At 38.3% G+C, this 70,843-nt stretch overlaps 1 protein-coding gene across 1 annotated transcript; it reads right to left on the bottom strand.

Moving 5' to 3' along the window:
• Positions 1 to 27,618: 27,618 nt before the first annotated feature.
• Positions 27,619 to 60,609, bottom strand: MTPAP (mitochondrial poly(A) polymerase). The gene is made up of 9 exons (XM_040451081.1): positions 60,431 to 60,609; positions 53,434 to 53,606; positions 52,679 to 52,912; positions 50,623 to 50,847; positions 44,087 to 44,298; positions 42,060 to 42,286; positions 30,779 to 30,871; positions 30,622 to 30,695; positions 27,619 to 28,576 (listed from the first exon to the last, which is right to left on the bottom strand). Exons 1-9 carry the CDS (start codon positions 60,582 to 60,584, stop codon positions 28,214 to 28,216), a joined length of 1,755 nt encoding a protein of 584 aa, XP_040307015.1. The 5' UTR covers positions 60,585 to 60,609; the 3' UTR covers positions 27,619 to 28,213.
• Between the last annotated feature and the right edge of the window lie 10,234 nt (positions 60,610 to 70,843).

Below are 70,843 nucleotides of genomic sequence, written 5' to 3' on the forward strand. Positions count from 1 at the left end.
TGCAGGTAAATAACTCAGGCCAACTTTCCATTTTTAGTCTGGACTTGAAGCAAAATCACTTGACTGAAAAACAGAGGAATTAGAAGATACTTTCAGAGATAAAGGACAGAGATGTTATATATTAGTTTATCATTTTGTGATATTTTCTAATGTATGTTTTTACGATATAACAGGATCCTACAATCTCAGAGTACATTAAGGCAACAGCACCTGAAAGAGATAAAAGCCATCTCCCCCTAACTCCCAAACAAGGCCTCTCCTACGTTTCCTCCACACAGTCACCGGTGACTTATTCCCTTAGAATGCACATTCTGACACAGGTCTACATTGCTCTCAAGTCATTTGGGCACACACGAGAATGATTATCATTTCAAAGAACTTCCAGAAATCTCTGTGAAGCTGTTACTTGGGAGCCTAAATGACAGCCTTAATTTTGCCACAAATTTTCAGAGAATACCAGCCCTTTTGAGAATAAAATTTCTGGGGCGCCTGGGTGGCTCAGTTGGTTAAGCGTCTGACTTCGGCTCAGGTCATGATCTCACGGTCTGTGAGTTCGAGCCCCGCGTCGGGCTCTGTCCTGACCGCTCAGAGCCTGGAGCCTGTTTCAAATTCTGTGTCTCCCTCTCTCTCTGACCCTCCCCCATTCATGCTCTGTCTCTCTCTGTCTCAAAAATAAATAAACGTTAAGAAAAATTAAAAAAAAAAAAAAGAATAAAATTTCTAGTTCACCAAAGCAACACAGCCTGCTTTAACAGCAGAGGAAAACAGAAGTGCTTAGTTTTTATACAGAAAATTTTTTTTCTTATTACCAAATGTTTGCTTTTGTTTTGGGCATGTTTAGTAACTTTTGTAATGTGACACTACACAATTAACCCTCCATATGCATTTATGCATTCTGTAACTGACTGGCCTTCTCTGCCCAGAATAAGAATATGTGTTCTTTTAAGTATAATTCTCTTTCCTCCTGGCTAGGAGGAATAAAGCTAAAACAGGAGAGTAGCGAGGCTGGGGGAAGAGATGTACTAGGATACTCTTAAATGAAGCAATGGGCCATTCTTCGGTTATGTCTGATTTGGCTCAGAATTCATTCACCCATCCATCCATGCACCATTCTAAAATCACCCAATGAAAATTGGAATAATAGCTTCCATTTATTCATATACTGCCATGGATTCTGACCTATTGACCAATATCCAGCCTTACTCTCTGCCCCAAAGTTAAGCTGTCAAAAACCACAAAATACCATTCTGTAGGGATACACTACATTACAACTCTTATTAGCAAATATTCTATTAAATTCATTTCTAATGTTTTCCTATCCAAGACTAATCCTGTAATTTTTTTTCTTAATCACACCCATAAACTCTATATTGGTTAATATGTATTCCAAAAAATAGACATTAATAAATATTATGTCAAAAATGTATTATGGCCTATTGATACAGAATCTAATATTATTACTTCATGATGTGTGAAGCATTATTTTTTCTGGTGTCACATCTAGAGTGTATGTAATCTTGCTATTCATCCTAACGGCAACTTATATGGGCAAAATTAAAACAATATCCAGTATTGTTCTTGTATTCTTTTTTCATATAAATGTTAGTGAGCCATCAAATTTCTACTTTTCCATCACTGAAGGCTAAAGCCTCCTGACATTTAAATGAGTAGACTACTCTAATCAAAAGCAACTTTTAGAGGAAGAGATCAAGCATAGACATAGATGCACAAAATTATTTTGATTAAACTAAAAATATATATAAAATGTCCAAATTTGGGAGTCTCCTACTACTTAAATTAATGCTTTTAGATCAAAGTGTCTTATTTTTTAAAGTAAACTTAGAACCACATTTCCAGCTGTTCTGTTTCCAGGTCAGTAAGTAGATGCCTGATGAAGCTTTCTTTCCTTCCCACTGTAACTGCTGTGGTTAATATGTTATAAGTTTTAATATGTTATAAGTTAAAATGTTATAAGTTAATATAAGTTCATGTGATGAACTTATAACATGTGTGGCCTAGTATACACAACAGGTGTTTTCTTGAGACATGAAAAATAGCCTACTGGCAATGAATACTCATCAAGACATTCAAAATTAATTTTTTTCCTCTTACTCTTAAATTTTTTTTTCAACGTTTATTTATTTTTGGGACAGAGAGAGACAGAGCATGAACGGGCGAGGGGCAGAGAGAGAGGGAGACACAGAATCGGAAACAGGCTCCAGGCTCTGAACCATCAGCTCAAAGCCCGACGCGGGGCTCGAACTCACGGACCGCGAGATCGTGACCTGGCTGAAGTCGGACGCTTAACCGACTGCGCCACCCAGACGCCCCTCCTCTTACTCTTAAATAAAAAAAGATGATTACTTTATTCATTAAGATCAGTCAAAGCACTGTTATTTTATACTATACTAAAAAAAAACAACTGGAATGCCTTTTCAATTAACATATTTCTCATCATTAAAGTGATTTTTTTTTAGGGCCAAAGAAATACTTTTGTGGGGCGCCTGGGTGGCGCAGTCGGTTAAGCGTCCGACTTCAGCCAGGTCACGATCTCGCGGTCCGGGAGTTCGAGCCCCGCGTCGGGCTCTGGGCTGATGGCTCAGAGCCTGGAGCCTGTTTCCAATTCTGTGTCTCCCTCTCTCTCTGCCCCTCCCCCATTCATGCTCTGTCTCTCTCTGTCCCAAAAATAAAAAACGTTGAAAAAAAAAAAAAAAAGAAATACTTTTGTCTTGAACAATTGTAAGGTTATTAATATTAGGTCAGTTTATATGGTAACTGGTAAAAACTAAAGTTTACTAATAAAATCCAAATTTAATGGGTGAAAAAATTATAACCCTAACCTATTATGTGACTTTTATAAATGAATAAATCTTAATTAATAATGGCATCTGCCTCCAGCCAAGATGGAATAGCAGGGATTGGACTTTAGTGCCACTTAAAATAACTAAAATATCAGACAAACAACAACAGAAAACCAGTTTTGATGACTTTGAATCTAAAGGCAAAAAGAAGCGAGCCCTGAGAGACAGGAAAGAAATGAAATGATCCTTAAATTTTTCCCAGCTTACTGCCTTGAGACTTACCAGTGAAAGTTCTAGGAAGGGGAAGCCAGGCAGAAACAAGAGGACTTCATGAATCAAAGCGTTACAGTTTGCAATGCAGAATACTTAGGATGGTGGTACATAGATAAATAAATAGTTAGATCTTGTTTCTTAATCAATTCTGCTATCTCTGCCTTTTAATGTTCATTTAAAGCAATTACTGACAAAGTACTTACTTCTGTCATTTTGGCATTTGTGTGTGTGTGTGTGTGTGTGTGTGTGTGTGTGTGTCTGTCTGTCTGTCTTTCTGTCTGTGTCTGTGTGTGTCTGTGTGTTTATATGTCATACCTTTTGTTCAATTCTTCCATTACTGCATTCTTTTGTTTTTTTTGTTCTAGGATACAATTTTTATTGAATTCTTACTTACTTTTCCGTATACCTTTTAGCTATTTTCTCAGTGGTTATCCTGGAGTTTAAAAGTAACACTTTAAAAATAGAACAATCTCCCACAGGGGGATAGGGAAGTGGTGAGTGACAGCCAAACTATCCAGTTGAATGAGACTCAGCTGAAGACACCCATTTCTCCCCATCAACACCCACAGTACTAAGGTGGGAGCTCTACAGCAGGGGGAGGGAGCATACTGAGAAAGAGGCAGATATGAATTTCAAAGGGTTAGACTATACTTAGCAGAAATCCACCCATAAGCCCACCCCTGAAGATCTCCCTCCTAGTCCAGGGGTGCCCCAATGCACAAAGTGCTAAACCCACACATCCCCCCACTCTGCTACAAGTTCTTTATGAATGATCAGGAGTGTGCCTGGGAGAACAAGATCCAGTAAATAGGGAACTGGCTAAGAAAACAGGCCAAGATTGGTGGACTAGGGACAGACCGCAAACTTGAACTATACTGCCACCTGATGGAAAAGAAGGCAGGTTTCCAATATTTAGCAAGGTAGAATTAAAAGAACCAGAGTAGATATAAGAGCTTAAAAATTCATCCACAAGAGGGAACAAGAAAAATGAAGCAGAGACACTTTCATGAAGACCGAGAAGAAGAAAGAAAAAAAAAATCCTCATTTAATAACAATACCATAGAACATAACACTCCATCTGCTGAAGGAAAGGAGTTAAAGGTGTCTATGACTTCAAATTCAGAAGCATAAGCACATACCAGCAAAGAATATGAAAAGTCAAGGTAACATGGCATTACAAAAAGAAAAGGAGAATTCTCAAGCAAACAAACACTCCCACTTAGGTATTTGGACTTTTTTCTGTTGTAAACCTTCAAATAATGTCTATCTTCCCCCCACCCCACCCAAAACATGTTAAGTTCTATGACAGCAGGAGTCGTGTTGCTTTTGTCACCATTATATCCCCAGTACCTACAACAGTATGTGATGCATAGCTATGTAAAAATGAAATAAAAAACTGAAATTATCTTTAATATATATGGATATATAATTAAAACTAATTTCCTTTTTTCTCTTATCTTTTTAATGTGGCTATTAGAAAATATTAAGGGGAAGTAGATGGGGGGGACGAGTAAAATAAGCGATGGGGATTAAGGAGTACACTTGTGATGAGCAAAGGATGATGTATGGAAGTGCTGAATCACTATATTCTACACCTGAAACTACTATAACACTGTGTGTTAACTATGCTTGAATTAGAGTAAAAAATAAGTTAGAAAAGAAAATATTAAATCATCTGAATTATTTTTGAAGGTTGTTATGAAGAATCTCAGCAAGCTACAAGGAAACTCAGAAAAACAATTCTATGAAATAAGGAATAAAGTATATTAACAAAGTGATTTCTTTGACAAATATAGTAAAATTACTTAAAAGAACCAAATAACAATTTGGTGAAGAATTGCATGAACGGGGGGCGCCTGGGTGGCGCAGTCGGTTAAGCGTCCGACTTCAGCCAGGTCACGATCTCGCGGTCTGTGAGTTCGAGCCCCGCGTCGGGCTCTGGGCTGATGGCTCGGAGCCTGGAGCCTGTTTCCGATTCTGTGTCTCCCTCTCTCTCTGCCCCTCCCCCGTTCATGCTCTGTCTCTCTCTGTCCCATAAATAAATAAAAAACGTTGAAAAAAAATTTAAAAGAATTGCATGAACGGAATGAAGAACATAATATAGAGTGCCTGTAGCAGGGCAGACCAGAAAGAAGAAAGAAGAAATGACTTGGAGAATAGGAATTTTGAAATAACACAAATAGAAGGGGGAAAAAGGAACTAAGATTTTAAAAGAGTAAAGAAAGCCTACAAATGCTATGGGATTACATCAGAAAGACAAATATAATAATAATATGGATTCCAGAAGGAGAAGAGGAAGGAGGTGGGCAGAGAGCCTATTTAAAGAAATAACAGCTGAGGGGACTTCCGGGGAAGATAGCAGACTAGGAGGATTCTAAGCTCACCTCCTCCCACAAATACAACTATATAACACCCCCATCAGTGTCAATAACCCAGAAAACAACCTAAAGATTCACAGAACAGATTCTCCACAGCTAAATGTAGGGAAGAGGCCACATCTCACAGGGCAGGAAGGGTGGAGATGTGGTGACCAGCTAAATGGTCCTATGAGAGTGTCCGCAGGAGGGAGGGATGCTGCAGGCTCAGAAAGGGGAGAGGAGCAACCCCACACCAGGCACCTCAGGCACAGGGGACCGGCTCGGGGAAGATGAATCCCCATAACATTTGCCTTTGAAAACCAGAGGGTCCTAATCAGCAGTGGGGCTCAACACCTGGAACTTGAAAAATCAGCAGGCTTAGCTCCAGGAAAACTGGGAAGTCAGAGTCCCTGCCCTTGAAGAGACAGCATAACAAACAACTTCACTAAGATACAGCAGTAGAACCAGCAGCTTGAAAAGCACCTGGGGCATATGGGAAGGAGATTTATTTACTAATCTCAGAGTGTGTGCTGGAGGGGCAAGGATCTTTGGGAGACCTCTTTGAGAACAAAAGAGTTGGTGGGTGCCATTTTCCTCCGCTACCCAACCCTGGCCGAGATGCATGGAACACTTTCCACCTAGCTTGCCAACAGTGTGGCCCACCCCCACTTGTTTCTGCATATCTTCCCCCTCCAACTCTGACTGTCTCAGCAGGAGTTTTCCAGGTGGCTACAGGTCCAGTCTCACAATGCACCAGGGCTCACCTTGCTGGCACAGCACATCCCACCCCTGCATTCTCTTGCAGACCTACCCCCTCCAATATGCCTTTGGCCGGAGCCCATCCAAAGCAATGCCACAAGACCGGCAGTGTGCAAGCAGCCCTAAATAGGGGCCGGCCCGACTCCAAAGTGACTCCTACCCCGGGGAGAGGAGAAGATAGCCATACACATCAGTCCAACTTTGGCCCCAGCAGTGGGTTTGGGGGCAGACATCAGGTCTGACTGCAGGGCCTGCCCACCAACAAAAGCTTCTCGAGGGACAGCACAGGGAAAGCACTGTGCAGTTCAGTGGCAAACACCTGGTCTAACTCAACAAAAGCCTGAAGTGGCCCCAGACTGGTCCACTAATGACAGAGGGACCAAACACTGCCCACAACAGGCAAAGAGAGACATTGCAGCTAACTGAACTGAAGGCAAATGCAGCTCAGTCACAACACTGGGCACACAGGACACACACAGGAGACGCCCCTGAAGCACCAGGTTCTGGTGAAGGGGACATTACACTATAGGCACTACAGGAACTCTTCTCCATAACGCCACTGCTTCTTTTTTATGAGTTTATCTATTTTGTTGATCTTTTTAAAGGACCAGCTCCTGGCTCCATGGATCTATTGTTTCTTTAGTTCTTATTTCATCTATTTCTACCCTAATCTTTATCATTTTCTTCCTTCTACTGGTTCTGGGTTTTGTTTTTCTTTTTCCAGCTCCCTTGGGTGTAAGTTGGGTGTAGGTTGTTTTTCTGAGATTTTTCTTGCTTCTTGAGGTGGGCCTGTATTACTATAAAATTCCCACTTAGAACAGCTTTTGTTGCATCCCAAAGATTTTGGAACTGTTGTGTTTCCTCTTTACATTTTCTTTACATTTTCTTACATTCCTCTTTACATTTTCTTTACATTTTCTTCATGTATTTTTGTACTTTCCGTTTGATTTTTGGCTGACTCATTTGTTGTATAATAGCATGTTATTTCACCTTCATATATTTGTATTCTTTCCAGATTTTTCTCTTGTGGTTGATTTCTAGTTTCATAGTGTTGTGGTCAGAAAAGATGCGCGGTATGACTAAGAACTTTTTGAATTTGTTGAGACTTGTTTGGTGGCCTAATATGTGATCTATTCTGGAGAATGTTCCATGTGTCCTTGAAAATAGTTTGCATTCTGCTGTTTTAGGATGGAATGTTCTGAACATGTCTATTCAATCCATCTGGTGTAATGTGTTGTTCAAAGCCACAGTTTCTTTGTTGATCTTGTTTGGATGATCTATCTATTGATGTAAGTAGGGTGTTACAGTCCCCTGCTACTATTATATTACTACTGATCACTTCCTTTATGTTTGTTATTAACTGCTTTATGTATTTGGGTGCTTCCATGTCAGGTGCATAAGTATTTACAGTTTTTGTATCTTCTTGTTGGGTTGCTCCCTTTATGAATATATACTGTCCTTCTTTGTCTCTTGTTACAGTCTTTGTTTAAATGAATGTCTATTTTGTCTGATATAAGTATTGCTACTCTGGCTTTCTTTTCGCTTCCATTTGCATGGTAAGTGCTTTTCTACCCCTTCACTTTCAATCTGCATGTGTCTTTAGATCTGAAATGAGTCTCTTGTAGACAGCATATAGATGGGTCTTGCTTTTGTATCTATTCAATCACTTTATATCTTTTTTTTTTTTTTAGAAAATGAGAGAGAGCGTGCAAGTTGGGGAGGGCACAGGGAGAGGGAGAGAGAATCTTAAGTAGGCTCCATGCTCAGTGTGGAGCCTGATGCAGGGCTTGATCTCACAACCCTGAGATCACAACCTGAGCTGAAATCAAGTGTCAGATACTTAACTGATTGAGCCACCCAGGCACTCCCAGTCACCTTATATCTCTTGATGGGAACACTGAGTCCATTAACATTCAAAATACATGTAGGTGTGTACTTATTGCATTTTTTTACTTGTTTTATAGTTGTTTTTGTATTTCTTCTCTATTACTTTATTCTCTTGCTCTCTCTTGTCAGTGTTTGCTGGCTCTCTTCAGTGATATACTTGGATTACTTTTTATTGATTTTTTGGATATCTATCACTGGTTTTTGATTTGTGGTTATCATTAGGTTTATATATGACATCTTATACATTTAACAATCTACGTTAAGTTGATGGTTGCTTAAGTTTGGGCCCATTCTTTACTCCTCTCCCCCCACATTTTAGGTATATGGTTTCACAATTTACATCCTTTTATTTTGTGGATCCTTTGACTGATTTTTATAGATACACTTATTTTTACTGCTTTTGTGCTTTCTACTTTGCTTACTCCTACTTATGGTCTTTCCTTTCCACTCAAAGAGTTCCCTTCAACATTTTTCAGTGACATGAAAACATATGAAAGTATTCAACACACTGGTAAAGGTGAAAAACATACAGTAAGACTGAGAAAAATGTAACTCTATATTAGATAGTATATTACCACTGAACTGTAGTTACAAATGCTAAAGGGAAATAGTAGTGAAATTAAATATAGCTAGTATAAATTGTTAACAAAACACAACATGAAAAGAGGTAAATTGTGACGTTATTAATGCAAAAGGGAGGAGTGAAAAGTTGAAGCCTTTATAGGCAATTGAAGATAAGTTCCTATCGACCTAAAATGGACTGTCTTATCTATACAATGTTTTATGTAAATTCCATGGTAACCACAAAGCAAAAACTTAGAGTAGATCCACAATAGACATAGAAAGGGGAAAGAGCATACATACCACCATGGAAAACCAATTAACAAATGTGGACAGAAACAGAGAAAAAGAAACAATGGAAATATGAAATACCCAGAAAGCAGTTAATAAAATGACATTACCAAGTCCTTATACATCAATAATTACTCTAAAAGTAAATAGATTGGGGCGCCTGGGTGGCGCAGTCGGTTAAGCGTCCGACTTCAGCCAGGTCACGATCTCGCAGTCCGTGAGTTCGAGCCCCGCGTCGGGCTCTGGGCTGATGGCTCAGAGCCTGGAGCCTGTTTCCGATTCTGTGTCTCCCTCTCTCTCTGCCCCTCGCCCGTTCATGCTCTGTCTCTCTCTGTCCCAAAAATAAATAAACGTTGAAAAAAAAAAAAAAAAAGTAAATAGATTGAATTCATTTATCCAAAGGCACAAAGTGGCTGGATGGATTTAAAAATATGAAGACCCAACTATAAGGGACCCACTTCAGAATTAAAGAGGCATTTAGACTCAAGTGAAAAAATGGAAACAGATACTCCATGAACAATAGAACAAAAACAATAAAATACCTAGTAATAAATTTAACCAAAGAAGTGAAAGATCTATACAATGAAAACAGTAACACTTTACTGAAAGAAACTGAAGAAAGTAAAACAAATGCAAGGACATCCTGTGTTCATGCTGGAAAAGTTAATACTGTTAAAATGTCCATGCCAGCCAAAGACATCTATACATTCAATACAATCCCTATAAAAATCTCAATGGTAATTTCCACAGAAAAAAAAAAAATCCTAAAATTCATACGGAACCACAAAAGACCCCAAAGAATTATAAGAAAAAAAAAACTGCAAACATCACACTTCCTGATTTCAAACTGTACTACAAAGCTATAATAATTGAAACAGCATGGTACTGGCATAAAAACAGACACTTGGACCAATGAAACCAAACAGAGGGACCATAATGAAACCTCTACATATACAGCCAACTAATATTGATAAGGGAGCCAAGAACATCTAATTTCCAATAACTGACCCCAAAGAAATAGATTGCCTGAGAAAGAATTCAAAATAATTGATTTAAAGAAGCTCAGTAAGCTACAAGGGTCCATGGATACAAGGGTGCAGGGAAAGACAACTGAATGAAATCAGGAAAACAATACACGAACAAAATAAGTTCATCAAAGAGAGAGAAGTCCTTAAAAAGAACTAAGCAAAAATTCTAGAGATGAGTGAAACAAAAATGCAGTACAGCTCTTCAACAGCAGAGTAAAGCAAACAGAAGAGAGAATCAGTGAACTCAAGGACATATTTGAAATTATCCAGTCAGAGGAGAAGAAAAAAATTAAAAGGGGGAAGAAAGACTATAGGATTTATTAGTAAGAAAATCAACATACAAATTATAGGAGCCCCACAATGAGAAGGGAGAAAAGGGGCAGCAGCTTATTATAGAAATAATGACAAAAAAAAAAAAAAAAGCCCCAATCTGGGGAAGAAAACAGACATCTAGAGTCAATAAGTCCAAAAGCTGCCAAACAGGTGGGACACAAAGAGCTCTACATTGAAACACATCCTAACTAAATTGTCAAAAGTCAAAGACAAAGAGAAAATGTTAAAAGCAGCAAGAAAAGAAATGGCTCATCACATACAAGGGACCCCTGTCTCCATGAGACTATCAGCAGGTCTATCAATAGAAATCTTGTAGGCCGGGAGAGAGGACAAAGATATTCAGAGTACTTGGCAAAGCTATCTTTTATTAAAGATTGTTTTAAGTTTATTTATTTTGAAAGAGAGAATGAGAGAGCATGAGTGGTGGAGGGACAGACAAAGAGGGAGAGAGAGACTCCCAAGCAGGCTCCATACTCTCAGTGCAGAGCCCAACACAGGCCTCGATCCCACGGCTATAGGATCATGACCTGAGCTGAAAGCAAAAGTTGGACGCTTAACTGACTGAGTCACCCAAGTCTCCCAGCAAAGCTACCTTTTAAAAATAAAAAAGAGAGGGGCACCTAGGTGGAAGAGTTGGTTAAGCATTCGACTCCGGCTCAGGTCATGATTTTGCAGTTTGTGAATTCAAGCCTCATGTCAGGCTCTGTGCTGGCAGCTCAGAGCCTGAAGCCTGCTTTGGGTTCTGTGTCTCCCCCTCTCTCTGCCCCTCCCATGCTCATGCTCTGTCTCTCTCTGTCTCTCAATAATAAATAAATGTTAAAAAATATTTTTTTTAAATAAAAATAAAGAAGAGAGGGGCTCAGTCAGTTAAGTGGCCGACTTTGGCTCAGGTCATGATCTCATGGTCTGTGGGTTCAAGCCCCGTTTCTGCTTCAGATTCTGTGTCTCACTGTCTCTCTGCCCCTCCCCTGCTCATGTTCTGTCTCTCTCTCTCAAAAATAAACATTAAAAAAAAGAAACATTGTTTAAAAAAGATAAAGAAATAAAGAAGAGATGTTCTTCCCAAGCCAACAAAACTGAGGAAGTCTGTCACCATTAGACCTGCCTTACAAGAAATGCTTAAGAGAGTTCTTCAAATTGAAGTGAAAACACACTAAACAGCAACGTGAAAACATATGAAAGCATAAATCTCACTGGTAAAGGTAATTATGTGAACAAATAAAGAATATTGTAAGTCTGAAATGATAGTATATAAATTACATTTGACCCAAATATAAAAGTTTAAAGATAATAATATGTTAACAAATATGCAATATAAAAAGAAGCAACCTCTGAGTAGAATACAGAATGTGGTGAGAGGAGAGTATAAGTATAGAGTTTTTGTATAAAACTTAAAACAGATGATTATAATGACAAGATATTTTATGCAAGCCTTGAGGTAACCACTAAGAAAAAAATTACCTATAATATATACACAAAAGATAGAGAGAAAAGAATCAAAGCAAGTCACCACACCCATCGTCATCATCATCATCATCAAACAACACAGGAAGCTACCAAGAGAGGAACAAAGTATCTCTAAAACAGACAGAAAACAATTAATAAAATGGCAACAGTAAGTTTCAACCTATCAAGAATCACTTTAAATGTAAATGGATAAAACTCCTCAACCAAAAGGCATTTAGAGTAGCTGAATGGATAAAAAAAAAAAACAAACAAAAAAGATCCAGTGCTATGCAATCTATCAGAGACTGACTTCAGATTTAAGGACACATAGAAGCTAAAAATTAAGAGGTTTAAGATATCCTATGCAAATGGTAATCAAAAGAAAGCAGAAGTTGCTATATTTACATCAGACTTGGTCAAAAACTGTCTCTAGGGACAAAAAGGGTCCATTCAACAAGAAGGTATAACAATTATAAATATATACACACCCAACATCAGAGCTCCTAAATATAATATATACACACCCAACATCAGAGCTCCTAAATATAATATATACACACCCAACATCAGAGCTCCTAAATGCATACAGCAAATATTGACAGATCTTAAGAGAGATATGAACAGCCATACAGTTAACAATAGGAAACTCCAATCCCCTACTTTGAACAATGAAACAAACTTCCATACAGAAAATCAATTATAAGACAGTTGACTTGAATAACATTATAGACCAAATAGACCCAAGGGACAGAACTTCCTACTTAAAAGCAGCAGAACACACATTCTTCTCAAGTGCACACAGAACATTCTCAAGGATAGATCACAGGTTAGGTCACAAAACAAGTTTTAACAAATTTAAGAACATCAAAATCATTCCAAGTATATTTTCTCACCACAATTTAATAAAGCTAGAAATAAGAAAATAGGAAAAGTTGAAAATACATGGAAACTAAATAATATACTCTTGAACAACCATTAGGTCAGAGAGGAAATAAAAAAGGAATTTAAACTGTATCTCAAGACCAAAGAAAATTAAAGCATAACATATGAAAGTATAGGGTGTACACCAAAAAGTACTAAGAAGAAATTGTATAGCAATAAATGCCCACATTAAAAAAGAAAGATCTCAAATAAACAATCTAATTCTACACCTCAAGGAACTAGAAAAAGAACAATATACTAAACCCAAAATTACAAGAAGGAATAATAAACATGAAAGCAGCAGTAAATCAAAAGAGAATGGAAAGACAATAGAAAAAATTAACAAAAATAAGAGTTTATTTTTTGAAAAGAATGAAATCAATGATCCTTTAGCTAGGTAAGTAAAAAAAGAGAGAAGACTCAAATAAAATCACAAATGAAAGAGGAGACATTACAATGGATGCCTCAGGAAAAAATATGATCATAGAAAACTATTATAAACAATTATATGCCAACCAATTAGATAATCTATAAGAAATGGGTAAATTCCTAGAAACATAAGGCCTATCAAAACTGAGCCAAGAAGAAACAAGAAAGCCTGAAAAGACTGATAAAAATTAAGGAGACTTGAGGAGCACCCAGGTGGCTCAGTTGGTTAAGTGTCCAACTCTTGATTTCAGTTCAAGTCATGATCTCAACGTTGGTGAGATCAAACCCTGAGTCCGGCTCTATGCTGACAGCATGGAGCCTGCTTGGGATTCTCTCTCTCCCTCTCTCTCTGCCCCTTCCCTGCTTGCATGTGCTCTCTCTCTCTCTCTCAAAGTAAATAAATAATCATTAAAAAAAAAAAAAAAAGCAAACAAGGAGATTGAATCAGTAATCAAAAAGCCTCCCAAGAAAGAAAAGCCTAGGACCAGATGGTTTCATATGTGAATTCTACCAAATATTCAAAGAAGATTAATACCAATCCTTGTTAAATTCTTCCAAAATATAGAAGGAGGGAATACCTAACTTATTTTATAAAGCCAGCATCATCCTGACACTAAAGTCAAACCAAACCAAAAAATCACAAGAAAACTATGGGCAAATATCCCTGATGAACACAGATGCAAAACTCCTTAATAAAATAATAGCAAACCAAATTCAGTAGTATATTAAATGGATCATATACAATGACCAAGTGGGACTTATGCCTCACATTCAAGATTGATTCAACATATGAAAATCAATCAATGAGATATACCATATTAATAGAATAAAAGAAAAAGGCCACATGATCATCCCAACAGACAAAGAAAAATCATTTGACAAAAGTCAATATCCATTCATGATAAAAACTCTCACCAAAATAGGTATAGAGAAATTTACCTCAACACAATAAAGCCATATATGAAAATCTTGCAGCGAACATCATAATCAATGTGGAAAAGCTGCAAGTTCTTCCTCTAAGACCTCGTACAAGGCAAGGATGCCCCCTCTCACTACTTCATAGCACTGCAAGTCCTAGCAGTGCTAATTAGACCAATTAGACAAGAAAAAGAAAGAAAGGTATCTGAATCTGAAAAGAAGTAAAATTATGTTTGCAGATGACATGATCATAGATGTAGGAAACCCCAAAGACTCAATAATAACAACAACAAAAACTGTGAGAATGAATAAAGCAATTCAGTAAAGTTGTGGGCTACAAAATCAACATACCAAATTCAGTCACATTTCTCTATATAAACAATGAACTGTCTGACAAGAAAATCAAGAAAACAATATCATTACAATAACAACAAAAAGAATAAAATACTTACAAGTAAACTTAACAAAGAGATGAAGACTTGTACACTGAAAATTATAAAACATTAATGAAGTAAATTAAAGAAGACACAGATAAATGGAAAGATATCCTATATTCATGGATTGAAAAAATTAATATTATTAAAATGTCCATAGTACCCAATGTGCTCTAAATAATCAATGCAATTCCTATCGAAATGCCAGTTCCATTCTTTCCAGAAATAGAAAAAAAAATCCAATTCATATTAAACCACAAAAGACCCTGTATAGTCAATGCAATCTTTGAGGAAAACAAAACAATAACAACAACAACAACAACAACAACAACAACAACAACACAAAGAGGGGGGCACAGTTCCAGGTTTCAAAATACATTATGAAGCTATGGTAATCAAAACAGTATTGCACTGTCATGAAAACAAAAAAACAGACCAATGTAACAGAATACAGAGCCTAGAAATAAATACACACATATGGTCAACTGATCTTCAATAAATAAATGTGCTAAGAAGGGACAGTCGGGGGGCTCAGTTCGTTAAGTGTCTGACTCTTGATTTCAGCTCAGGTCATGACCTCAAAGTTTATGGGATTGAGCCCTATGTCAGGCTCTGCACAGAATGCACAGAGCCTGCTTGGGATTCTCTCCCCTCCCCCCCCCATCCCTTCCCTATTTACGCTCTCTCTCTCTCTCAAAATAAATAAGTAAACAATAAAAATACGTGTGCCAAGAACATACAATGTGGAAAGGATAGCTTCTTTAATAAACAGTGCTGGGAAAACTGGATATCCACATCCAGAAGGATGAAAGTGGATCCTTATATCACACCATACACAAAAATCAACTCAAAATGGATTAAAGATTTAAATGTAAGGCCTGAAACCATGAAACTAGAAAAAACAGGGAAAAATCTTCTTGACATTGATCTGGGCAATGGTTTTTTGGAAATGTTCCACAGGCAACAAGAGCAAAAAGAGACAAGTGGAATTACATCAAACTAAATATGTCTGCACAGAAAAGGAAACAATCAGTGAAGTGGAACAGCATCCTATGGAATGGAAGACAAAATTTGCAAACCATAGCCAATACAGAGTTAATATCCAAAGTTTATGGGAACTCATAAAATTCAATAGCAAAATTAAAAATGGGCAAAGGACCTGAATAGGCACTTCTCAAAGAAGACATACAGAGTCAACAGGTATATGAAAAGATGCTCATCACTAACCATCAGAGAAATGCAGCTCAAAACCACAATGAAATATCATCTCACACCTGTTAGAATGGCTTTTAGCGAAAACAAAACATAATCAGTGTTGGAGATGATGTGGAGAAAGGGGATCCCTTGTACACTGATGGGAATATAAACTGGTACAGCCATTATGTAAAACAGTATGGACGCTCCTCAAAAATTAAGTAAAACTACCATATGATCCAGCAATCCCACTTCTGGGTATATATCTAAAGGAAATGAAATCAGTATCTCAGAGAGATAACTGTGCTCTCACATTCACTGCAGCACTATTCACAATAGCCTAGATATAGAAACAACCTAAATGTCCATCGACAGATGAATGGATAAAGTACAACACACACACACACACACACACACACACACACACACACACACAAAGTGATATTATTCAACCTTAATAAAAGGAAATCCTGCCATTTGTGATAGCATGGATTAATGTGGAGGACACTTCACTAAGTGAAATAAGCCAGAGAGAAAGACAAATACTGCACGATCTCATGTATATATGAAATCTAAAATATTCCACCTCATAGAAGCAGAGAATAGAATGGTAGTTCTCAAGAGCTGGATGGAGTGGAAAATGGGGAGATGTTCAAAGGGTACAAAATTTCAGTTATACAGGATCAATAAATTATGAAGATACAGTGTATATTGATGTGACTATAATTAATACTGAGCTATATACTTGAAATTTGCTGGAAGAGTAGATCTTAAATGTCCTCACCACAGAAAAAGAAGGAAGGAAGGAAGGAAGGAAGGAAGGAAGGAAGGAAGGGAGGGAGGGAGGGAGGGAGGGAGGGAGGGTAATTTAGTGAGGTGATATGTTGATTACCTTGATTTTGGTAATTATTTCACAATGTATATGCATATCAAAACATCAAATTGTACACCTTAATTATATATATGACTTCTATTTGTCAATTATATCTCAATAAAGCTGAGTTGTAAAGAAAAAAACTGTTTAAAAAGAAAAGAAGAAAATGAAAAGGTTATACTAAAGGGACTTCACCAGGAATTATGGGTGCAACTTCAAGCATAAAACCGGATTGTACATTCAAATTCCTCACCAAAATTTTTTTAAATATAAATATGGCATGTAAACTCATGGAAAGATGTTAAACATTAGTTAATAAGAAAATACAAACTAACATAAAAATAGGATCTGATCATTTGTAATAAAATATCTGACTCCAGTTTTGATGTTTGATTGTTAACAGCTTTCAAGTCCATCTCTTCCTCTTCCCTTTCTGCCCCCCAACTGGGATACTGGACTTAAAAATACACACACACACACACACACACACACACACACACACACACACACACAGGGGTGCTCCTAGCTTTAATGCCAGCAGGAAGTTTAAACCACACAACCACAGCCCATGCAAAGGAACCTTCAACCCAATCCCACCCCTTAATCTCCACTAAAACCCCAAGCCACTCTCCTTTCCTTGCTGTCTCAAGCCAATTTCAGAGCAGTTTGGGAAGGCTGCCTTGGTCTCCTCAGAAGGTCTTATTATATGATAAACCTTTTCATGCCACCTTGGTGTGTCTGTGTGTGGCATCAGTCTTGAAATCCAAGCCAAATTTTAACGGGGGTGGGGAGGTTCCATCCTACCTATACCAGGTGACCAACACACCATTAGAATGGCTAAAATTAGAAAGCCTGACTATATTCAATGTTGGTGAGGATGAGGAGGAAGTGGAAACAATACACATATGAGAAAGTAACATACAACTGCTTTGGAAAATAATTTGTCAGTTTCTTAAAAAGCCAAACAGACATTGACCATATGACCCAGCAATTCTACTCTTAGGTATTTGTCCAAGAGAAAAGAAAGCATATGCTCTAATAAAGATTAGTACATGGAATGTTCATAGCAACTTTATTTATAACAGCCAAAAACTAGAAATGGCCCAAATAGTTCATAAAATACTATTCAGTAATTAAAAAAAAAACTGAACTGGTAATAAGTGTAATAATATGGCTGAATCTCAATTATGCAGATTAAAAGACAAGAATACAAACTGTATAGTCCCATTTATATAATTTCTATTTGCAAGTATCAACAGTGATAGAAAGCAGTAAGTAGTTGCCGGGGAGCCCAGGTTGGGAACGGAACAAAGGTGCTGCGGGGGGTGGTGGAGACACAGGAGGAAGGGATTACAAGGATGCAACATGGAACTTTCAGAGATGACAAATATATCCAGTATCTTGATTTCGGTGATGAGTGCACACCTAAGTCAAAACTTATAAAGTTTTACACCTAGGTATGTGCAGTGACTTTATATGGAAATTGAACTTGGGTGTTTTGGGTTTTTTTTTTTTTAAAGACTGGAAAATTTCACCTTGAGTACTTGTTGACAGAAAAGAGTCCTAAGGATTATGCTTGGGGCATTTCTCAGATCTCCTCCTAACCATCATTCTGGGTATGCGCTTCGATTTTCTGTTTTTGTTCTTTTCCTGAGTCCTGTGTTCCTCTTTTTTGGTTTGCCCCCTCATGTTACAGAAGACACCCTTCAGTGATACGGTGAGAAAGGGCATTTCTGGGGCACCTGAGTGGCTCCATCAGTTAAGCATCTTGAGTCTTTAGTCTTGAGTTTGCTTCAGGTCATGATCTCAAGGTTCTGAGACTGAGCCCCAAGCTGGGCTCTGTATTGAGGCATGGAGCCTGCATAAGATTCTCTCTCCCTCTTTCCCTCTCCCCACCCCCAAAAAAGGGCATTTCTGGGGGCGCCTGGGTGGCTCAGTCGGTTAAGCGTCCGACTTCGGTTCAAGTCATGATCTGACGGCCCGTGAGTTCGACCCCCCACATTGCGCTCTGTGCTGACAGCTTGGAGCCTGGAGCCTGCTTCATGTTCTATGTCTCCCTCTCTCTCTGCCCCTCCCCTGCTCATGCTGTCTCTGTCTCTCAAAAATAATAAACATTTTTTTTTTTTAAAGGGGGAATTTCTGTAAAATTACCTGAGGAGTATTCCTATGACAGTTTGGCTAGGCATAGAATTTCAGGTCAGAATTCCTTTTCCATCAGAACTTGGAAGGCACTGGCCATTACCTTGTTTTCCTTGTTGCTGTTAAAAAGATCAAAGTTGGGGCGCCTGGGTGGTGCAGTCGGTTGAGCGTCCGACTTCAGCCAGGTCACGATCTCGCGGTCCGGGAGTTCGAGCCCCGCGTCAGGCTCTGGGCTGATGGCTCAGAGCCTGGAGCCTGTTTCCGATGCTGTGTCTCCCTCTCTCTCTGCCCCTCCCCCGTTCATGCTCTGTCTCTCTCTGTCCCCAAAATAAATAAACGTTGAAAAAAAATTAAAAAAAAAAAAGATCAAAGTTATTAATATTCCTTCGTATGTTGACATTGTTTTTTGTACATGATCTTTCTTTTTATTCACTCCCTCCATGTCTCTGGGGGGCTGTGGGATTTTCTAATCATTTCCAGCAAAGTTTATAATGTGCTTTAGTATGAGTTTATTTATCCCCTTTTCTGGTCACTCACTTCAACCTGAAAACTCATATCCTTCAACTTTGGCAAATTTTCGTCATGACTTTTTCCCTCTTTTCTTTTCTCTCAGTGGAAGTCCTAATGTTCACATTTCAAACCTACTGCTTTGTTCCTTTAATTTTTTCTTTCTTTCTTTCTTGCTTTCTACTTCCTATTATATCTATTATATCTATCCTATTTTTATCTTTCTGAGCAATTTCCTTACCTTTATCTACCAACCCTTATATTGAGTTTTAAATTTCTATTATATGTCAATTTTTAAGATTTTCTGAGTGTTTGTATGCATATGTATCATTCTGTTCTTTCATTCACTTGCTTCTCCAAGCAGATTAGGGAGAGTTTCTATCTTTAAGGTATTTCTTCCTTCTCCTGGATAGTGTGTTCTGTAATCACTGTTTTGGTTTCTCCCTGTTAAGTGCTTCTCACATACCTTGTGTAGTATTTTTCTATTGCTGCTCGGATTACTGCAAACTTACTGGCTCAAAACAGTGCCATTCTGGGGGTCGGAAATCCTAACGTCGGGGTGTCAGCAGTGCTGCATTCCTTGTGGAGGCTCTGAAAGACAAGCCGTTCCCTTGTCCTTTCCAGCTTCTAGAGGCTACTCACAGCCCATGGCTCATGGCCTCTTCCTCCATCCTCAAAGCCAGCAGAGTATTATCTTCAATCGCTCTGATTCCATCAACGCATCTTCTTTCCTCGTCTGACCCTTCTGTCTCCCTCAAGCAAGCACCCTTGTGGTTATAATGGGCCTACCCAGGTAATCCAGGGTAATCTTCCCATCTCAAGACCTTTGACCACATCTGCAAAGTCCCTTCGGCACGTAAAGGAACATTATCAGTCTCTGGAGGCTGGAATGCAGACTCAGTGGGGGCCATTACTCAGCCTGCCACATCTGGTAACCTTCACCCTTTCACAGCCAGTCCTGCACTTAGACACTTATAGTATTAAGACAGATAGTGCCTAAACTTGCACAAAGAAAGAGGTTTTCCCAAATATATTCATCTTCTGTTACTGCGTAACAAACAAGCACCAATTGAATGGTTTAAAACCATATATATATTTTCACGGTTTCTGTGGCTAGGGGGTCGGAGGCAGATTTAACGGGTCTTCTGCTCAGGGTCTCAGAAGGTTCAATAAAATTAAGGCCTTGGCCAGGATGCAATCTTACCTGATCCTTGGGATCCTCTTAAAAGCTTATTCTTTTCGGCTGAACGGAGGTCCTGATTTCTTGCTGGCTGTTGGCAGCGATAGCTTTCAGCTCTACGAAGTCACTCTTAGGTGCCAGCCACGTGGTCCCCCACAACACAGCAGCCTACTCCTTCAAAGCCAGCAGGCGTCTATATCTCCGGTAGGCCAAGGAAACTCAGATCACATGCTACAATCACAGGAATGGTTCAACCATCACCTTTGCCATTTAATGGAACCCCATCAAGAGAATGACTATTGGTCTGATTCTACTCAAGGGCAGGAGGTTACACGGGGTGTGTACTCCGTGTACACTCTGTGTAACAGAATTCTGCCTACCTTGTCTAATTTGAAGCTTTTAGAGAAAGAAGTTTAAAGATTTAAATGGAAGCTGAGCTCATATTTTTCTTGATACTATTTGTGTATCTTAATACATTTAAAATCATGGGCTAAGAGGTATGTGCGGTGGCGCTTGGGGGAGAAATTAATTAACTGATTACCCAATATATGCCAGGTACCGTGCCTTTACTTTTAAGTAAAGATTCCTTTACTTTATAGTTACCCCATGTCAGAGAAAAGAACAGCATTTGAACCACAGAGGTACTAAAAAAAGCATGTAGCCAAATCAATTAACAGTGTGTTAAGGCTTTTAAGTACAGATAAGAAAACTGGACAATGATCGTAACCGTCATTGAGCTGAAAGGCTAAACTAGTATTTCCTAATTTTCCTAAACGAGTGAATGAGAATGCTTTTAATGGTTTTGGAAAACAAATACTCTACATTTCCCAGTGTAATGGACTTTTTTTTACAAAGCAAAACAGATTTTAGTTGCATAGAATTTAAAACAGACGGCAGCTTATGTAACTAAATTTAATGGCCTAAAATATTTTCTCCTAAATCATGCTGGACATATTTTATTAATCTGTGAACAGAATTTATTCCAGGATGGCACTGTACATATTTAATCATAGTCAAATCTTTCTTCATCTAGAAGATCAAATACAGCTAATATTGCTTAGAAAATAAAAACTACAAAGGACTTTAGAATTAAGAAACATTTTAAACCACATTTAAATTCAAATATTGGTAAACACAACTTTCATCCTGAAGCATCAAGAAGTCTGAAGTACTGTCTTTGTTCAGAGCAATCAAGGTAAAAACATCAAATAATTTCACTTTTCAAAACAGTTTTATTATATATTTAAATACCTGAAAGTTTCTGGCAATATAGCAATGTTAGAATATATGGAGCAAATTATAACACAAGTTGAAAACGAACTCAAAATTTTAAAAAATTTCTTTTAATGTTTATTTATTTTTGAGAGAGAGAGAGAGAGAGAGACAGACAGACATAGAGAGAGAGGGAGACACGGAATCCAAAGCAGGCTGCAGGCTCTGAGCTGTCAGCACAGACCTGGACACAGGGCTCAAACCCTTGAACTGAGAGATCATGACCTGAGCCAAAGTTGGATGCTCAATCGACTGAGCCACCCAGGCGCCCCAATGACAGTTATTTTTAACTATTTCTCTGTCACCTAAACAAATCCAGGCTGATAACATAGCTGAAATACTACAAATATGAAATGGCCAAACATAAGAGAAATAACTGACTCATAATACAGAAAACCTAAATTATTTCACTGATGTAAAAATGCACTGAAGTTTTTGTGTTCATGAATAAGAGATCATGATAATAACATATGCTTAAAGTTCAAAAGAAAATTTCTTATAAAATCATAAAAATTTTAAGAAGCATTCTGGCCAAAAATACTTCATTCTTGGTCTCAACCCAGAGAAATATTTTGGAAAACTGGAAGAAAAATTGTATTTCATAGTTGTTTGAGGTGTCTCAATATGGTTGGAAAAAGAAGATATTTTCCCCATTCTTATTTGGGCATTTTGCACGCATTCACACATGGCATAAATTTAAACTTTGAACTGGCATGCACAAAACCCTCTATGAGGAAATCACAGTCTAGAAATAAAAGCAATTTCTGATTTTTGAGACAGAACACGAAACAACATTGGCAGGGCCCTGTTTCCTCAGTAGTGAATTAGGCATTCATTCCAGCCAGGTATTCAGTTACCTAAAGACCCACTCAACAGATGTTGGTGAGAGACTGCATCTGAAAGCTCCTTATAAGGAAGCACATGAAATGAATAGTATACATCATTTGTATAAGGTTAAAAATAGACACACACACACACACACACACACACACACACACACACACACACACTATATGGGAATGAGAAGCTGGAATCACAAAGAACTCAATGGGTTCCAGTAATGGCAGACTAGGTAATAAACACCAACTCTCTGAACACTGGAAAAGGTGGGCAAAACCAACAGCAGTTACTTGAAAGCATCCAAATGCCAACAAGGCAATGAAAAATCACAGGTTAGTGGAGAAGTAAACTTTCACAAGGGAAGCCTAGCATTTGGGGCTGCTGTTCCCACAGGGACAGCTGCTGATGAGGTAACTCAGAGGTGAGCAGAGCTTTCAAAAATCTCACAGGAAAGGGGACAAAAACTGAAGTTCAGGGTTTTCCAAGGAGAAAGGACTCTCCTAAAGGTTTGTGGCTTTGGATGGAGACACACTCTGAGAGTAAAGAGTAACTAGAATCAGGAACTGAATCCGACTTCAAAATCTCAAGCCCTTTCTTAAGGGGATTCAGGATCCGAAGTACCCCTACCTGCCTTCTGAAAGCAACACTAAATCAGTTCTGAAGGAAGATTAACATCATCCTCCCAGAGATAATCTCTGCTCTCTTTCACATACCGTGTCAACACACAAAATAACAACTCCATGTACCAGGAGAGAGATCAACATCATGAAAAACAGAGAGGCCCACAGGGGAGCAGATAATCCAGTTATCACACACAGACTTTAAAGCAACTGTTTAATACAAGAAAATCAGACAAACTTGAGAATTTTGTCCAAAAGTTAACAAAAACAATTTTTTAAGTACCAAGAAGAAATTCTAGAACCAGAAAACAAATAAAAAAAACAAATGAAGAGGGGGATAAAGGATAAAAAAATCCTAATCATTTGAAAATTAATGGTTTCAGTGGGTACACAGAAGAAGGAATTCATTAGGTTAAAAAACAAGCTAATAGATTATTGCATTAAATTAGGAGAGAAGAAATACAGGCATGAACTAAACTAATGGCAATGGAAATAGAAAAAGATCAGGCAAACAAAGGGGAAGGGGAAAAGGAGTCTACAAGGATCCCAAAGTTTGAGCTTCAGTGGCAGACAAAATAATGGCACCAACAACAGAAATGGGCAAATTATGAGGTAAGCCAGTTTTAAGGAAGAAGATACTTTAACAAGGCAGGCTGACTTGGAGGTGAAGAATGATAGTTAGGGCACAAAGTCCAGTGCACAATAAAGTTGAAGTTCTAGAGGGTGGGACAAAGTGTTAAAAGAGAAATGATTTGAGGCTCATATGCCCAGAAGTGATGACAAAGCTATGGAAATCAATGTTATCTGAAAACTGTTTATTTGAATCCATCTTACTAGTTCACAAAAGATAAAACTAAGTGCCACTGCTCACCATCATTCTAAGTGTAGTTACTTCTTAAAAAAAGAAAAAAAAAAGGTTGATCAATCAAATATAAAAATATGCAAAAAGTGCTTTCGTTCTCTTTTTTAAAAACTCAATTACATAAAGTTGAAGGAAACGAGCCAATACTGACAAGTGAATTTTATAGCCACTAACACCAAGAAATCAAGCAGGGAAACTCCAAAGACATTTACTGTTGGGACTATTAGAGAATGGGAAAGGCGGGAGCATGAAGGAACTTTACCACGTAAATCATTAACAAACAGCCCCTCTACATCACCAAAATTAATTGTTAATAATGAAGAATAACAAGGAGAAGCTTGTGCTAGTTTTATATTCATAGGTGTATTTACAGAATCACAAATACACGTTTTAGATGGAATAAAATAAATAAATAAAACAGGCTTTGAGTTTCAAATTCTATCTCACGACATCAGCCAGCTTCATAATGCACCTTTTTTACTGTTAGTTTTGGGGAAGAGAATATGTCAATATGCTACTTTACACCACTCTCCAAGTCCATGTGTAACCTCAGCAAGGATTATTTAAAACCCTAATCATTAGGCTGCATTTGCATCTAAGTGCAATTTGCACCTAATGCAAGTGCATTAGGCTGCACTTGCATCTAAGCCAAGTACCAGTAACTTTGTAACAGGAAAACCTTCAAAAACATAAGACGTTCATTGTACCTAACAATTTAACAAATTAAAGAATTTTGGTAACACAGAACATAATACAGACCTGATCTGTAATCTTTCTGTTAATTTGAGCCATTTTATTTGACAGCATCCATTGAAGTTTTCAATGTGCCATAATGTAAAATAAACCCAGAAAAAATAACCATCTGTAACTTATATTTATACCTATTCTAAATTAGGTATTTTACCATACTCTATTGTCTTCATAGAATTATTCACCGTTCAAGTTGAATCTTTCCGATACTCTCTTTTAAGATGTTTCAGCACTACATTCTAACAGCTTAGTAAGAAACTCTACCACGGGGGGGAAAAGTTTAAATGCGTATATCTAAGAGTAGACAGAAAAAGTGAATAACGCCTTTAATCTAGCTTTGACTCCACAGAGTTCTTAAAGGCGGGTGGGATCCACATGCTACAGATAACATAAGAATCATATTTAAAATATGAACAGTATATTTTTAAATAATTTGTGGTGACTTTATATAGCCTGTATTATACATATTACAGATTCAAGAGTCTATCTAAAATAGACATATTCTGGGAGTTGCTCCATGGGAATTCCAGAAGAACATTGTAATGTTTATATTCTTTGGAATACGTATCCACACATAATTGAATCCTGCATGAAACCAAAATAAGCTTTTCAAGTATCTAAAATAAATTTTCCAACATCACCCCAGGCTGAAAAGTGATTTTTGGTCATGCTGTCATTCCAAGTATGTATTGTAAAGTATTTCTCATTAATAGGGCTTTACGTGAAATTGGGTGTCATGGCCTGATTATTTCCTGATGATAACTTTAAACTACTTAAACCTTACTTCCTTATTGAATATTAAGAAGAAAAACTCCTCTGAGGTATAGGGGAGTCAGCTTCTGGACCTTTGTGGAAAATTTAACAGCCAAATTTTATCTAACTTAAGGATGAGACCCATGGAAACTCAAATTTGCAAAAAGGAGTGGTGATCCAAAACCACTTATCACCAGATTACTTGTCGAAATGCACTGCCTTTCTATTATTCTCTTACACAGAAACCTTCAACAGCTTACCACTGAAAATACACTGAACTTCCATAACTTTGCCTTTCACAGTCCTTCACAATCTCACGCAACCTTAACTCTTCTGAGTATCAGGGTAAAAACTGTAACCCAGCCGGTCCAAACCGGTTCTCCAATACACTTCCCACTCTCTGACTCTTATTTAACTGTCATCTTTTTTCAGGACAATAAGCCCTGTGTCCCTCTCTCAGTCTACCTTTCTTTCAAGGTCTACCTACGCTATTCATCAATAAAGCCTTTTCTGATCGCCTCAGGCAAAAACGATTTATTCGCTTCTATGGCATTTTGAATGTTCCACTCCTACCCCGTTTCCTGAAGGAACTGGATGGAGACGCAATGATAGCTACTCACCAACTGAATGCCAACCTTTGGAGAGTGGCAAGTTGCTACCTGGACAAGCTGTGACCGCTTGACTGCTCTTTCTGCTGGCTTTGCTGCAGATGTTCACCGTGTTGGATTAAACTACACATGCAAATGTAGCCTTTCCCTACTGTGGCACCACCAACAGGCTGCAAGGAATTGAATAGAGCTGTATTTTAAAGGCTGAGGAATTGCCAGGAACACGACATAGCTTGAAACCATCTAATTCTGTTGTCACCTGACAACAGCCCTTGAGCCAAAGAAGAGAGAGGCAAGGAGTAACTGACAGCAGGAAGGAAGTCCTACTGACTTCAACTGTATTTTCTCTTCTCTTCTATGATCACTTAGAGGCTTTGTGCCTCTAAGATTACAGATGGATACCAGTGGGCCATAAAATCCAGAAAAATGTAGAACTGAAATTAATCTCAGCTAGGTGGGCTCATATCAAGTCTTTCACATACTGAACAAAACTTTTTCCTTACCTTATTGCTGCAATCAGTTTTAATTAAGCAATGGCAATGGTAAGCAACTGAAGATTATCTCTACAATCTAATAAAACTATTTTTTAAAAATTTGGGAGGCGATACAGAGAAGTTATGAGAAAACATTAAATTTGTTTGTAGTCTATATTCAGTTAACTAGAATTAAAACTTTGTATTAGAAGATCTTTGTAGATTTAAATTTCCCACATAATTAAATCTGCTCCTGAAAAGTAATACAAACTTACAGTGTCAGAGTTGTTCTATAGATTACAAAAAAAAAAAAGAAAAAGAAAATGCTAACACGTATTTTATGTGCCTCAATGATCATTTTAGACTTTAAAAAAAAAAAATGTCCAATGTCCAACTTTACAAAGAAAATGTCCAAATATCTGTGAACAGAAAATCACTTCCTTTGGAAACTCTAAACCAAATATGCTTTTTAAACCTCTTTTTAATTCTTAGTACAGATTTCTTGCCCAACAGAGTAAACCTAACTGAAGAACAAATCAAAACTAGCTTTTAAAAGAACTGTATACAAGAACACTGACACCTGTTTGTTGGTTTCAGATGTGAAATCAAAACAGCAGAGCCACGAGGGTGCAGAACTTACTTGCTCCGTAACAATTCCATTAGTGAGTTCCCCAAACAGGTTAGAGTTTCTGACCTAAAATTTAGATGGGCAACCATTTTGAAAAGCACCACAAACTGTAAATCTGATTTCTGAATAGCAAGAATTACACACCACAAACACGAAAAAGTAACAGCTAAAGAAAAGTGACAGGTATGATGTGCCAGGCTCTTGACCTAGCACTTTCCTACGTACCTCACTCAAAACAATGTGTGAAGTAGGCACTACTGTCGTCCCCCCTGTGACAGATGAAACAGTGGGGCCCCGGACAGGCTGAGCAGTCTACCAGGAAGCCAGGCTGGCTCCAGTCCCCTGTTTTCTAGCACCGCACTATTTGCTTCTAAAACTGAAAATTATTCCACAGGAAATGTCATGGAAGTTCTATTTCAATATGTCTCTATTTCGAACAGGAAGAAAGGAGGTTTCAAAAGTAAAAGAATACTGGAAATATATAGTAGAAACAGGGTTTTATTTTTGAAAACAAAAGTGACTAATATTTTAAAATACAATGTACCAATATTTTTACAGATCTGGCTTGGAATAGCTCGAATGCAGTGAATGAAGTGTCCGCACTCATATCTTAAAAACATGACCATTTTTGGAAATCACTACCAACCTGTTTTAATGTATATGTGAATAAGAGTACAGTACTTTGCTTGAAGAATAAAAAATAAAAAATACATACTAAAGAGTACTAGCAAATTCGGAAGTTTTATTGTATCCACTGACTACATACGTACATATCTAGAAGTCCTTTTAAATGATTTCCACCCAGAGACGGATGTAGAGATCAACAATGGTTTGATCTGAAACCGGATTTTTACCACTTTCTTTGTACAGTTTATTTAAAGAACATTCCGATCTCCTTCCACCTGTTCCTCGTGGCTGACAGCTCAAAGTGCCGGTGGAAAGGAGGCTTATCAGACTGAAACCATCCCAGAACTTCAGACCGGAAAGGGGCCCCATGAGAAGATCAGGGGAAAGTGGTTCCAGGTAGTCCAAGGAGCATGTTACCGCGGAAAACCAGTTCTTGCAGGAGGAGCCATCATGCCTGAGTACTAACTGTTCTTTTCCCGTTGGTGCTGGTGGCATTTTCTGGACCGCTACTTTTTATGGATTCCAGCAGGCTTTTAATTCTTTCACTTGCGGGCTTCTTCCTTACCCTCTTGGCGAGAGACGCGCTGTTCACGACAGACGGCAACAGCAGGGCCGCCAGCCCCCAGGGCTGACTCCTCGATGAGGAAGGCCGATCTTTATCTTCCTGATTTAAAATCCAGGCACTTTCTCTGGCCAGATCAACAAATTTTTGTAGCTGGCTTTGACTTACATTTTTGCTGATGTTGAGAGAAGTTTCAAAAGGATTCTGAATGTGTAACGGAGAAGATTCAGGTTTGTTTTGTTCCCTTCCCTATAGATTGTTATAAGGAAGAAAAATGCATAAATACACGAAAAGCTCAGACAGAACAACCATTTGGTTTAATAAAATGTTAAAAAACATGTAAAATCCCAGCATGAACTTTACAGAGTAAAGGATTTCTTTCCCAAGGGAACCAGGTATGTGTGCATGTCATGTGAACATGTACTTCTGATTTTTTTTTTTTTACCACTGTAGTTCTGTGATTATTCTTTAGAGAAAAATAAATTAGGTTTATGAGCTATGGATGATGATGCTCAGATGAGAGGCACCTCAACTAAGTCAACCAATAGAAGTATTCTTAAAATAGCATAATTTTTACCTAACAGGATAAAGCTAGGAAGGGTAAAAAAAAGGACAAAGAAAAATAGCAGAAAATAAGATGAAGACACTTATTTTTAAGACTTGCTAAAAACATAATAGAAGCACACAAAATTAGAATCCTTAAATTAAACACGGTAATTAATGTTTCCCAAGTATAAAATCAGAAAGGAAGAGAAGGAACAAAGGATTATTCATTATTCATTTTAAAACACTGGAAGTTTCTTATTATATTCCTAAAGATCCAACTTCTATTCTGTGAGGCTCTAACAGGTACAACAACATCTCACAGAAGTAAAAGAAATGCTACAGCTGTGATCACACGACCAGCAGATGCAGTAGTCTCTACAAGCTTTTCCTCTTTCAAAGGCTATCACATGTATTACTCAACTATTACAAAGCAAATGGCCAAGATTCCCCAATGTGAGCAGCACCTAGTGATTCCCTAACTTCTCTCATGCCCTAGCCAGCAGTGGTCCTGCCTATCCATCATCTTTGAGCCCTGGGGGTAAAGTTCAAAAAGGATAAAGAACTTCGTATGATCAGCGACCTTTTTCTCATATGGAATCTAACTCCATACTAGCTTGCATTTCAGAGCTCTGTGTCCCCTCCCCTGCCCTTCCCCACACTTTTTTTGTTGCTGTTAAACAAAATCTCCATGAGCAGGATAAGAGTTAGGCGAGAATGAACAAAGGCGAGCTAAAGAAACAACAGAAAAAAATGCCTGAGGATGTGTTTTATGTAGCCAGTCTTACAATGGTTATAATTAAGTACCCAAATGCTAAACACAAACCCAGAGAGCTACCTCAAGTATCCCGCACCATGAACAAATTTTGCCTAGGGTTCTGCTCTAGATTTTCTTGTTTTAGAAAAATGTCTATCATTCCAGCTACTCAGATGAACCAAAATCATAAATTCATTTCCCTAAATAAATTTAGGGCTCAAACGGACAGAATCACTAAAACCTCCATGGCTGTGTATCCTACTGCTTCCACAAACACAAAAAGCAGTTTAGAAAGAACTGTATAAGGGCACCTGAGTGGCTCGGTTGGTTGAGGGTCTGACTCAATTTCTGCTCAGGTCATGATCCCAGCATCCTGGGATCAAGCTGCATATCGGATTCTGAGCTGAGCCTGGAGCCTGCTTAAGGTTCTCTCTCCTTCTCGCTCTGCCCCTCCCCCACTTGTTCTCATTCTCTCTCTCAAATAAAAATTAAAAAAAAAAAAAACACTGTAGGGGCACTGGGTGGCTCAGTCGGACTCTCGATCTTGGTTCTGGTTATGACCATGCACAGTTCTGGAGTTCGAGCCCCACCTCGGGCTCTGCGTTGATTGTGTGGAGCCTCCTCGAGATTCTGTCTCTCCTGCTCTCTGCCCCTCCCCTGCTTGTGCTTGCTCTCTCTCTCAGAAAAAAAAAAAAAAAAAAAAGAACTGTATATAAAATTATGTTTTCCAGAAACATTTTTAGAATATATTCTGTATTTTGAAGGATGTGGTATTAGATGCTGAAAGAGCTGGTTTTTGCTCTTCCAAATAATTAGGTGACTGATCTTACTCAAGTTAGGCAGCTCCTACAGGCTTCAATTTCCTTATTAAGTATCTATTACTGCAGAGTTGAAACACAGTAACACATTAGAGTACTTTGTAAACTAAACTAATTCAGTATTAGTACAGCAGAAGACCAGATACTTAATCACCAAATATTAAAATATTATTTACCTGTCGGATATTTATGGAATTTTTATTGAAAGCGAAATTTCCAAAATATTCAAAAAATTCTTTCAGTAGTAATTCTGCAAGAAAATAAAACAAGGAGAATAAGAGGAAGGTCTATTTCAACGTTAAAAAAACGCAAACAGAGAAAGAAAACACCTACCTAGTGTTTCTGTGTTTCCTGAAGGTTTAATTTTATTCAAGTCACGAACAAAGGTACAGTTGTGGCCTTCTATTACACATTTATCTTCTGCATCTTAAATAAACAGAAATGGAAAATATTTCACACTCTATTTCAAAGATATTGGCCTACTTCAGAAGAGAAATTCAGAATTAACTAAATCAAAGTTACAGATGAATGTGTCCTATCATTAGTCAATGCTATGTATGTTTACAGTTAATAGGTCTTAAAACTCCATTAAAAAAAGATTTGAGACTAATTATACTACAACGAAATTAGCATTACATTTTTTTTTTTTTTTTATCATACTAGAACTATCAACAACCCAATGACTCTTAATCTACCTTTTCAGGAAATCGGCTTCTCAGTTATACATGAAAATGCAGACAGTTCCCATCTTTCACCAGCTCTAATCTTGGCTCTATTTTTTTATCAATAATATTTAATCTCCTCTCCATTTCCGTCCTTACCACCCTTTCATGCATATTATTTTCAACAATTCATCCGTGACACAAACTGAATGCTCTGAGAGTTTTGAACAACCTCTGGCAAGTTCTAAAATGCAGTGATCTAGCAACCAGAATTCACCACCACATAGTAAATGGCATACTGGACATTAGCATTCACCTTTTCTAATAGTATTTGTACCTACAGAAGTAATCCCTTCCCTCATGATAAATATACAGCCACCATGAAATCCCTCAGCCATTCTAATCTACATTCCACTGTACAATCAGCAGGCAAATGCCCACTCTTCAAAAATCTAATTAACAGCCGCCTCATCTGAAAGCATTTCCTAATTCCAAGTGGGCCATCCTTGTCCTGTGCCCCATAAGCACTTGTCTGACTGCACTGTGACTGCAGGCACGCTTTCCACTCCCCTACTCCACGCTGGGATGACAAATGTCATGGTCCTATTCATTATTCCCCCTCCCCACACCCAGTCCAGCTACAACAAGTGTCTAGCATACAGTAGGCACATAACCAGTAATGTGAATGATCAATGAATGCCTATGATCCCCAGCAGGGGGATTAAATATAGAAATTAGAAAGAAATAAATAAGGGTCCTTCAAATTTTTGTTTTTTTGTGTGTGTGGTGTTGGCATTTTTTGGGTAGACCTGGGTTACGAATGTAATTTCTCAAAAATTATTCTAGATCCTAACATGTTAATTTTAATAATTTATAGTACCCTGAAGAACTTGTTACACTTAGTTACACTTAGGTTTTTTATGGGACCCAGACACATGTTTTATTCTTTTACACTATCAACAGGTTATACTTCTTGTGACAACAGTGCCAGTCACATATGTCGATGTTCTTTTAGTTTCTCAGAAATGTATGTCCAATTAAAGCATTCCTACCATAGAAAAATGAGCTCCATGTCAAAATATTTCTAGGGCTAAGCTGTCTCTGTGACCACTGCTCTTCACTAAAAGGGTTTTTTAACAGAAAGCATTAAAACTTGAAGGAAAAAAAAGTATCTTCTGATTTAAGATGGGACCATCTTTGTTTTTTCAAAATCCCTAACTAAGGCATTCAAACCTAGCAGCCTGGCGGCCAAGGCTCTCCCCTCCTTTGTCTGTCCCCCATTGTTTACTGTAACACCCAGACAACATCTACGCAGTCCAATATAACAGTCACCAGCCACAGGTGGCTATTAAAATAAAATATTCAGTCCCTGGACCACACTAACCATATTCCAAAGGCCTAAGAGCCACAAGTGACCAGCACCTACCCTATGTACAACATGGATACAGGACACTTCTATCATCATAGAAAGTTCTATTGGATAGTGCTGCCTTAGAAAAATGATTCTCAGGGTGCCTGGGTGGCTCATTCAGTTAAGCATCCGACTTCAACTTAGAACATGACCTCACGGGTTGCAAGTTCGAGCCCCACGTCGCGCTCTCTGTTGTCAGTGCAGAGCCCACTTCAGAGCCTCTGTCTCCTTCTCTCAGCCCTTCCCCCACTTATGCACTCTGGCTCTCAAAAATAAACATTAAAAAAAAGGAAAAAATTATTCTCAACCTATTCTGACACAGGAAGCCCTATCACTATTAGTTTAAACCTGTGGCACTTTTTTCTTAAAAGTATTATACGAAACACCGGCAAAAATTAATAAGTAAATACAAACTCTCTCAGTTGTAAGGAAAATAGCCATGTAATAAGCAACTTAACTCACATTAGGAGCTTGATGACACATTCCTTCAACTTCACCTTAAGTGAACTTAAAAACTATGAAAAAGTAAGGTTATGCATTTACTAAATTTGATTTTCTGGCTTCCTTGGGAAACCTTAGACCCTCACGGATTGGTACGTCAATTACTCTTTCAGCAGAGTACACATGACGAATGAAATTCACTGAATAATGTTCTCGCAGCCACAGCCAGATCGATAAACTTACCCACATTTTTTCAGGGTACTAATATCCACATTATAATAACTCATAATTAGTCACAGAGATCACTACTGGCACTTACCCAGGGGCTGCAGTACAGATAATCCTGTCTACGGGTTGTGTGATTGTTTACGTTAATCTTTCTGGTCAAATGAGCAAAATCTACATTGTGCCAGCTACATGCATTTCTAATAAGTAACCTGAAGTTGAGAAGCACGAATATTAGGGACATAACAGGCATAAAGTTCATATGAAGGCTTACTATTTTTTTCTTCGATAACAAATCTTTTATGATTCCTGGTTTTTTACGAGGAGCTGGAGCAAAACTTGAATACCTAAAAATCGTATAACTATGTTCAGCTTCTATTATAACTATTAACAGGTCCAAACCTTCCAGAGGTCAGTAGTAATTAAATGGGATAAGCAAAAAGGTGATCCCTGCTGTACTAATTAACGCAGGCTGCTGCATATGGGGCAGGGAGTCCTATACACTTAGACATTAGACACACTGGCAGTTTGCTTCCTTCTAACCCACCCAGCCAGAACCCTTTTTGAGAATGCACATCCAAGCAACTGCCTCTCAAGTGCCTGGATGTAACTTTGAGAAGAGTGTAAGTGTTATGGTTATATCCGTGTTTCAAAGTAGCTTTACTGATTGTCTTGTAGCTCACTCAACTCCAGAATGCGACTCATACTTAGACACTATTCTTCACATACGTACATCTATAATATAGACTGTTCCCTATTAATCACTTATGCTAATCAACAGACAGGTGAAGTTCTACCTGCTCCTCCCACCATGCCATATGCTCCAGTGACACTCAGCCTCCCTCGGAGGGAGCCTATATACCAGTTATGAGCACATGCTATGGGGTGAAGGTGATGAAACGAACACAAGCATCTATCTTCACCCCCTCCCAAAACACCTATGAACTGACAGTAAAATGACATAAAATCTTGAAGACAGAGAACAGAAGAAATAAGAACCAAAAATTTTTCAGTGGAAGAACAGATGGACAAGTAGCAAAGACTTAGGAACTCTGAAAAGACTAAATCCTAAACTAGTAGTAAAGAAAGCCAAAAAAAAGGGACGCCTTGGGTGGCTCAGTCCGTTAAGCGTGTGACTCCTGATTTCAGTTCAGGTCATGATCTCATGGTTTGTGGGATCAAGCCTCTTGTCAGGCTCTGTGCTGACAGTGCCCAGCCTGCTTAGGATTCTCTCTCTCTCTCTCTCTCTCTCTCTCTCTCTCTCTCTCTCTCTCCCTTCCCCACTCTCTCTGTCTGAAAATAAATAAACTTTAAAAAAAAAAAAAAAAAAGCAAAGAAAAAACCAGATCTACAAGGCAGAGCTCTCTCCCAACAACTCAGGAAATAGAAACACCAGGTCTAACTGGAAGCACCATGACTGGAAGCTCCCTGGTTAAAGAAGCAGTTAGACTCCCCCAGATCTCTTCTTCCCTGACAGAAAACCTTTAGAGTACTTTGGAGTACTTGGAGAGGGTAAAGAGAGGGTATCTACACACGGAGTTACAAGGCATGGCTGTGGTTGGGAAAATTGTTCTAAAAGCAAGAAGAAAAGCACAGTAAATATCAAAGTTACAGCATGCTAGTAACTGGGTCTTTTGTTCCAGACCAAAACAAAAACAAAGCAAAAAAAAAATTTTTTTTAAGTCATCTCTGGGGGATCTGAATAGCTCAAGAGGAATGACCTGGGGAAAGTGACATAAAAAGTGCCCACCAATGCAATAGTCCAGCTACACTGCTCTACAATGAAGCTCAGAGTCAACAAGCCCCACCTAAGCTCAGAGATTCAAATGAACTTTTTAGTTTCCAACTCAAACATGAGCAGAAAATCAAAGATTATCAGACACCTGAAGAAGGCCTCTAAGAGGACACGAAACTTAAAAAGTGAAATAAAATGAAAAAAGCTACTTAGAAACAAAAGAGGCCACATAAGAAAGAATTAATTCACAGAATAATAGATGATTCTGACTATTCTGAGAAAAGATTTAGACAACCGGTAGCAAGTTGGAGATTCAAGTAATGTTAAGCACACAAAAAACTAAGCAAACAAACTATAAACTCCAAAGAACAGAAAAAGTTGGGTAGGAAAGGAAATTAATTTTAGTTTACTCCATGGATTAAACAGGAATAGCATTTACATAGTCATAATATATAGAATGCAAAGCAGGGGAGCCTGGGTGGTTCAGTTAGTTAAGCATCCAACTCTTGATTTCAGCTCAGGTCATGATCTCGCAGTTTGTGAGATTAAGCCCTGCTTTGGGCTCTGTGCTGACAGCATGGAGCCTGCTTGGGATTCTCTCTCTTTCTATCTCTCTCTCTCTCTGCCTGTCCCTTACTCACATTCTTTCTCTCAAAAAAAAAAATAAATAAGCATTAAAAAAAAAAAGTGCATAGTAAAATTATGCTACAGCCATATTCAGAATATGAGGGGTGGAAGAGACGTGTGTATGGTGAGGGCTACAGGGGGAAGAAGATAATTCCTCTTTTTTCATAAAGGGAAGTCATATATGATGCTTAAAACTAAAACTCAAGAAACATGGTCATTGTTTTGCAATATATACAAATATTGAATCATCACACTGTATACCTAAAACCAATATAATGTTGTATAGGTCAATTATACTCCCCAACTACATAAAGAAATTAAAGCATTTTATTTTGAGAATATGGTTTAAAACAGCAAACAGATCATCTAAGAGTTAAAAGTGGTGCCCACATGGGGCGCCTGGGTGGCGCAGTCGGTTGAGCGTCCGACTTCAGCCAGGTCACGATCTCGCGGTCCGTGAGTTCGAGCCCCGCGTCAGGCTCTGGGCTGATGGCTCGGAGCCTGGAGCCTGTTTCCGATTCTGTGTCTCCCTCTCTCTCTGCCCCTCCCCCGTTCATGCTCTGTCTCTCTCTGTCCCAAAAATAAATAAATGTTGAAAAAAAAAAAAAAAAAAAGTGGTGCCCGCAAAGGACAAAATGACTCGAAGGCAGAGGCTCAGAGTGGAAGTTATTGTTATGAAATTTGTAGAATCTTTTACTCTTTAACTATTTAACTATGTGTATCTGTAACTTTGATAAAACTGAACTTTAAAAATCATAGTCCTTTTGGGACTCCTGGGTGGTTCAGTCGGCTGGGCATCCGACTTCGGATCAGGTAATGATCTCACAGTTTGTGAGTTCGAGCCCTGTGTCGGACTCTGTGCTGACAGCTTTGAGCCTGGAGCCCGCGTCAGATTCTGTGTCTCCTTCTCTCTCTGCCCCTTCTCTGCTCACGCTCTCTCGCTCTCTCAAAAATAAATAAACTTTAAAAAAAAAAAAATCATAGTTCTTTTCACCAAACATCAATCATTAAGACAGTGAAAAGAGAACCACAGTTATGTATTTGACACATAAAGACATACACATGTATCCATAACACGTGACAAAGGACTCGTATGCAGAACATATAAAGGATTCCTGCAAATGAATCCCTTAAAAAGGACAGATAGGTGGGACGCCTGGATGGCTCAGTCAGTTAAGCATCTGACTTCGGCTCAGGTCATAATCTTGCAGTTCGTTGAGTTCAAGCACCCCGTGTTGGGCTCTGTGCTGACAGCTCAGAGCCTGGAGGCTGCTTCGGATTCTGTGTCTCCCTCTCTCTCTACCCCTCCCCCACTCACGCTCTATCCCTGTCTCTCAAAAATAAATAAATATTAAAAAAAATTTTTTTTTAAATACATAAATAAAAAGGACAGATAGGGGTGCCTGGGTGGCTAGGTCAGCATCCTACTCTTGATTTCAGCTCAGATCATAATCTCAGGGTTCCTGGGACTGATGAGCCCTGTATCGGGCTCTGTGCTGACGGCATGGAACCTGCTTGGGATTCTCTCTCTCCTCTTTCTCTGCCCCTCCCCCTACTTGTGCGCGCTCTCTCTCTCTCTCTCTCTCTCTCTCTCAAAATAAACACTTAAAAAAATGTTTTTAAATAAATAAAGAGAGAGAGAGTGCAAGAGAAAAACAGGCAAAAGACTGAAAGAAACATCACAAGAGATACCCAAATAGCTGACAGATAACATATATGTGTATGAAAAGGGGGTCAATGTCATTAGGGAAAAGAAAACCAAAACACACCATGATGCCACTACGCGTGCATTTGGAATAGCTACCATAAAACAAGATAGTATCACGTGTTGGCAGAGACAGAGAGCAATTTGAACCTGTACATAACGCCTGTGGGAGTTTACACTCTGGAGAACTGTTTGGCAGTGTCTATTAAAGCTGAATATACCCAAATCCTAAGACTCAGAAATTCTATTCCTAGTTTATACCTGAAAGACAGGAGTACCTATGCTCACCAAAAGATATGTGCTAGAATGATATGAGCAATTACTTGTAATAGTCCCAAACTACAAATTATTCAAATACCCATCAAAAATAGAATTAAAAATATCTTTTGGTATCTTCACATAAAAGAATACTGTACAGCAATGAGCATGAATGATCCACAAATATGCTAATAGTAGGAACGAATCTCCTCAACACAATGCTGAGCGGGAAGAAACCAGACACAAAGCAATACACATGACATGATGCCCTTTAGCTAAGAGACATAAACAGGTAAAAGCAAGTCCATTGTTGGGAAGGGGTGTGGGGATGTGTAGGGACTTGGAGGGAACACACCAGTACTTCTGCAGTATTTATTCAGTCTGAGTGATGTTCACTTGGGTGTATTCAGTTGGTCAAAATTGGTGTGTGTGTGTGTGTGTGTGCGCGCGCGCGCGCACATACTTCTGTATTATATTTCAGTTACCTTAAGAAATTTAGAAAACCTCTCAACGCCTCAGTCTCTTCACCTATAAAATGAAAATATAATTCTGCCTCATAAGACTTGTTGGGAGGACTGAATGAGATGGTGTGTAAGATTTTTTAGCTAAATGCCTGGCACAGAGTTAGCACTCAAGAAATTGTTCGGCAGTCAAGTCACAGAGCTACCAATGAAAACTTCCTGCCATTCGGGGGTTTCTGCAACACTACCAACAATACCGTACCCAGTCATTTCTTCCTCAAACCTTTAATTCATCACAGGAAAGAAGTCCTAAACAAAAAACTGTAATCAAACAACTGTTTATAAAAGGAAAATGCCACACGAAGCACTAAGCACAGAAATAAAGACAGTAAAGCCAAAAAAGGAGAGAAAGCACGATAAGAGACATGGGGGGTATGAGGAGAAGTGGAGATTATACAAAAACACAGAGAAACAGAAATTCAAGAATAACCAAAACATGAAAGTTGCCATCATGCTCAGTACAAAAAGTTTTCAATTTTATAATGTTCACCCAGCATCTGAAACCTACTTACTGAACTTCCACTATGGACCCAATCCTATGCCAGGAACAGAAGATGCAGAAATGAATCAGAGACTGCGTGCCCTAGAAAGGCCTGGCCACCTTGGGTAGATAAATCGGCTATGTTACAGCTGTCAACGAGCAGGTGTGCACCAAGGACTTGGAGGCCACCAGAACACCACCTCCTGCGAGGAAGGCGGGAGGGAGCCAGACAGGGGTGACCTAACACGAGAGATCTGGGACTCGGTTTGTCTTCTTTCTTCGCTGGCCTAATCTTGAGGAGGTTCTCCACATAAACTGAGGAGGTAGCGAGAAAGCAATTTCAGGCAAAGACAAAGATGTAAAAAAGACCAAAACACCTGAGGATCAGCGAGGAGTTTAGAGTGCTGCCGCTCCCGATTTGCACAAAGAAGTGAATGTGAGACGAGAGGAGGAAAAGGACGATCAAAGAGACCCCTAAATACAACTCTACAATGTTTGGACTTATTCTAAGCTCCAAACAGTGGTTTATCAAGTCCTAGAAGTGCTCATAGGTGTTCCACAAATTTATGCGCCTTTTATTAATAAACAAACAGGCAAGCAAACGTATTTTTTCTTTTTTAAGAAATAAGAATTGAGAGCCTCTATTTGGATATCAAGTGAGGGGCACGACTCAGAGGAAACAAAATGTACACAAGACTTAACTCACTCAGCCCATCAATCATAGAATACCCAAGACGATTTTGATTATTTCATGGTCTAACACTGTTTTCATTCTTGGCCAGAGACTGGTGAATACATATCAATGTGGAACCACTGGTTAAAATCAGGAAGGGTAAAAAAACATGGAATTTGAAAAATACTTAAATGAACAGAAGAAGAAACTTTGATAACTTCTTAAAATACTCACCACATCCTTAATATACATTCACTTATGAAAAATTCTTTGATAGCAAATTCAAGATATCACTAGAACTTCAAAACCAAAGATAAAAAAGTAGCAATAATTCTGTCAAATTTGCTTTTTCATTTATTGACAACTCATTTCATTTATTGGCAATTTCAGAGTAGTAACGGCAACAACAAATTCAAACTTAGTGTTTAAAAGCTAACACAGAAAAATTTTAAACCACCAATGTGGTATTTTAAAACAGAAAATTAAACAATTCCAAAATCAGTTTTGTCTGTTTTGATGCCATTAGATGTGAATAAATTTAAACTGTTTTAAAAAATAGATTTGAAATAAAAACTCAACATACTGTAAATGTGTCCATAGATCATATTCTTTTTCTAAAATAATTAGCAGAAAGTTTTTAGAAAGTTACTGAAGGATTTCAAGAGAGAATAATACAATCAGAGATGAATTTGTGAATATCACTCTGCTAGTTACAAGTACATTGGTGGGAAACAAATGGGGCTGAGGAGAAAAGGCAGTAAAATGTTCCCAGGAAGGGAATGTCAAGGGCCCAACTCTGGGAAGAGTAGCAGTACGAGTAAGACTGGACTAGAGCCATCAAGATGTGAGGGATAGTCTGCTCCCAGCATAAACTTGCCTTAGTTCTTCCTACTTTCTACAGATTCTACTCTTTCCTTATTTGCTGAACTCCAAAAGTTCCATGATTTTTTTCCCAAAACGGTCTCTATGAGGGCAGTTTTAAGCATCAATGCACACAGCAAAGGTTAAAGAGGAAGCACTATTTACAGGTTGCTTACTGGTGAGGATCTCCCCACATTTAATATTTAATGCGTGTGTGTATGTATGTCTTACGTCTACCAGATTGAGTTACCTTAGAACAACGTCCATATCGTCACTGCACCAAAAAATAACACCTGATGTAGAATAAGTCACCAATAAATATTTAGTGAATGAATGACACCAAACAATGAGATGAGCACAGCCATGGATGCTGCCCATTTATTTCAACCTCAACAGTGAGATATGTGACTACTACCCTACCTTCTGAAAACTTCCCAGTTTCCATTAACCCATCATACTGAGCTTTTTTAAAGCTCAACTTTAAGCCATGCAGTACTTAACAGCGTTCACAGGAAGGAATTACTTCTAATTTGGATAAGAGAAAGTGGCACAGATGAGAGAATTTAGAGAAGTCACAATCCAGGCAGAAAAACAAACAGCATGAACCAAAGTGCTAAGACAGAATACAAAGAGTCATCACCATAGTGAGTGGAATGTGGGAGCACATGAAGAGGAGGAATGAGAGAAGGGGCTGGGAAATCAGGGACGGCTCCATAAGTGAAGATCTCAAATACGAAGCTGAGTAAACCGAGGTTTACTCCACAGGGAATAAAATCTCTTTTAAGGTTATTTTAAACACGGAAGATTCAGGGATATACCTTAGAAGTATTATCCTGCAGCAATACACAGGACGGGCAGAAGATAGAGCATATATACATTTTCAGTGTATCCCTTGTTTACCTTCCTTTTAGAATTTTTAATTTTTTTTAACGTTAATTTATTACTGAGAGACAGAGAGACAGAGCATGAGCATGGGAGAGGCAGAGAGAGGGGGACACACAGAATCAGAAGTAAGCTCCAGGTTCCAAGCTGTCAGCACAGAGCCCGACGTGGGGCTCGAACTCACAAACAGCAAGATCATGACCTGAGCTGAAGTCGGACACTTAACCGACTGAGCCACCCAGGTGCCCACCTTCCGTTTAGAATTTAGAACTCTAATACTTTAATATCTCTTCTGGCAGTCTACCAAAATGTCAAATAATTTGTGACATAAATAACATAATAATTTTAAAATAATTCACCTAAGACTGCTTGTAAACTTTTAACTAAAAACCACATTTAGGATCTTTAAAACATCATGGAACAGTTTTTAGCTTCTTTAAAAATAAATCTGGGGGCACCTGGGTGGCTCAGTCACTTAGGCGTCCAACTTCGGCTCGGGTCATGTTTTCACAGTTTGTGAGTTCCAGCCCTGCGTCGGGCTCTGTGCCGATGGCTCAGAGCCTGGAGCCTGCTTCAGATTCTGTGTCTCCCTCTCTCTCTGCCCCTCCCCTGCTCATGCTCTGTCTCTCTCTCTCTCTCTCTCTCTCTCTCTCTCAAAAATATATATTATGTATATTATATATATAAAAATATAACTATAATTATATACATATATATTTAATATATAAATAAATAAATACATCTGGAAGTTCAGATTTGGAAAGCCATCCTGAAACTATGATCCACTCAGAAGCTGTATCTGGCATAGGTTTTTTTTTTTTTTCCCAATGTCATTCCAGGCTTGGTCAACTAAGAGAGAGGTTCCAACTGTCTCATGATAATTGTAAACAACCTTGCCAACTGACACAAATAAGGCAGAACTCTAAAGACCTCAGCTTTGCAAATCCTCTGCTCTCATGACCCCTGGTGGGCATTAAAAAAATAAAAAACACTTAAATTTTAGATTCACAATGTTTTAAAAATACAGAAGACAAATTATATGACTAATAAACAAACACACGTCTTTGATAACACATGGTAATTATATTATTTAAAACATCAGAAAGAGAAAATAGATTGCTTCTAGTCTTACCTGCTAGGGTTTTCAGGGAATCTAGTGTTGGAAGAATAGGGGGTGATCTCCTCTGGAGAAAAAAGATGACCATCATTGTAAGAGAGAAATTTGTAATCCAAGAACCAGGAATACTACTCGTTAATGAGTGTGCTCGAGCCCAACATCGAATACTGAACACCAAGGCTCTCACTCGTGAATCAAGAGCACCATATATATAAAGGAGTTCAGAACTTTTCAAGGCAATCCTTCAAAAGAAAAAAAAAAAAAAGAATTTTCAAACCACCAAATTATGGCTCCAGACTAGAATAAAACACATACCTGGGAACATATGTAAATATCTTACCATTTCTGAGTGTATTCAGAACACCATGATCAGATAATCAGAAGCATTATGTATTTGCAACATAAAACTGAATGTGAATGGTTGATTATCAAACACATTCATTACCACTAAAATATTCTTTAAATGTTGACAATCATGATGTAGTTGTAAAACTTAGAATTTTTAAATCAAAGTTCCTAAACATGACTTAATTAAGAGAAACGCTACAGATGTGCTCTTTAGTAACTATCGATAAAGACAGACACATTAGTAAGTGAGAGGCTCTACACCTGACTTTCATGCTTTGGTTATCTAGTTCTTGGCAAGCAAGGAAAACACTGTACTAATTTTATCAAGAGTATAAATGTCTTAAAACTCAGGCAAAATTACATACGTCTAACATTGATAAAAACCAAAACCTATGAAGATAAAACGTCTTTTAAAGAAACCGACCTTTAGAGCCAATTTTCAAAAAGCTTCCTATTCATAAGTTACAATGCAAAAAATTATTAATCAGAAATATTTTAAAGTTAAGCTCCTACTGATCAAAACATGTCTTGTAATGTCCCAAAGAACCGACAGAGGGCACAAAACCATTAACGGTATCAACTTCAAACTGTGAAGTATCAAAACATTTCCTTCCTGAGTTTACAGAGAACAGAAGAAATTGCAAATTAGAAATTCAAGGTGATTACATGTTTTATGTAAATGAATCTGAATTAAGTTGCAAATAAATGTCAAATAATGCCAGGTATTCGATATAAAGAAACAATGCAGGAATATAAAAACCTGAAAGATTTTGGAACAAATTTTTAAAAACCTGTCCCAACAAGACAATAAAAATAACACTGCTACAGACACAGATGCCATTTTGTTCTATCACACATGCTATACAGAAAATATAATAATGATAGAAAACGCAGTATGTATACTTATTTTTACTCCCTTGGGCTACTTGAGAGAAATTCAGAAGTACTTAGCACTGCCTTGTTAGTGAACAGGAGTTTAAGCAAAACTGCTCTTGAATGGATTTTCTGAATCTATTGTTAGTACAGATTATCTAACAGATAATGTAGTGAAATCTAATGCATGCAGTGAGAACACTACAGTTCTGACTTCAACTCCTGCATTGAGAAGCTTTCCCTGCTAAGAACAAAAACGATAAGGAGTCAGAGTAGGAAAGAACTTGTCACTCCGCACCCCATTTTTTTAAGGAAACAGGCTGCTAGGATAATAAAATGAAAATATGCTAAGGAAAACACTTATACAGACTGAAGCTGCTTCGACCCACTTTCCATCCAAAGCAAACACCATCTGGGGTTAGGGCCCTAAGTTGTCTATACCCAGAGGTTCAGGGTCAACCCCAATGTGCTACTTTATTTTCTAAGTATACTTAGATGACTACATACAGAAGGTCTGTTACAGGTGTTTTCATGGTATCACACTATGTAAGGTAAGAACAATGAAACAGTTCTCCTCAGATGACGTTAGGTATGTTAACACTTCAAACACAGCGTCCTAACATTTTATTTATGAATATCAAAAAGCCAACAGATATATCTAAGAGAAAATATTTCCAATTTTTAAATCCAAGTATTCAAAAAATTTTGAAGTTATTATTAAAGCATGTATAAAAGTCCAAAGCCACTGTTTCTGTACAAGAAAAACTATGCTAACACCTTATGATATTCACATTTAAGATGACAAAACAAAGATATAGTACCTATTGTTAGTAGTCAAATCACATTGAAATCCAGAGGCCTGGTGTGAGAACCTCACGAGAGGACACCGAGCATTTAAGATTTTTTGTACACCCACACAACCAGGGCCAAAGTGGTCAAGGCATTCTCCTATCACAGACAGGATCTTCTGAGTTGCAATTCTTTCTGAAGGTACATTTTTCACTTCAAATTCCATCAGAAAATTTCCCGAGGTCTGAACAATAAAAACATTTGTAAATGGGAGCTTTTAATAAGAAGGAATTTCTTAAATAAACTCTCTAGAAGAAAGCTCTAAGTCATTTTCAACAAAACAAAACACAAAAAACACACATTCAAGGGGCACCCCGGTGGCTCAGTTGGTGAAGCGTCTGATTCTTGACTTCCATTCAGATCATCATCTCATGGTTTGGGAGATCGAGTCCCATGTCGGACTCTGCACTGACCGTGTGGAGCCTGCTCAGGATTCTCTCTCCCCCTCTCTCTCTGCCCCTCCCCTGCTTGCATTCTCTATCTCTCAAAATAAATAAACTTAAAAATAAAAAAGAAGAAGGGAGGCTGGGTGGCTCAGTCAGTTAAGCGTCCGACTTCGGCGCAGGTCGTGATCTCTCAGTCCAGGAGTTCAAGACCCACCTTGGGCTCTGTGCTGACAGCTCAGAGCCTGGAACCTGCTTCAGATTCTGTGTCTCCCTCTCTCTCTGTGATTCTGTGTCTCCCGCTCACACTCTCTCTCAAAAATGAATAAATGTTTTAAAAAAAAAAAAAATCAATGGGGGTGTAGAGAGGGGGAAGGGAAAGGAAGAAAGAAAAATAAAGCAAGTATGTGGAAAGAAACGGAGTACCTCATGTACTCTTGATAATTTACACTTCCTAGTTCTGGTTCTTTCCTAAGACTCATTCACATTCCTTGCCTTGGGTTCTATGACACTTCCTCTACTTTTTTAAAAATTTTGTTTAAGCTAGTCTGAGCTGGTATCTGTGAATAAGCAAAGAACATTAACTAATACGGTTGACAATTAAGAGGGGAATAAAAGACAGCACCCTAACTGTCTTAACAAATAAAGGACTCATGGGTCGGCTTTAGCTCAAACGGGGTTACTTCGCATGTGGTTACTAAACAAATAAAGGACTCGTTAAGCAAATTACAGTACATTCATTTAGTGGAATACTGAAAAAGATGCAGTAGACTGAACTGCCAAGACACTATTAACTGGAAAAAAAAATCAGGTTATAATCTGCAAAGATAAAGGGTTTTATTATAAAAAGGTAGAAGGATTTCTACCTGCAGAGGAAAAAAATTCAGAACAAAATTCATTACATTATTCATAGTAGTTACCTCTGCAAGTGGTGAGACCATCAGAGATATTTACATTATACATTTCTGGAACTATTACTCTATAATCAGAAAAAAAGACATTAAAAAATATACAGGTGTGACATGTATACAAACAATCCCCAGAAATAAACATGTTGTATTTTCTCTATTTATTTCTGTCGAGACAAGCTTTTTATTAAACTAGGAAACTTTTATATTGAAGAAAAAAAATGGATTTCCTTTAAGAGCATCAAAATTTCAAAAATCTAGCTTAGTCCTTTTGTTAAAAGATCTTAGGGGCGCCTGGGTGGCGCAGTCAGTTAAGCGTCCGACTTCAGCCAGGTCACGATGTCACGGTCCGTGAGTTCGAGCCCCGCGTCAGGCTCTGGGCTGATGGCTCAGAGCCTGGAGCCTGTTTCCGATTCTGTGTCTCCCTCTCTCTCTGCCCCTCCCCCGTTCATGCTCTGTCTCTCTCTGTCCCCAAAAATAAATAAACGTTGAAAAAAAAAAAAAAGATCTTAGTAACTTCTGGTTCCCTGGTCTATTCGATTTTAAAATTCAAACACACACCAATATATATGGGAAGGAACCCAAACAAGAATAACCAACAAATAGAGCACAGAACTACTCAACAGAAAAGTAAAGAAAAAGAAACATCTTCTATCAGGATAAAGCAGTACCAGAAGAAAGAGACAGGTTTGAGGTGAAATACTCTCAGGATAGAAAAAAAAAAGGGGGAATTGGGAGATTAGTATCAGACTAGTATCAGCTGTGCTGGACTCAGATGCAAAGAAAGGGTTAGAAGTATTCAGAAGAAAGGAGATAATGAGATTTTCACTACAAATGAGACAAAAATAAAATCGCTGAGGCAACAAGTGAAAATGACACCAGAGAAAAACAGATTTGAGTAATGCAGTAATTGAGTTCCAGTCTAGAAACTAGAACTAGCTGTGAACTATAGGCAGGAATGTGAAGTTACAGAAGGTATTCGCCAAATACTCTGCATTGCCTTTCTGACATTTAGGAGGGTGTCCCCCTCCTGCCCCTCTAAAGTGAAGCACAGTCACGTGACTTGCTGTCGCCAATGAAATACGAACAGAGGCTTCACAAGCCACTTCCAGGCAGAGCTTTAAAAGCTAGTGGTCCATTCTCCACTGTGCCTTTCCACTGCTTCGGTGCCAGAAGCACGGGCACGGGCGGTGAAAGCTGCTCAGCCTGGGTGCTTAAGAGACCCGTGCAGAGTGCCCCTACTGACCTGCTTTGGCCACACAGCCTTAGCAAGAGATTAACAGCGAGGTGCAGAGTTTGGGGAGGTGTTTATCACCGAAGCATAACCTGGCCTAATCTGGCTCATATAAGAAGCAAGAGATCAATAACCACATGGGATAATTCTACTTAGATAAATGCACTCCACAGAGAAATAAAACACTGCATTATGGAATAAAACACTGCAATTATGGAAGATGCAGATGATGAAAAGCACATCTATAATGAGCAGAAATAAGACCCCCCCCCAAAATTACTCTCCTCTAACAAACAAATAAAAATAAGAGAAATTTCTCAGACGGCCAAATCAATAAACATTTCTTACTAATTTTGCTATTCCTCTGCCACCTCTTTGTTTCAGATAAATTTTTAAAAAATTTTTATGTTCTTCCTAAGTTACTCTGGTATCATGCCAATATCTCATAAAAATAAAACACAAGGTAAGCGCCTTGCCCACAGCAATAATTTAGAGAAGAGGATAGGACTTGGCCACCAATTTTTACTTCTGTTACCTAAATCCTGTAATACATAAAACCCTATCAGAAAAAGAAAAACCCTATTAGAAAAAGAGCAAGATTTTAGCTTAAAATTTTGTACTGAGGTGCTTGGGTGGATCAGTCAGTTAAGCATCGGACTTTGGCTCAGGTTACAGTCTCGTGGTTTGCAAGTTTGAGCCCCACTTCGGGCTCTGGGGGGTGTCAGGGCAGAGCCTGGAGCGTGCTTCGGATTCTGTGTCTCCCTCTCTCTTCCCCTCCCCTACTCGCACTCTGTCTCTCTCTCAAAAATAAACAAACATTAAAAAAAATTTTTTTTTAATTTTGTACTAAAATGATATTTGTGATAACTTAGGCAGCACATTTCACTTGTGAGCATCGTTCACACATTAAGAAACATGAAAGTTTACAATTTAGTTGCTAAATAACTTTCCCTTACTCATTAGCAAATCATCTCTTTCTAGTGCCTGTGATGCACAAAATATTCTACATAGTGCTAAAAGACATACAAGAGTCTAACACACTCTTCCTAACTCCCCTCAACTCGGACTGAATAAAATAAGCACCCAGAATTATAAAGCAAGGTGATGTGCCAAAGGAGACACAAACCAAGAGGAGAGGAAGGAGAGTGCACAATTGCACAAAGCTGTCCAAGAGACTCTTTCATGAAGTAGATGAATTTAAAAGTGCTTTTGGTTTTCATTACATTTCATTTTTAATATTTCTAGTAGCAAAGCTATTATAATCTTAAACACGCACATATTTCAAGGTACACATTTATAATACATCTCATTAGTTAAGCCTACATACCAAATAACATCAAATTGCTTAGTGAGATTGGAGCACTGTCTTTGAAAACATCTTTTTGGAATACCTCTATATTTCAGAAATCTAAGACCCAACTAAAAGTTTCCAACGCTTACCTCTGCCTCCAACGGAAAAAACTGTGTGTTTCCTACCTGCATAATAATGAAATAACTAGTAATATGGCTGCTGATGGTGATCAACATTGGAACACTTATTACACACTGAGCACCGTCCTACGTGCTTCACATGTATTAGCTCGATGAAGCCCTCCGGCACTCCACGAGCCAGGTGCTATAGCACCAACCCAATCTCACAGCTAGAAAAATCTAGGCACAGAGAAGACCAAAATAACTTATCGAGGATCACACAGCTAGTAAGTAGAAGAATTACTCTTCTGCAATTTGGCTCTAGAGCCCGGGCTTTAGCCATTACAATATATTATTACACTCCTTGATTATTTAGCAAAGTCTTTTACTTAAAATAAAAATAACCTAGCACAACTTAAGTGTCCCTGCCAGGAATTTAATACAATTTCAAGTACATGTTAGTCTTACTAAGAATGATCCATTTCATTTTTATGTGTTTTGTATTACTTTAATTCAGTAAGTATATACTGAGCAGAACATATTGAGTTATGCCAGGCACTGTTTGGGATAAGAAAATGAACAGACATGGTTGCTGCCCTGCCCTAGCTTACGATATAGTGGGAGGAATATATCAGCTGCTAACTAAACATAACACAGGAGGAATCTGGAGACAGAAATATGAGCAAGATACTACAAAAAAAAGAGTAATTAATTCTGAGAAGAAAAAAATCAAGATGGTGTCAAGAAGGCAGAGTAAGAACTGGCCTTTGAAAACTACCAGGGTACGGCAGTCAGGGAATAGTGGGAAAGAGCACTCCCCACTGAAGAGACAGATTAGCCAGTATTCATGTTCTAAAAGTGCCTTATAATTTGGTAATTAAACGATGTGATTGGAACACTGGGTAGACAAAGACATATAATGAGAAATCGTTACTAAAATTAATTAAGAGACAGATCATTTCAATACTATGCTAACGAGAAGACCCATTCTATGTCTGTGAGAAGATCCAATCAGTCTTTTAGGATAACTCCAGTATGGTCCAAAGATTGGAAAACCAAGACATGACACAAGAAATGAGGTAGAAAACAGCATACTGTGACATTAATCTAAGTGAGAGTTTATAAGGAACTGTGCCACTATAGCTTTGAGGATGTACATAAAGGGGGAGATACGAGAGATAACTTAGAATCAAAGAAGATGGCAAATATCAGGAAAACGAAAATGCCACTAATTAACATGTGAAACATACCTAAGCACTTTCATAAAAACTCACCAAGAGTATCTACAAAGAATGAAAAAAGTTTTATTTTCAAAATGGTAGGTTCAAGTGTCAACTGGACATCCACGTAGAGAAGATTCCTAGTTTGAAATACGTAAGAGAAGACAGAGGTTTATAAAAACCTACATTTTATAAACACACAGAAGCCTTTTCCAAGCTGTAACTAAATGAAAGCGTCCCTCATATTGTGTGGGAGAATGGCGGAGATACTGGTTCACTTCACCTGTTACATACGCATGTTAATAAGAACTGAATGGAATATATAATTTCCAAACTCGAAGAGGAGAAAGTGGGATGAGGCAGGAATAAAGCAGCAATCCACAGGAATAAAAGGTAGAGGACAGAGAATACAGTCACTGGTACTGCAAGAGCATTGTATGGTGACAGATGTGACAAGACAGACACTTGTGGTGAGGACAGCATAACATATGATCTTTTTAAGTACTGTACACCGGAGACTTATGTCACATTGTGTCAACTGTACTTCAGCTTTATTTTTTTTAAAAAAAAGCAGGACTCCAATAGGAGGAAGGAAAAGGAAATGAAAAGCAAAGATAAAGCACTGAAAAACATAAATAAAAAATAACACAGTAAAAATGAACTCAAAAATTATCAGTAATAATGAATAAACACATTGACTTCAAAGACTCAAGATCAGAGTAAAAGCACAAAATTCAGTGATCTGCTATTCATCAGAGATATTCAAAATACAAGAGCATGTATAAAGGCTGAAAATGAAGATACAAAAGATACGTGAAGGAAGTAACAAGTGGTCATCTTAACGAAAAAGAATTTAAGGAAAAAGCGTGTATAGAGATAAAAGACATAATTTAATGATAAATGAACCCAGTCAGAAGATATAATAATCATACACCTATATACCTACACGTTGCTAACACAGCCTTTGAACAAAACAGAAATCAAAAGAATTCCTAGGAGAAATTAACAAAACCAAACAAACATCATGAGATTTCAAAATATTTCAATAACTAGATCACACAGATTAAAAAAAATTAGTTAAGATACAGATCATTTGAGTAAGACAATGAATAACCTTGGCCTAATGGAAAAACTTCAGAACCCATGGAAAAAATAATCATTTTATTATGTGTAGAATAGTCACAAAAAATGATTCTACGTTACACCAATACGAAGAAAGACTTTACAATTCCAAAGAGTTAATATCAAATAAACCATATTCTTTAACCACAATGGTTATTAAAGTTTAGAAATCAAATTATAATTTTATTAAGTCCAAAGATTACTTTTAGTGACCTAAAGCAATACAATTACCTTGTTGGCGCTGAATTTTCCAATTTCATCCAGATCCAAAAACATGTCCAAGTCACATCCCAATTTCCCAAAACTGTTCACCGAAGAGCCAAAGGGTCTGACAGTACAGTCCAGGAAATACGCAGCCGCTATATCTTCAATAAGAGAACAGGTGAGGTATCGGAGCTTAGTGTTCTCCTCTGTTAACTGCAATTCCTTCAGCAGAGTGTTCAGCTGATCATCTATCTAGCTGGCCAAAACAAAAACAGCAACATATAGAAAACGTACAGGTCACATAAGATAGTTGCCATTTTACTTCTAGAGATTCGATGGCTTTGGAGACCGAGCTGAAAAACATGTACTTTTTTCCTTCCATCCTAAAAGCAGGTGTTTTAAAAATATCCTTTAAAAAGGACTGAGGAGTGATGATGATAATAATAATAAAGTGTAAAACCATAGAAAAATAAAAAAAAAATAAGTAAATGAAAATAAAAATACAAATGTTGGCACTTCAATCCACAACTAAATTGTCAGCATCTCTGTGGTTGGGGCCAGTAAGCAAAATTTTGGTATGTTTTATAGGCAATTCTGATGAAACAAGTTTAGGAGTCAATTGCTAGTCCAGACCATGATCCATTTATTCGGCAAATGGTTACTAAGTCTCTACGGCTAATGGTCAACTGGAGTATGGTTAGTCAACCAGTCTGCATATAACCTGGGGATCATCTGCCCAAGTCTCTAACCTACTCAAGGAATCTGGGTATTTAATATTTAAATAGAATACACTCAAGCCCACAGCTTACGCACCCTGAGAAAATATCCCTCACAATGTCTTTGAGGATTATGGAGACAAGGTAGCTGGTGTGATCTGAGTTGTGCTGTATGTGCAAAATACACACCAGATCTGATGATTTTTTTGAAACAAAAACTTAAAATATCTCATTAATAACTGTATAGTGATTATATGCTGAAATGCATATTTTAGATTTATTGGGTTAAATAGTTAAATTAATTTCAAAGAAAAAAAAGGACTGAGGAATGATGACGTCGGCAAAAATCAAAACCACTGCATTTCTTATGCAATATGTATAAAGTATTGTTTCGGGAGAATGAAAGTAGTTAAAATGCTCCAGAAAGAGGTCAAAACAACCACAAAGCTAGACATTTTAAACAAAGTTGGGGAGGAAGAAGAACCAATGTTAAAGGCAGGAAACACAAGAAATAAGCAATGCTTCAGGTAACCAAGGCCCAAGATCCCTCAACTCCTCAGAATAGTAATCCTGTATCTTCACCAGAAAACTGGTGTTAAAAACATCACCTTTTGAAACTGTGCACTGGAGTATTTAAAATAAAACTCATAGCTTCAAATGCCCATATTCGGAAAAAATATTGAAAATAACTGAACTACGTGTTCAAATCAAGAAAACAAGTAACAGAGAGTAAAGAAAATGTGTAAGGTTAGAAATAAAACTTTTTAAATTAGAAAATCAAAACAAAAAATAGCACTTTGATCAAAAACATGAACTGATAAAGCCAAAACTAATAAAAACAATGTTAGGGCAGCAAAAATAGATTAAATCAGAAATGAGGTTTTTTGGGTTTTTTTTTTTTTTTGAGATACTTCTTATTTTTGAGAGAGCACAAGTGGGACAGGGGCAGGGGGGGCATGTGGACAGAAGATCCAACAAGCTGACAGCAGTGAGCCCAATATGGGTTCGAACTCAAGAACTGTGAGATCATGACCTGAGCCGAAGTTGGAAACTCAACTGACCAAGCCACCCAGGTGCCCCAAGATACTTTTACATTTATAGAAAAATGCCAGGTACAACTATATGCCATTATGTTGACTGAAGAAAGAAAACCTGAATAGTCCAAAGGCTGAAAACTCTGTAAGACTGTGGTTACTTGCCAGGCATACAAGCAGAGTGTGGGGGAGGAGAGTGGGGAAGGACTGCTTTCACTTTTCACTCAACATATTCTGTAGTCTGAATATTTTATAAGAACCTATAATAAAGAAAATAATGTCAAACACACACACATATTTTTAGATATTGGAGAAGTATACCTACAAACTTACACTTTCTGCGTAACAAAGTAACTCAAGAAGCTTCTTGCTAGAAGGAGGTGCATGAATACTACATTGTACACGTGACTGTTCCGAAGTCGGGTTTGACGGATTCTTCGTCTTTAAATTGAAGACACGTGATCTGAATGGAATTGCAGCCTCTGTGCCCATACTTGGAGTACGAGTTCCATTCTGCAGTGAAGTTACACTTTCCTTTTGACAAAATTCTACAACAGCATAAAGACCCTATGCCAAAAACGTAAGAAAAAACAGAACACATCTCAGACTGATATATTTTAAATAGCATTTTTGCTCAAATTTCCAAACAATCATTGTTAATACTAAAAAAATATTGATTTTTTTAAATTTACAAATGATACACTTCTAACACAAGCACTGGTTTTAATCATTACAAGCAGATTAAGAAAAGGAACACTATAAACTGGTAAGAGTCAACACAAGCTGAAAACAATGATGAAAGAGAAAATTAAAAGGCAAAACAAAAATCCCCTCCCCTTGGACTTTATCAGTAAGATAAGAGACTACTTAAAGGATTCAAATAATGGAATCAGTGAGTTATAAATTACTTATAATCCCATAGTAATAATGCCATAGGGATTTTTATTCTCCTATAAAAAGATCATTAAAGAAATTTAAAGAGAGATGTAAGATATCAAAAGAGAATCTAACTTTACCATACTGCAAATAATGAATGGAACCTTTAACTTTCAAAAGCATGAATGTCAGACTGTTTTTCAAATACTTACAAAGCTCTCATAGAAGAAATGATTATTAATAGGTCCATGTTGGGATAAATATTTTAGAAACTTTTTTACACTGATTTTATTTGGACAATGTATCAAAACGGTTCGCTGTGCCTGTTCTCGTCTTTCTTTCTGCACCTCAGAGAATGTCTTTTTGGGAGTCCTGCCTTCAGAGCCTACGAATGAGACAATATTTCCAACACATAAACACACACACACAAATATAAAATGTAAAGCATATTTTGATAAGGTATATACAGATTTTATAGCTGACTAAAACCACTTTATCCAAATCTCATCTTCTTTCTTCTTCACCTGTAAGAGAATGAAGCTACACTACTTTCGATTTTCATTTACCATTCTCCTGTAATTATCACTAATACTGTCCACTTTCCCAGTTTTGATTTACTACATTCAGTGCAGAGCACTGAAAAGAGAAATATCCACAAAGTTTTAAAAGCCAAATCAAGAACGTAAAATCACCCGTTTAACACTACCCCAAATACACACATATAAAACCTGTACAAGGTTGTAACATACCAAAGCCTAAAAGAAATTATTATAAACCTGAGTGTAAATGAGAATGAAGTTTAGAACTTTAACGTATCGGGGCACCTGGGTGGCTCAGTCAGACTCTTGGTTTTGGCCCAGGTCATGATCTCAGGGTTCATGGGTTCGAGCCCCGTGTCAGGCTCTGCAGAGACGTGGAACCTGCTTGGGATTCCCTCTCTCGTCTTCTCTGCCCCTCCCCCACTCTCTCTCTCAAAATAAATAAATAAACTTACAAAATAACTTTAATGTATTAAAGTAAGTTACTGTTGTTTTTCTTTGTCATGGGTCTTGATCTAGCTCAAACAATTAACAGTGTGTTACCAACCATGTTGTGCTGTGTATCACAGGTACATCAACCAATTTAAAACTCAGCTGCTGTCCTTAAGAATTCATGGTAATTTTACTAAAGAAATAGGGGTAATTTCTTTTTTCATTCCAAACCAAACTAGGGCTGGGGGCTTTACCATCACAGGAAATGAAGACAAGAGCTGTAACAGTCAAGAATTAGATATTAATAATCAACTGACCACAAACGAAGAATCAACCACCAAGTAAAGAGTGTATTAAAGCCAAATGCTGAATTTTAGCAACATATTTCTTCCTCCAAGATACGTAACTTCTAGTTGGGTGGCCTAAAAGTGTTTCTTTTAAATATCTGGAATGGTAGATTCTAGAGATTATAAACCACCAAGTCTGGTAACAATACCCACAAAAAATTCCAAAGAGATTAAATAGTACAGAAAATATAACTGATAACATGGAAATCAGCAGATGCTTTTCGACTCCTTTCAAAAGGTTATAAAACTGATAGATCAAGGAATACTGCAAACACACTGTACCTTGATCTCAGCAAACTCCAAGACATTCTCATGGACAAGACAGAAATGTGTGTTAATGCAGTAAGAGCTCACTGTACCCTAAACCCTGTTCGTTAGCAAAGGCCTGGAGGCAGTCTCCAGTGGCACACCACAGAACTCTTAGCCCTGACATACCCCATGTTTCTAACTGATCAAACACATGCTGAGTTTGATTCCTGCCTTCACTGTACCAGATGCTGAAAATACATCTCTTAAATAGGGGTCCACATCTCCATTCCGGATGCCAATTCTTTAACATCAATCTCTTATTTCAAGGCCTGTATCACAACAGCCACATTCCTCAAATGGTCTTATTCACGCTGGTCTTTTTCTTTTCAAGCCATTCTCTGGTGCCAAAGTGATCTTTATAAATAAGTCTTTTTAAAAAAGTCGTATTCTTTGACTCTCCTGCTTCAAACCTTTCAATAGCTTCCCTACTGCATTCAAGATCAAGCCTAAACCCAACAGCATGGGGATAGTTATTGGCATTTTGCCCCATCTCTCCTCTTCAACGTCTACCATTTCCTTCTACCATTTCCTCCTTCTGCAGTGTTCACTTAAGGTACCCCACACACTGTGAACTTTGACTATCTTCTTGTCTCTGACTGGAATGCCCACCTTCTCATTTTCTGCCCCGGACACTCCCATTCATCCTCCCATAGGTCTGCGAAGACTTCTGACTTCCCATGGTAGGTATCTCCTCCACCTGCGTATTACTTTACTTCAACATCTGTGAAAGAACGTAATTCACAGTGTTGTAATAACTTAACAATATGGAAGAATATATGTCTTCTAGATATTGAGGACAGAGACTATTACTATTAACTGTGATCTCAAGTCCACTGACAGTCCTTCCAATTAGTCCCTATTTCCTTCTTCTTCTTCTTTTTTTTTTGATATAGGCTCTGCCTAGACCACCTCACCCACTTTTCCCTTTGTAACTACCACTTACACATTCTTGTCTCTGATTTTTACGGAGTCCAGACTGTTGCCTAAATGCTTATTGTAAAAGTAAAGTCAAATTATTACATTTTATAAAGTTTAAGTATAAATCCTTCCCTAGTTCTCTGCCCCTAATGACACTCAACCATTAAGTTTGGTACCTATGTTTTCATACATTTTTTTTTTAATTTTTTTTCAACGTTTATTTATTTTTGGGACAGAGAGAGACAGAGCATGAACGGGGGAGGAGCAGAGAGAGAGGGAGACACAGAATCGGAAACAGGCTCCAGGCTCCGAGCCATCCGCCCAGAGCCTGACGCGGGGCTCGAACTCCCGGACCGCGAGATCGTGACCTGGCTGAAGTCGGACGCTCAACCGACTGCGCCACCCAGGCGCCCCAGTTTTCATACATTTTTAAGGCATATACAAATATTTGCATTTCTCCACAGATAAACATTTTTTACACAAAATTACCAAAATCATATTTCACATTGTTGTATAATATGCCTTTAAAAATTTAATACACTGGGGTATCTGTATCAGTATATGTCTACCTCATTTTAAAAGTAACTGTGTAAAAAAAAAAAAAGTAACTGTGTAAGTATTCTTGTTAATTTATCACAGTTTAGCCAATTCTCTACTGATATTCAGATGGTTTACCTCCTGTCACTATTACAAACAATACGGCAATATCATCTGCATACGATGTCTTTGATTTTTATGCAAGTATATCCCTGCAGCTGATCACTAAGAAAGAAGAGAGACTGAATTTAAGATTGATAGAGAAGACTGATAAAAGATGAAGAAATCTGCTTAAAAAGCTGGGAGAGGTACAGTACAATCTAAAGTATTTACAGCTCTGGCCTGAACAACAGTAGGTAAAAATGATGAGGACAAAGTTGTGAAGGGGGGACAAAAAGTTCAGGAAGTTTGAATTTATTCCCTCATAAAAGGTTTATCAAACCTACGAATAACACAAAGTTGAGACTGAAAAGTAGTAAGTGCTAATATTTTATGACAGACTCAATTTCAATGGTCTTGATGACATAATCTGGTAAGCATAAACTTAATAAAAAAAAAAAACTAAGACTAAATACTGTCCTGCACTTAAAATCGAAAACAACATCGGGGCACCTGGGTGGTGCACCTGGGTGGTTCAGTCGGTTAAGTGCCTGGCTCCTGATTTGGGCTCAGGTCATGATCTCACAGGTTCATGAGTTCCAGCCCCACACCGGGCTCCGTGCAGACAGTGCAGAGTCTGCTCGGGATTCTCTGTTTCCCTCTCTCTCTCTGCCCCTCCCCTGATAGCTCGCTCTCTCTCTCTCTCAAAATAAATACACATTAAAAAAAATAAATAAAGACACAATGACATAATGGGGAAGAAAATTAACCTAGCAGCAGTTGCATACAAGAGGCCCAAAAGTTTGATTTGATGAAAGCTCAAAATGAGTCAAAGCGACGTCTTCACCTCTGGGATATGCACAGGGAATGAACAGATATATATACATCTATAAAATTCCAAACTTCATGGAAACAAATGTTCTTAAAAACACAAATTCAAGGGATAACAGCATTTCTTTACTATTTACTGGTCAGGCCACGTACGAAGTATATGTTCTACTGTGGCCATAATGGATATGAAGGATACTGATGAAACAGAGACCACCTGGCGAGGAGTGGTAAAAGGTCTAGAAGCTGACAGAGAATTACTGTAGATTAAGCGGGATTTGCAGCCTGGAGGAAAACTAATGAGAACCCGAATGCTGTCTTCAACTCTTAACAGCAAACCCTCTGTTTGTGCAGCACTTCAGTTTTCCAAGCCTCTACAAATACACTCTATTTCAAATCTCAGAATAAGCTTTGTGATGGAGCAGGTTATCATTACTGGTAAAAAAGAAAAAAAAAAAAAAACAAAAACTTGCACAAAATCAAATATCTAATAAGCTGGATAGCATCTTCTAGATTGCTATCTGTTATCTGATTGCTTAGCCTCTGTCCCCCTTGTTTAAGTGATAGCACACCCCTGCTGGCAGGAAACCACTCTATTAGGTTGTGGGGGGCTGTCAATATTGTTATCCTACCTAGGATACTGACCCTCATCCCCTCGGAGAGACTAAGATTATCAGACTATTTTGGAAAGCTCCTCTTGGTCCAAGAGGTGGGCGTGTGATCAATCAAAAGCTCCTTCTCGGGGAGCCTGGGTGGCGCAGTTGGTTGGGCGTCCGACTTCAGCCAGGTCACGATCTCGCGGTCCGGGAGTTCGAGCCCCGCGTCGGGCTCTGGGCTGATGGCTCAGAGCCTGGAGCCTGTTTCCGATTCTGTGTCTCCCTCTCTCTCTGCCCCTCCCCCGTTCATGCTCTGTCTCTCTCTGTCCCAAAAATAAAATAAACGTTGAAAAAAAAAAAAAAACCTCCTTCTCAGAATTCTTCTAATTTAGGTATAAGATTATCTTACTCTTCCCTTTGGAAAAGGCTATACGCATGTAAACTTGAAGCTGCTGGTGGTCATGGCTCCATGCAGAAGAATCTGAGATAAGGAGGCCACCAAAAAACAGCTGAAGAAAACACTACCGCACATTGACCATATCCACCCAGTTGACCTTAAAGCAGTTGGCTCTTTCTGGAGTCTGGTTACATGGGTTGGTACATTCTCCCCTTTCTACTTAAGCTAATTTGACTTAGCTTCTGTCACCTGCATCCCAAAGAGTATAATACACTATATACACTATATATTCTTACTCTTAAAATCAGGGTTCTTTTCCACTACTCAAATGAAAGCTATGTCAAAACTAACATGGAAATGGGAAATTAGTAGATTTTAGCTCATTACAAACATTTTCAAACCATTAGAACCCAACCAAAAGAGGGAATTAGCTGATTTATGAAATAGTGTGTTCCTTGTTACTAGAAAACATTACTGGGAATGTTTTCCAATGAGTTCTCACATTAAATGGAAACCTCAACTGGATATTTCCCAAGTTCCTTCCAATGATAAAATTTTATGCTTCTGAGTATTAGGTGCAGTTACTTCCTTCTCTTTTTAAAAATGGAAAAGAGGGGCGCCTGGGTGGCGCAGTCGGTTAAGCGCCGGACTTCAGCCAGGTCACGATCTCGCGGTCCGTGAGTTCGAGCCCCGCGTCGGGCTCTGGGCTGATGGCTCGGAGCCTAGAGCCTGTTTCCAATTCTGTGTCTCCCTCTCTCTCTGCCCCTCCCCCGTTCATGCTCTGTCTCTCTCTGTCCCAAAAATAAATAAACGTTAAAAAGCTTTAAAAAAAAAAATGGAAAAGAAATTCAAATGATGATTTTGTTGCACACCACAAGAGTCCCTGTATATTTAGCCAGTTATATGATACAAAATGAAACACATTTTCTAACAAAAACAACAAAGCTGTACTAAATGAAGAGTACAGCCTTGGAATCAGGTTTTTTCCTTATCACTGCTACTTAATAGATGGATAAGTTTGAGCTAGCCACTTGGACTAGCCTGTTTTCTCATCTATAAACGAGTAATAACTCCTTTCATACCAACTTTACAGAGTTCTATTTTCTCAAAGAGCATATGAAAATACTCCCAAATTTAAACCACTATTCAGATGCTAAATTAAAACAGCTTCTTTGGCAGAATTCTTACTCAAATTTCCAGAGTTACTTAAGAATTTTTAACAGAAGCAGCTTCTACCAAAAACAATCCAATCAGTATTTCCATGAAAAGTCATATTAAGTAACACTTCCGCTCCCTGTCAATACGACCCTTTATTTACAGTCTGGGAAGAAGAAAAATCCTACCATTTATTTTAGGAGGGAACATTTTACTTGTTCAGCCTACTATAAAACTACTACCAGAAGTAATTTTCTCTCTTAAAACTACAGCTCCAAGAAATGGTAGTAATAAACATTTTGCCTATTAACTTCACTCGAGATCTAAATTAACTCGATATGTAACCTTACACAAGTTGCTTGGTTCTTTTAGCCTCTTTCTACACCTGTTAAGTGGAGACAATGAAACATTTTTTGCTAGATTGTTTTAAAAACTGTACAGAAGATACAGCTCTTGGGGGTCACAACAGGGCTTCAATAATACGCAAAGAAGCATCTAAATTTAGAACGTCTCCGGGTCGGCAGCCTGTTCCAGTGAATGCAAACCCGTTACCAGGTTACTAAAACGGCCAAAAGGATAAAGCAAAAGGCAATAATTTTCACAGGCAGAATCCTACATTCGGAAGCGGGGAATACTGTTACTCATTAATGCTTCAATACACCCGTCCTCCAACAGCTTGTAAATCAGATACATTTGTGAATGAAGCAACTGACCGATATGTGGCATCACCGTTATCACTGTATTTTATCAAAGTATAAAATATAAGCAAACTGTGCTCGTGGCCTGAACTTCACAAAAATTTACACAACTTCATTACTGTGCACAGGCCTCCCCGAATTAACATCACACCCCACTACTACCATGAGGAACGGGTGGCTCTAAGTTCCCCTAGTGAGATTAGAGGAGGATGGGACACAACCTCACCCTATTGCCAAAGGCTCCTCGGCCGTGTCCGCAGGCCACGCGCTCGCCCGCGATCCCAGTCTCTTCCCCCTTCCCTCGCCCGCGGTGGGTCGCGGCTACAGAGCAAACCGAGGGCACGGCGCCATCACCTGTCTCCACGCTCCCCGACGACTGCTCTTCTCTTTTAATTTCTGCGGCCACAGTTCTTGGGCAACTGAGAAGCCTGTGGATAGGACGCAGCACTTGACTTCTCTGAGCACATAGGGGTAAACTGGCCAACAACCCCACAGCGCGAGCCGCCATTGTCAAAGTAACAGAGGCAGGAAGACGAAAAGGGCACCTGGCTCCTGCGCATGCGTGCTGAGGAATAAGGAACGGGAAGCCTAGAGGGTCAAACTAGGCGAAAGTTGCCGGCCTGAAGATGCCTTTGCTTTCAGATTCGTTTTGGTTTTGCTCTCCCACGGTTCTCTAAAAAGAAGAGCCCCCCGTAGAACGAGCCCACCACCTACTCTTTCAAATAGAGTCATGAAAATAGAACCGGACCTCAAGGTCATAGGGAAGGAGCACTTATTTGGGAATCTATACTTAAGAGTAGAGTAAGTGATAACACTTTTTCTTTATCAGACCTTTACACGTACGGGCTCTCAACCCTTACAACAACCCTGTGAGATGGGAACTATTATTATCGCCGTTTATTTACGGGGAGACTGAGGCGTATGCAAGTTAAGTAACATTTGTAAAGTTACACAGCCAGTCCGGGACAGAGATGGGAGTTAAACCTAGATTACCTGGTGCAAAGTTTTTCTTATAACAAGTTTACTGAGATTTAGTTCATATTCTACACAATTCACCACTTTAGGTGTCCCATTCAGTGGTTGTGAGTGAGTATACCACAAAGTTGTGCAACAATAGGCATAATCATTTTTAGAACACTTTCATCAGCTCCAAAAGAAACCTTGTGCCCATTAGCTAGCACTCCCCCAGTCCCCACATTCCCCCCCGCCCTAAATAACCACTTATCTACTTTTTGTCTCCATGCTTTTGCCTTTTCTAGACATTTCATAGAAATAGAATCATGCAATATGTGTTTTTTGTGACTGGCCTCCTTCACTTGGCATAATACTTTCAAGGTATCAGCACTTCATTCCTTTCTATGGCCAAATAATAGTCCATCACGTGGTGTTAAAAGATAAGCTGGGGCATATTAAAAATTTTAAGAGATTGTTTGAACAAAAATAAATTCAAATCAGGCAACGTCCAATCTAGCAGACAGAAAGGGCGTTTATAGGCAGAAGGGAAGACTTGAAAATATAAATGAAAGATTTTCACAGGCAGAAGAGAGCAGGAACAAGGAAGTAATGGTGAGCAAAAAACACACTGGTTTGCATAAAGTTACTTTCCTTTAGGGGATGTCCCAGTTTATCAGTCAAATAAACTGGTTCTAATCAAGTGAGTTCTGATTGATGGGCTTAAGATTCTATTTCTGGGAGAGTTGAAACTGTAATTAGGTTTTGTTTTGGTTACATGAGGCTTACACAAGTGACTCTATCTGGGGCCTGTTGTCTTATTTTTAACAAAGGATATGCCACATATGGTTTCCCATTTCTGTTGTTTCTGTCTTTTGGATATTATAAATAATGCTGCTATGAACATCCATTATCAGTTTTTGTATGAACATATGTTTTCACTTCTCTTGGCCATATACCTATGAGTAGAAGTGCTGGGCTGTATGGTAATTCTGTGTTTAATCTTTCGAGGAAATGTCAGGCTATTTTCCAAAGCAGCTGCATGATTTTCATTCCCACTAGTAGTGTAAGAAGTTTCCAATTTCTGCACATTCTTACCGATACTTGTTATTATTATTATTTTTTAACGTGTATTCATTTTGAGAGACAGAGACAGAGCATGAGCAGGGGAGGGGCAGAGAGCAAGGGAGACACGGAATCTGAAGCAGGCTCCAGGCTCTGAGCTGTCTGCACAGAGCCCGATGTGGGGCTCAAACCCATGAACCCGTGAGATCATGACCTGAGCCAAAGTCAGATGCTTAGCTGACTGAGCCACCAAGGTAGCCCTTCTGGGTTTTTGTGTGTGTGTGTTTTAATAGCCTTGCTAATGGGTATGAGTGGTATCCCACTTTTGATTTGCATTTGATGAATGTTGAGCTCTCTTCATATGATTATTGGTCATTTGTGTGTTTTCTTTGGAAAAAATGTTTATTCAGATCCTTTGCCCGTTTTTAACCGAATTATTTTACTACTGTTTTAAGAGTTCTTTACATAGTCTGGATATGTCTTTATCAGATGTATGATTTGCAAGCACTTGATCCTATTCTGTGGGTTTAACTTCATTTACTTGATAGTGTCCTTTGAAACATAAAAGTTGATTTTGATGAAATCTAATTTTTTTTCTTTTGTTGCTTGTGTTTTAGTGTTATATCTAAGAAACATTGCCTACCCCAAGGTTGTGAAGATTTATCCCTATGTTTGCTTCTAAGATTTTAACATTTTTAGCTCATACATTTAGGTCTTTGATTAATTTTGAGTAAATTTTTGTATATGGTATGAGTTAGGCATCTGATTTCATGGTTTTGGATGTGGATATTCAATTTGTCCCAGTACTATTTGTTTAAAAGGCTCTACTTTGCCCATTAAATGGCATTGGCATATTTGTTGAAGTCAGATGATCACAGATACCTGTGCTTATTTCTGGATTCTCAATTCTATTTCATTGATCTATATGTTTATCCTTACATCAGTACCACCCTGTCTTGATCAATGTTGCTTTGCAGAAAGTTTTTTAAAATTGAGAAGTGAGTTTTCCAACCTTGTTCTTTTTTTCCAAAATTACTTTAGAAACTGTTATGAGCCCCTGTATTTCCATATAAATTTTATTATCAGCTTCTCAGTTGCTTCCAAAAAGGCAGCTGAGATTTTGAGAGGAATTGTGCTGAATCTGTAGATCAACTTCAGGAGTATCGTCATCTTTAACAACATTAGATCTAAAATGTGAACATGGGAGGGCCTTCCATTTGCTTAGGTCTTCTTTAATTTCTTTCAACAATGTTTTCCAGTGTTCAGTGTATAAGTCTTGTACTTATTAAATGTACGTATTTCTAAGTATTTTATTCTTTGTGATGCTATTATAGATGGAATTTTCTTATTTTCCTTTAGATTGTTCATTGCAAGGGTATAGAAACACAATTGGTTTTTGTATGTTTATATTGTATCCAGTAGCATTGATGACTCAGTTTCAGCTTTAATAATTTTTGTTTTTTGTTTTTGTTTTGTTTTGTTTGTAGCTGTGTTAGATTTTTCTATATACAAGATAATCTGCAAAGAGAGACAGTTTTATTTCTTCCTTTATGGTTTGGAAGCCTTTATTTAATTTTCTTACTTAATTACTCTGGCTAGAACCTCCAGCGAAATGTTGAATTGAAGTGGTGAGAATGACCATCCTGTATTCTTCCTGTTCTTAGTGGAAAAGCATCCAGTCTTCCTGTATAGTTTATGATGTTAGTTGTGGGTGTTTTGTAAATACCCTTTACCAGGTTGAAGAAGTTCTCTTCCCTTTCTGTTTGTTAAGCATTTTTATCATGAAAGGACATTGGATTGTTTTGTTTTTTTCCTACATCTATCGAGATGATAAGTGCAATCTTTTAATGTGGCATATAACATTAATTAATATTCAGCCTTTAAACCAATCTTGCATTTCTCTAATAATCCCACTGGTCATGGTGTGTAATTCTTTTTAAATGTTGCTGCATTCAGCTTACCTGTAGTTTTGCTCTAACGTCTTAACCAGTTTGCCTCTCTCTCATGCTCCATACAGTCTCTTCTCATCCCATTGGCTACAGTGTAGTGATCATTCCATTCTTCTTTTCATTTTTTTCCACTTTATTTATTTATCTATTTATTTAAATATATGAAATTTATTGTCAAATTGGTATCCATACAACACCCAGTGCTCATCCCAAGAGTTGTCCTCTTCAATACCCATCACTCACCCTCCCCTCCCTCCCACCCCCCATCAGCCCTCAGTTTGTTCTCAGTTTTTAAGAGTCTCTTATGCTTTGGCTCTCTCCCACTCTAACCTCTTTTTTTTTTTTTCCTTCCCCTCCCCCATGGGTTCCTGTTAAGTTTCTCAGGATCCACCTAAGAGTGAAACATATGGCATCTGACTTTCTCTGTATGGCTTATTTCACTTAGCATCACACTCTCCAGTTCCATCGACGTTGCTACAAAGGGCCATATTTCATTCTTTCTCATTGCCACATAGTACTCCATTGTGTATATAAACCACAATTTCTTTATCCATTCATCAGTTGATGGACATTTAGGCTCTTTCCATAATTTGGCTATTGTTGAGAGTGCTGCTATAAACCTTGGGGTACAAGTGTCCCTTGGGTAAATTCCTAGCAGTGCTACTGCTGGGTCATAGGGTAGGTCTATTTTTAATTTTTTGAGGAACCTCCACACTGTTTTCCAGAGCGGCTGCACCAGTTTGCATTCCCACCAACAGTGCAAGAAGGTTCCCGTTTCTCCACATCCTCTCCAGCATCTATAGTCTCCTGATTTGTTCATTTTGGCCACTCCGACTGGCGTGAGGTGATATCTGAGTGTGGTTTTGATTTGTATTTCCCTGATGAGGAGCGACGCTGAGCATCTTTTCATGTGCCTGTTGGCCATCCGGATGTCTTCTTTAGAGAAGTGTGTATTCATGTTTTCTGCCCATTTCTTCACTGGATTATTTGTTTTTCGGGTGTGGAGTGTGGTGAGCTCTTTATAGATTTTGGATACTAGCCCTTTGTCTGAGATGTCATTTGCAAATATCTTTTCCCATTCCGTTGGTTGCCTTTTAGTTTTGTTCATTGTTTCCTTTGCTGTGCAGAAGCTTTTTACCTTAGTGAGGTCCCGATAGTTCATTTTTGCTTTTAATTCCCTTGCCTTTGGGGATATGTCAAGTAAGAAATTGCTACGGCTGAGGTCAGAGAGGTCTTTTCCTGTTTTCTCCTCTAGGGTTTTGATGGTTTCCTGTCTCACATTCAGGCCCTTTATCCACTTTGAGTTTATTTTTGTGAATGGTGTGAGAAAGTGGTCTAGTTTCAACCTTCTGCATGTTGCTGTCCAGTTCTCCCAGCACCATTTGTTAAAGAGACTGTCTTTTTTCCATTGGATATTCTTTCCTGCTTTGTCAAAGATGAGTTGGCCGTACTTTTATGGGTCTAGTTCTGGGGTTTCTATTCTATTCCATTGGTCCATGTGTCTGTTTTTGTGCCAATACCATGCTGTCTTGATGATTACAGCTTTGTGGTAGAGGCTAAAGTCTGGGATTGTGATGCCTCCTGCTTTGGTCTTCTTCAAAATTACTTTGGCTATTCGGGGCCTTTTGTGGTTCCATATGAATTTTAGGATTGCTTGTTCTAGCTTCGAGAAGAATGCTGGTGCAATTTTGACTGGGATTGCATTGAATGTGTAGATATTTTCAAAACCCTCCAGGGACTTCTTCCCACTCCAGAGTAAAAGCTAAAAACTTACAAGATCTGTTGTAAGCCAGCCTTCCACTTCTTCTAGAGCACATTTCCTGTCACTCTCTGCCCCGTCTACTCTGCTCTTTCTAATACTAGTCTCCTTGATATTTCTCAAAATTCCAAGAAAGTTTGCACCTCAGGACATTAGCATTTGCTGTATTCTCTTCCTTGGTTGTTTTTCTCCCATATGCCTTACTGCTTTACTTCCTTCATGTCTCTTCAAATATTGCCTCATGAGGGAAGAATTTTTTTGATCACCTTATAAAATAACAATGCTTTTACCCCCCAAATATGGCTTGGTGTTCCCCATCCCCCTAACCTGCTCTTTTTTGATAGCATATTTTGCCATCTGACATTCTATATATATTTATATGCTTGTTTTACTTACTATCTGTTTTTCTTCAAGTTCAGCATAAGCTCAATTAAATATGTTTACATATCTATTGGACAAATATTATTGATTTAATACTATGGGCAATGTTCTAGATGCTGGAGATAAAATGAAAAAAAAAACAGATAAAATCCTTGCTCTTATGAAGCTTATCTTTTAGCAGGGAGAGACATTCAATAAACAAATATAATTAAAATAGAGAGTATCTCAGTGGTGATAAGTAGAATAGGGAAAGATTTTGCAAAAAATATGGAGGTCACTAATATTGTTGATAAAAGCAGTTTTAATGGAAGATGGATAATGAAAACCCAATTGAAATGGGTTCAAATGCAAATGAGAGGAGACAAAACTGATAATACAGAAAATTGTTTTAGGGATTTTACTACTAAGGTGAGTGAGTAGGTGAGTAGAGAAGTGAGTTATGAAGAAATAGCATGTTTGCTGATCAAAGCAATCCAGCAGAGCTAGAACATAGGTGCTATGGTAGACAGAAGAGAAAATTGCTGAGCTATGTCCTCAGCAGGATGGAATCTAGTTCCCAAGTGGAGGGACTGGACTTAGAAATCTGTACCCTGTGGAAACGATGTAAGCAGACAGTATGTTTGTTAAACGAATGACTCACGGTTGATCCAAATAGTAAAGTACTTGCCCCAGAAAATTCCAGCGAGTGGCCCTGCATCAGGGGGCTTTCCCTGATCTCCTTTGTGAACCGAAGTCATCTTTGTATGTAGTATAGTCAACTAGGTTATAGTCTACCATATTAAATTTGGGTTCAAGGGCTGACTTGTTATCATTTTCTAGAGACTGTTGGAACAGTTCTTTTACATGGAAGCACTTTAATGTGATAGATCAGAAAACCAACTCAAGTTATGTAAATGTAAAATACACATTCATGACTTTTACCCACCATTTCCATTTCTGGGAATTTACCCTACAGATAGACTTGCACAAGTGAGCAATATTATGTGTACAATCAGGTTCACTGCAGCATTAAATGTAAAAGCAGAAAAATGGAAATAACTTCAGTATCAGTTGTTGGTTATATCAGCTAGGGTGCAGACATACCATGAAACTCTCTTCCTTTATTACAAAGAATGAGTTACTTTGCCTACAGAGTACTTTTGTCATGAGAAGACTTCAAATTTTTACATCATAGAATTCTAATTGTATACAATATTTTACAGTAAGCATGTCTCAATATATTAACTTTACCACTAAAAAAATTCCATATAGGACACTTCAAAGATATGGTAATGTTTTATTTTTTAAACTGTGTGGCAGGGCCACGTGTGTTCACTACATTCGAATTTTTCTTACTATACACATATTTGTAAATATTATTTTGTATCTACTTAATATTTAATAAAAGTTATACCCATGATATCTGATTCTTTTATTGTTAATGACTTCTCTTTAATTTTTTTTAATGTTTATTTATTTCTGAGACAAAGAGAGACAGAGCATGAGTGGGGGAGGGGCAGAGAGACTGGGGGACACAGAATCCGAAGCAGGCTCCAGGCTCTGAGCTGTCAGCACAGAGCCCGACGTGGGGCTCGAACTCACAGACTGCGCGATCATGACCTGAGCTGAAGCCGGACGCTCAACCGACTGAGCCACCCAGGAGCCCCTAATGACTTCTCTTTAAATAGGCTAATACTGGGGTACCTGTATGGCTCAGTTGGTTAAGCAACCGACTCTGTATTTTGGTTCAGGTCATGAACTCATGAGTTCGAGCCCCACATCGGGCTCTGTGCGGACAGTGTGGAGCCTGCTTGGGATTCTCTCTCTCCTTCTCTCTTTGCCCCTCCCGAGCTTGCTCTCTCTCTCTCCCAAAATAAGTAAAATAAACTTTAAAAAAAAAGAAAAGGCTAGTGTAAATAAATCTTTGTTCAAAAGTTGGGGGTTCTAGTTAGCTGAGGTCAGTTCATTCAGGTTTCTCTATGTCTATCAATAACTGTCCACATAGATTCTCTCAAATACAGGAAGAAAGAACCAAACTTCCAGGTACTACTGAATATTTGTTACAGATAGTGGCCTTAATTTTTTTGTTTACAAAGTGTATCTACTATTAAGGACTGAATTGTGCCGTCCAAAAAAGATATGTTGAAGTCCTCTGGTTGTCTTTCTGAGCTCTAGGCATCCCATTTTTTCCAGAAGTTCAAGCCAGGAGGCCTATCATGAATTGCAGCTTGGATATCAGCATGCTTATCCCGACCACTCACTAAAATTCAGTCTTCTTAGAATTTTCCAGAATTTATAGGGTCCAAATAAAATTGTCTAAGTGATTTCTCATGGTTATATTATGAAGAGAAATAAACTGTTCCTATGGTGTATCCATAGAAAGGATGTTGTAATCTTTCACCAGTTCTCATATGAGATATAAATGAGATCGTCTTTCAATATTTAGAGCAATCGCTCAGGCTCTCATATTCAGATTGGCAGCATTCATTGTTTCCCGAGTCTGTCTACCTCAGATCATGCACGAATCCTCTGCACAGGCTTCTGCCTTCCAAATGTTCTGCCAGCACCACCAGAACAGATGAATCTGACCATTTCTGACTACGCTCGCCCATTCTCTGCTGCTGCTGTTCCAGTTATGGCCACATGGGGACACTGTTGAAAACTGGAGATCAGAATCATCCGAAGCTAGCATGAGGTTATGCAGTCATACCTGTGTCCCAATGTCCTAATGAAAATAGCTTATTCTGGGGCACCTGGGTGGCTCAGTCGGTTGAGTGTCCAACTTCGGCTCAGGTCATGATCTCACAGTCCATGAGTTCGAGCCCCGCATCCAGCTCTGGGCTGACAGTTCAGAGCCTGGAGCCTGCTTCAGATTCTGTGTCTCCCCCTCTCTCTGCTAGTCCCTCGCTCACGCTCTGTCTCTCTTTCTCTCTAAAAAGAAATACATGTTTAAAAAAATAGCTTACACTGATTTGTAACTCACTACGGACCTATGCTATATTGTGTCTAACTGCATCGTCTTACTTAAACCTCACAATATGCCTGTGAATGTTATTATTATTCCTACTTTATAGATGCAAAAACACATGTGGAAAGATGAGGTAAAATGACCAAGATTGCAAAGTTGTCACTCTCAGGTCTGACTGACTTTCTAGTCACCATGATTATAAGTCCATCCCTTCAATATGTTTGTGCTTGTGACCGAGGAATTCTACTTCTGTATTAGAGATACACTTCAAGGTTTACACACAAGGCTTCAACACAGTATATGATGTAGGGTTATTAGAGACAATCTAGAGGTTCAACAAGGAGTGACTAATTCATTTAGAATCTAATACATGAATTTATTAAGTGAATAATACCAGCCAGTCACAGCTCTAAGTATCTTGTTTCTTGACTCAGGTAACCCCCACAAGACCCTGGGATATAGGTATTCCATTATTATAAAACACTCCATTATTTTAGGTACCACTGAGAAAAATGCTGCCAATTAACCTGGGACACAATGCTTTTTCACTGTTGATGGTTTCGGAGATTTTAAAATATGGGTAAGCACACTTATTTTAAAATATGGGGAAAGTGTTTATCTTAGACTTACTAAAATAAGCTATTACCTCTTGTTCTATGGGTAAGGAAACTGAGGCACAGCGAGATTAAATAATTTGCTCCATGTTTAAAAACAAAAGACTGTAAGCAAAGACAGAACAGTGATCAGTGTTCAACAGTCCCATCTTGATAGATCTCTGTGTGTCTCTCTCTACCTCTCTCTGAAGGAAAAGTATAATATTTTAACAATATTAAAAAAATAAAAACTACCTAAGATCCTCAAAGTGATTTGGGCACCTCAGAATACATGGAGGACTTTTGGACAGGCCTGAAATCATAGGAAACATTTCCATCAGGACTATAAGAATGTCTTTAATTCAATGAATTTCATAGAACTCTGAGCTACAAAGAAAGAGTTCTGGGCCACCTGAATGGCTCAGTCGGTTGAGCGACCGACTTCGGCTCAGGTCATGATCTCACGGCTCGTGGGTTTGAGCCCTGGGTTGAGAGCACAGAGCCTACTTGGGATTTTCTTTCTCCCGCTCTCTCTGCCCTTCTCCCACTCATTCATTCATTCATTCATTCATTCATTCATTCATTCTCTCTCTCTCTCTCAAAAATAAATAAACATTAAAAAAATTTAAAAAAGAGAGTTCTGTATCTTCTTCACTACCCTCTGAAATGCTTTATGCAAATAAGTAGCATTGACAACTTTTCTCTTTCCTGTATGATTTTTTTCTCTTAAAAAATTTTTATTTATTTATTTTGAGAGAGAGAGAGAGAGAGAGAGAGAGAGAGAGGAGAGCTCTAGTAGGGGAGGGGTAGAGAGAAAGGGAGACTGAGAATCCCGAGTAGCCTCTTAGCTGCCTGACATGGGGCTCGAATTCATGAGCCATGAGATCATGACCTGAACCAAAACCAAGAGTCAGATGTTCACTGACTGAGCCACCCAGGTGCCCCTCCTGTATGATTTTTTTTTTTTTTTCTAAGCAATTGCTGCTATTTTGGGACTATGAATGGTCGATTAGATTTAACCTCATGTACAAGTGCTTATAAATAAATGTTTTGAAAATGTGAACGTCAGCTTTTGGGATGTCACCCTAATGTGGCTGCAGTTTGATTTTGCATATTCTAGAC

Source organism: Herpailurus yagouaroundi, unplaced genomic scaffold, assembly GCF_014898765.1.
Source record: "Herpailurus yagouaroundi ecotype Mexico unplaced genomic scaffold, PumYag 203, whole genome shotgun sequence".
Taxonomy (NCBI): Eukaryota; Metazoa; Chordata; class Mammalia; order Carnivora; family Felidae; genus Herpailurus; species Herpailurus yagouaroundi.

Bases quoted from the DNA above. Each gene is read 5' to 3' on its own strand.
- MTPAP (XM_040451081.1), bottom strand. From the start codon at position 60,584: ATGGCGGCTCGCGCTGTGGGGTTGTTGGCCAGTTTACCCCTATGTGCT. The intron at 52,913-53,433 runs GTAAGTATTTGA...TTTTTGGCATAG, and splicing joins ATTTCTTCTATGAGAGCTTT to GGTCTTTATGCTGTTGTAGA. The intron at 30,872-42,059 runs GTAAGACTAGAA...TGTTTATTTAAG, and splicing joins TTCCCTGAAAACCCTAGCAG to ATGCAGAAGATAAATGTGTA.